Raw genomic sequence first — 72,089 nt, 5'->3', positions numbered from 1 at the left:
CTTATGGTTTGTCTCCCTCCCAGGTCCCATCTGGTTTCATTTTTTCCCTCCCGACCCCCCACGACCCCCTGCCCTGCCTCTCAAATTCCTCATATCAGAGATATTATATAATAATTGTCTTTCTCTGACTTATTTTGCTCAGCATAATACCCTCTAGTTCCATCTACATTATTGCAAATGGCAATATTTCATTTATTTTGATGGCTGCATAGTATTCCATTGGATAGATATACCATATCTTCTTTATCCATTCATCTGTTGATGGACATCTAGGTTGTTTCCATAGTTTGTCTACTGTGGACATTGCTGCTATAAACATTTGGGTGCATGTACCCTTTGGATCACTAAATTTGTATCTTTAGGGTAAATACCCAGTAGTGCAATTGCTGGGTCATAAGGTAGTTCTATTTTCAACTTTTTGAGGAATCTCCATACTGTTTATCAGAGTGGCTGCCCTAGCTTGCATTCCCACCAACAGTGTAGGAGGGTTTCCCTTTCAGAACGGTTATATTATTTAAAAATAAGATTATCTTATGTTTCCTTTTTAGACACAGAGTTGTAAACAAAGTTTGGTAGTTGATTATGGATAAAAATAAGGTGAAATACCAGTCTTGATAATATATATGTAAATGACTAGTGGACAGAAGTTGGGAAATGAAAAAGAAAGAAAAGGTTGAAGGAAGTGTAGGATTATAACCATCCTTAAGATATTTAGCTTGAGGGAGAGAAGAGATTTTATTTTGGAGGTAGCAAAAAAATTTTTTTGAGTCTTAAAAAAAATCAGTATTCCAGACAAAAAAATTAATAGATCTGTTAGAAATTGGAAGAAGATGGTGGGGATGGTTTAAGTGATCTAAGTCTTCCCTTGTTTAAGCCATAAATATATGATGTAAACTTGAAAAGTCAATGAATAGTTATATAAGAATATTGTATAATATGATGAAAACCAAGAAAAATAATAAAACTGGGCATCATTAAAAATGGGCTTAAGGATTGAAATGGCAGAGTGGTATAAAATAATTTGCTTTTCATCATTAGCTCTTTTTAACCTTTTTTTTTCCTACGTGCATGCTATCATTTTAACAGATATCTTAAAGATAAAGAAGAAAAGCTGTGGAAAGCACATCATTACCTAAATCACACTTGCAATACAGGTTCAAAAAATATGTATTAAGAAGTGGAAACCTAAGGACAAATACACACTAAGAGCATAGAAACTCCTTTTAACATGTTGTTCTCCCTTTGAGCAATGTTTGTGCATTTTTGTTAAGGTGAGAATTTGCCTCAATATTCAAATTTCTTTTAATTTTGAATTGTGTCTTTTTTCCCTAGCTCTAAATGTAGAGAGAAAAAAAAAAATCTCTACTTATTATGTTCACCAACTGCCAAGAAAAATATTGGATTTGGATCAGATATCTAGCAACAGAAAGCATTAGAGTTGCTCCAAAAAAAATAATGATTTGGCAGTATATTTTTAGTAGAAAAATAGGGAACGATTTGGAAAATAAACATTAAAATAGCAAAAGTTGAAAACAACAGCTGGATTGTTTGATCCTTGATGAACTTCTCCATTGAAGTCTGAGTCAAGGATGGAAAAGAGAATAAAGTAGGGCTGGGATATAAGATCAGGAGAGAAAGGAAGCCTTTATTTGCATGTTTCATCTGAGTGAACTTGAAGACTATTATGACATTTTCTACAGGTACTTATAAGTAAATCTGAATTTAGAAGAAGAAAAGAAAATTTAGTGAATAAAACTCTTTGTATAAGGCTCAAAATTATTCAAATCCCTAGAAGGAACTTTTACTTTTCTTCAAAAGTAAAAATTTTGAAATATTTGATGTTCTTTCCAAATAATTTTAACACACTTAAAAAAAAGTAAAGCAAAGTGGCTGTTCCGATTCCACAGAAGGCGACTTGTCTGCTTTAAAATATCTGCTTTCTTAAATGTTTATTTTACTGTGCTTATAATCCACTGGTGTACTCAATCTGACGGTAGTGTTAAGTGAATAGCAGGGGAGTAGAGTGATTTGTTTAAGACACTGAAAAGTATAAGAGGAAAGACAGATTATAAACATATGTAGGAATCTAAACATGGATGAATTAATGCAATTAAAGATTTCCTCTCAGTGACTAATCTGGAATATCCTGGACTCTTGGAGAACTTGGGGTCATCTTCCAATTGCAATGACCCTGCTATTTTGTATTTCCTTGGTACTTCCCTATTCATTTGCTCTTTCTGTCTGTGTATCAAAACTTTGGTTAGAATTCTAGTTGCCAACTCTTGATATATCCCTTAGGTCTGTAAAAGTGGATGCAATTCCAGAAAACTTTCAACTTATGTTGTCGATTAGATTATTGTTCCAATCATTTCTGTTCCTGTTTGGAAGTGGTTTATATACCCACATTCTTTGCCATGGAACTTTGCAGTGCCTTACCTCTAGGCACAGAATGCTATCTCACTGGCATTGGGCTTGGTCATCTGACTTGCCTTGGCTAATGGAATGTGAGCAACGTGAAGCCAAACCAAGACCAGGAGAGCTCAGGAGAGTACAGCCGCATCCAGCCAAGTCCAGTCAAGCCTGGTGGAGCACAGCCAAACCCAACAGCAGCTCTCCAGTCTCCTAAAAAGCACAGCTCTAGTGTGACATGAGTAAGGAACAAATGTTTACTGTTATAAGCCACTGAAAAGTTGGGGCTGTTTGTTGGTACAGCGATGCTGACTATTTTACATGGCTATTTTTGTAAATGTTGATGGTTGATATAGGAAAATAAGGTTTTACAGAATTAGAAAAAAATGAGTTGGGGATAGGGATCAACGGAGAGACATATTGATTTTTAAAACCATCAAAATTTATTGCCCTTAGTTTTCATTCAAATATGAATTAACTCAAGTTTAATGCCCCAGTTTTGTTTCCTAAATTTATTCTTAGAAAATTCAGTGGAGAACTGTAAATCTAAATGAAGGTGAACCTACCTGATACTGGGCAAATTGAAAGCAACACCAAGTTATGTATATTTTGCCTTGAGGTGTATGTGAGTTTACAAACGACCAGCGTTACATAAGTCATCAGGTCATGTCTTTGAAGCTTGGCGTGCTCCCTATGTATTCAGAATCCACTTCTTTGGTACTACACTCAGTAGGAAGACCTTTTGTATTTCTTTTTCCTTGCCCAGAGACTTTCCTTGATTCAGTTCATTCTGTGTGAATTGTTTATGGCTATGAGTCAGTACTCTTCTGTTAGTAAGTTACAGAACCAAATCATTCTAGTCTTTACAAAAGACACATTTCTGTAGATCACATACTTGGAAAATCCAGATACGCATGTAACGACTGCCTCCCCCCACCCCCCACCTCCCGCCGCTCCAACACACTCCTAATTTATGTCTTTTCTAAATTTTAGCTTTCCTTATCTCTGCTGCTTTTTGCGTGCTGGTCTCATTCCTCCTTGCCAAGTTAACTCCCTCTCCATGAAATGTAAAAGACAGCTGCAGAGTCAGAGTCTACAGATGCAGGCTCACATTCCAAAATTAAGAGAGTCTTACTTGCTAGTTTTAGAGAAGCGCTCTCAGGAGTTCTGGTTAGCTCAGCCTGTGTATCTTATCCCAGGGAAATCTCTGATTGGCTCAGTCTGGATTATCTGTCCCAGTGTGACTCACTGTGTTGTTTGCCTTGATTGACTGTCCCAGTAAAAACACAAAGAAGGATTAAGGATTTCTACAAAGGAACCAGAAGAATAGAGATTTTTAAAAAGCTGAGTTGACAAAATTTTAATTTACTTCTGTCCAGTACAGGCCCATATCCAAACATTTAAGTAGCTCATATCTAAGAAGGAGCTAAACACAGATCTTGCTTTTTTCCCTCCAATTTTCTTTCTTTGAGCATCTATGACTCTGGCCCCTGGGATTCATGGCTTTATCCAAGCCCAAGTCCTTTTATTTATTTTCCTTTGCTAAATGATTTTCTCTAGCTAAAGCTGTTTTTAGTTGGAGGTGACAAGAATAGTTTCAAGCTAGTTTCTGGGCTTATGAAATAAGAGAGAAAATGTTCATAATAATAACTGTCACTGGATTTCTTGTATAAGGATAATATGTTTATAAAAGGATTATAAGTGTTTGGCAATTGAAAGTGAGATCCTGGGGGATTAGAGTAAGAGAGGTCTTTGGCACTTACCAGGAGGAAGGAGAGAAAGAATGTGAAAAAGAGGGGCAATGTGCAAGGAGGCAGTGGAACCACCTTGATTCTTAAAGATTTTATTCTCCTAAATAAAAATCTCTCTCTATGACCCCCCCAGATATTTACTAAAGATATTAAAATCAGGAAATGATCGGAATATGTGGACTTTGCGGAGATAAAAAAAATAAGGAACTGGATTTTGCATCTAGATGGAGGGAAGCTTAGGTGGCACGTATGTGTGATGAGATCTTCAAAGAGTACGTGGAATGTACAAACTACATGCAATTTTCAAAATGGTAGGCTTGACTCTGGATCCTCCCAGGCTTTAAACTTGAGGTTTATCAAAGCTAGCCTAAATCTCTCTAAATCTCTGAAAAGCAAGAAGTCATAACTGACTTCTGGGAATAAAGTTTCTAATGTCAATATCTCTATAGATTGACTTGGGAAATAGGGGATCTCAGGTGGCTTAGTCAGTTAAGCGGCTGCCTTCAGCTCAGGTCATGATCCTCAGGTCCTGGGGTCCAGCCCCTTATTGAGCCCCATATCAAGCCCCAAATCAGGCTCCCTGCTCTGTGGGGAGTCTGTTTCTCCTTCTCCCTCTACTCTCCGTCCCTCACTCCGTTTGTGCTCTCTCTCTCAAATAAATAAATAAATAAAATCTTTAAAAAATGATTGATTAGGGAAATAATCTGAATTCTTTTAGTATTTTTGAAATTATTTTTAACTATCATTTCCTAGCACACCACAAGGTAGAAACACCACCAAATATTAGTTGAATAGCAAAGGAATCCTCTTGTGTGCATTTGGTGTTGCTTTTGTCATACAGTATGTGGAATCATCTGTTCTAGTATAATATATTGTTTAACATAACAGCTTGAAACAACAATGACTTATTTGCTCATGATTCTGTGGGTCACCAATTGGATCACCAATTGGAGAAGATGTCTGGGAACTCTCTTATATATCCTCTTTCATCCTCTGAAATAGCCCATCCCTTTTTTGTTTTAAATTGTGACAGACAATTTCCCAACAGGAAGGAAAGGACCCAAGGTACAAAATACAAGTAGTGTCAAGTCTGTGTTTATATCACAACTGTAATACCCCATTGATAAAGCAAGTTACAGGCCCAACCCCATAGTCAATGTGGGTGAAGTCTACATTCTACACACTGGAAGTCATTAATATCACAAACTACCTTAGAAACCTTATTATTACTGATTATGAAAGGTTGTGAGTCTATGCTACAAGTTTAGTGTCTTTAATGAAGAATTACTTTGAGATTCAGGGTGTGTGTGTGTGTGAATTTTCTCCTGTTATCACATAAAGGAAGGAAATTAAACCCTTTTGTAAAAGGCTCTACTTCTGCTGAGTATGAGATGAAAGTGGGCCCCATGAAGTTAATGTTTTTTCAAAATGGACACAGCAATATTCAGCTTTCACAGTACTCACAAATAAAAAATTTTCTATTTTCTTCAATCAAAGCTTGATTTTTTTTTCAAATATGTAGGAAAAGTCTCCACAAGTTTTTCCTCTCTATTTTATGCTTAGTGTGTAGTATATAGTGTGTGTTAGATGCTAAATATTAGTTTGAATATATAAATGAGTGAATTTATTAACTAAATAATAGATGGATTATTGAATAGATAAAAAGGAATTGGTTTACACTTTCAAGGGAGTAAAATAAAATTGGTTTCAATCTCTATACACAGCCTGAGAGCAATGCAATACACCTGAAATTGTATTTAGCATGAATACTTACTTTGGAGTCAAATTCTTCTGTCAGTTTATTTTCCCAACATATACTTACCTCACTGGAAATCGTAGTCATGCTCATATCTTCAGCTACCATCTGTAGCATGAGGTTTCTCAAGTTTATGTACCAACATAGCCTTTATTTTTTTGGTTCTTGAATTTTGTATTAGAAATAGCTAGTTTCAAATAGTTGAAAATCTCTAGTCAGATCAAATTTAAAACTTTCAGGAGTGAACTTATGTTTTTTCTATAAAGTTGTCTCATTCTTCAATATTTTCTGTCTTGATGCCCAATGATATCCTCCATATAATTGCCCAAATCACAAAACTAGAAGTCTAAGTTTCTCTCACTATCATCATGGCCCACATTTAATAACTCCTACTACTTTTTATCTATCAGATTCATTCTCTATCCTCTATCCCTTATGGACATCATCTTGGTTTGAAACTTCATTATCTCTATAGTTTTTTTTTTTTTTTTTTTTTTAAGGAAAACAAACACATGCAATAACCCCTTAACTCATCATTCTTTACCTAGTCAGTCCTTCCTTCAAGTTCTGCCAGACTGGTATTTCTAAACCTAGGGGTGCCTGGGTGGCTCAGTCAGTTAAACCCAGGTCATGATCCCAGGGTCTTAGGATTGAGCCCCTATGTCAGGCTCCTTGCTCAGAAGGGAGTCTTCTTCTCCCTCTGTCCTTCCCCCTGACCATTTTCTGTCTTTCTCAAATAATTAAATAAATAAAATCTTAAAAGAAAATAAATAAGCCTAAATCTGATTGTGTCTTTCCAAATATATCTAATCATTATAATCTTTCTAGAAATAAGTCCACAAACATATCTTATTATACAGGCACTTTCTCATCTGAACCAAGCCTGTAGGTAGAAAAATACTTTTTTCCTCTAAGAATATGCATATAACAGCAATAGACATACCTCTTCTATAAGCCTTGTATATGCCTTATATGTATTTGCATGTTCTGCATATGTCTCAGGCGCTAACAACATTGTTGGCTTTGCCAGAAATGCTCTACTCAACTCTATTTGTTCATCACTCATTCTTTAAGTATAAATGACAGTATAAACTTCACTTTCACTGCCCTTCTCCCTGCTTAGTTCTTCCTTTCTTTATAACCTTTCACAAAATGGTCCATACCTGCTTAGTACTCACTCATCTCATTGTTTTGTGATTATTTATGCACATATGTGTCATCATGATTTCTTATTGAAGTTGGAAAGTATATGGATTACTGTATCAGTCAAAGTTCTACCAGAGAAACAGAACCAATGGGAAGTATATATATTAAGAGATTTATGGTGAGGAATTAGCATGTACAATTGTGGGGACTGGCTAAGCCAGTCCAAAATCTGGACTGCTATCAAGAAAGCAGGCTGTCACAGAGCTAGAACAAACAATCCTAAAATTTGTATTGGACCACAAAGGACACTGAATAGCCAAAGCAGTTTTGAAAAGGATAAGCAAAGCTGGCAGCATCACAATTCTGGACTTCAAGTTATACTGCCAGATTGTAGTGGTCAAGACAGTATGGTACAGACACATAGATCAATGGGACGAACAGAAAACCCAGAAATGGACCCGCAACTATATGGTCAACTGATCTTTGACAAAACAGGAAAGCATAGCCATGGGAAAAAAGACAGTCTCTTCAACGAATGGTGTTGGGAAAAGAGGACAGCAACATGCAAAATAATGAAACTGGACCACTTTCCTACACCATAGACAAAATAATTTCAAAATGGATGAAAAACCTAAAGGTGAGACAGGAAGTCATGGAAGTCCTGAGGGGAGCACAAGCAGCAACCTCTTTGACATTGGCCATAGCAACTTCTTACCGTACACATCTCTGGAGGCGAGGAAAACAAAAGCGAAAATGAACTGTTGGGACTTCATCAAGTGACTGATGCAGCCACTGTGGAAAATAGTGGAGGTTCCTCAAAAAGTTAAAAGTAGAACTACCCTATAATCTAACAATTGCACTACTAAGTATTTACTCAAAGGATACAAAAATACTGATTTGAAAGGACATGTGTCCCCTGATGTTTGTAGCAGCATTATCAATAATAGCCAAATTACGGAAAGACCCCAAATGCCTGCCAACTGATGAATGGATAAAGAAGATACAGTACAGTAGAATACTACTCAGCCATAAAAAAGAATGAAATCTTGCCATTTGTAAGGACACAGGTGGAGCTAGAGTGTATCATACTAAGCAAAATAAGTCAGTCATAGAAAAATACCATATGATTTCACTCATACATAAGATTTGAGAATGATACAGATGAATATATGGAGAAAAATAAATTTGGAAAAAATTTTGAGGTTAGAAAAAAGAGAAAAGAAGGGCAGTCTGGAATTCTCGGATATGAGCTGAAGCTGCTGGAATTTCTTAAACCTGGAAGCCTAAGCTCTGTTTTTTTAGCTTTTCAACAGATTGAATAAAGTCCACCCAGGTTACCTATGATAATAACATTTGCAATTATGACTGTAATTTCTAGTAATCAACTAATTGTCAACTTTAACCATATCTACAAAATACCTTCATAGCAAAACCTACAACAGTTTAATTGAGGAACTGTGGAACATAGATTTGCCAAGTCAGTACATCAAAAGATCATCGCAACTGCAAACATAACTTTAATACAACCTGCAATATTTTAGTATGGGAGAACTAAAAACAGGAAGGGGACTAACTTTTAGATTAGAATAGATCACATCTTAATTTTAAAATCAGTAACAATTATGTAATTGATTATGTGGTATTTTTAACCTATTTAACTTAGAAAATCATTGAATCATTTTTGCAAAGACTACAGTAAATAGCATTTTATGAAATATTGCGTTCATAAAAATTGTTTAAAATAGTGGAACGTGTAGAGGCATATAGGCAAGAAAGTATGTAATATTGTCTTGTTTGGTCTGCTAGACAATTAAACAGAATTTAAATGTAGGGTATAGGAAATAAACGTATAGATTCATACCAGTTTTTCAAAATATTTTTCTTTGGAAAAAGCTTTTCAATAGAAACATGCGAGTTGTATGAATTAGTTGCAAAATATTATTAAGATAACAACCAAAGACATTTACATTGTAAAATAAGCCTCCATTTTTATAAATTATTATGTAAGTTCTTTTTGTAGTTATGCATAAAAGTACATTTTTAGAAGTGAATATCTATATTCTACCTTAAAATAATATACATTTAATGTGTAAACTTGCACAGTGTAAAAATAGTTTTGCAAGCTAAGAATGTATCCTAGATTTTGATATTAGACATCAGGATTAGTAAAGTAGAAACATATTAGGTCTATCTAATTTGAAAAATTCAAATACTTTTTTTTAAATATACCTTTTATTTTTTTATTTTTTTTTAATTTTTTTTAAAAAATTTATTTGACAGACAGAGATCACAAGTAGGCAGAGAGGCAGGCAGAGAGAGAGGAAGGAAAGCAGGCTCCCTGCTGAGCAGAGAGCCCGATGCGGGGCTCGATTTCAGGACCCTGGGATCATGACCTGAGCCGAAAGCAGAGGCTTTAACCCACTGAGCCACCCAGGCACCCCTCAAATACTTATTATTCCTAATTGATATCTAATTATGTTTTCAAATTATTAAACTCTTAAAAACTTAAGAATACTGACTTATATTTCATTGCTTACAAAACCCACACTTTTATACTGCAATAGCATATTGTTATTATAATACAGGAATGCATATATATATTCTAATACTAAAATACATAATTTTACATGGGTTAATAATATTTACCACTGCAATAATTAATGTCGTATATGATGAGCTGACCTAATAACAACATTTGAAAATAATCTAAAAAATACCCTAAAGAAAAATAAGTTTATAACCTATGTGTTTAAAAGTTAATGTACATTTTCAGGGCACTCACATGTAGAAGGCAACAGTACAGTTCCCTAGTCTAGCACATCCATACTCATAACATCTATTTGCTTTGCTTTGTCAAAACATATGAAAAATCATTAAAGTGTTTTAATAAATGTCTGGTTTTCCTGCTCATTCATCTTATAAATATTAATTAGCCATGGATCAGGCAATTAAAGTTTAATCAATTTGCACTAATTAGCACCACATACTTGCATAAAAAGATAAAACCAACTCCTGCATCTGGCTGTTATTTGCAGTTTTTGTCAAGTGCTGATGAGTTTAATCTTGAAGGGAAGATTAAGAAGAAAAGAAAAAAATAAATCAAGAAAGTAGTGTTAATTTTATTAAATTTTCACTCAAAGCTCTGGTCATGAGTATCATAGAGAGAATGCTAGCAACATGACACTTTTTTACCAAAACCTGATTCACCGGCTTCTTCCTCATAGCCCCATATAAAAAGGAAGGGCTCTGTCTCCTCTATTTGTGATGCTGCTATATGCATTTTATTTTACTTTTATTATGAACTCAAATCTGGCTCATTTCTATTCTTTGTGACTTAAAAAAACTTAAAATGAATGGTCCCTATATAGCTGTAGACATGAAGGATCCACTTTCTTCCTTCAGAATGAATATGAATGATCTATGTTGAAGGAGAAATTAAGAAGTTGTAGCCTTACAAGTGAAATTGAAATGTTAGTCACTAGACATTACGTGCAACTGTTCTGATGAGACTTAAAATTTGCATTCTGATTTTTTGTGGGCATTTCGTAGCTAAACACATTTTTGTCCTGCATAGACTTTTTAAGAGACTAACTCCTGCTTCTCTGTCTTTGACTTCTGAATTTGATTAAATAAATTATACTGCCAATCTAGTAAGGAGACATTGTACAGTGCATTTGCATTACTATTTTGTGTTTTAATAACCAAAGAAAATAAAGTGTTCCATTACGGCCTATTCATATAATTGACAAGGATTATAGGGAATGGAACTAGTCTTTAATCATGGATGGAAATTTATCTTAGGCTTGGCAGGTAAAACTACACGTTTTAAGATGATTTAGCATTGTACTAAAAAATAGAGCATGATTCATAAAAAAAGCTATGCACCATTTACATGGGGATTTTTATTCAGTTTATGCAAGAATAGACCAGTGAATGGTTATTGATATTTTTCAAATAAAGTATGTATGATTCATTAAACTCCCTATTCCCCTGTGAGCAAGCCACTGCTCTGTTAAGCACTCTTTGCATACGTATCCCATAAAGAAAGCAAAGGCAGAAAAAGGGGGTGTCATGCTTCAATGCCTTCTTTTAAAAGAAGTGCCTAAAAATGAGGTCACATACAGTAACAGATAATTCTCTAAACTACCATCTGGATCTCAATACATATGATTATTCACACTGCTGTTGAAAAAAAAAAAAGTGCATATGTTCTTTGTTAACACAGTATATGCATGCTGGTATAGAGATATATACCTGTGTATACTTCAAAAAGTAGGACTGAATCAAATGCTGATGCTCTAGAATATCTACTATGAATGGAATACTGTATGAAAAAGCACTTTTAAAAATCTAAATGGCAATAAACATAGCATAGTTTCCTGGGACAAAGAAAAGATATCACTGCTATGATTCAGTAGACTCCTCATGAACACAGTCCCACTCTTCTTATATGAATATGATTTAAAATCTGTCTTGTGTTTAGATAGAGAGAGAAGCCAGCATAATATAAGCAAGATCTGAGTGTACATCTATGTTCTGTCTTCTTCAAAGCTAATGGTGTTTGGCAATACTTTCAATGTTTCTATTCCCTGTCTTCTCCCCACCTCCAAAACACAGGATAGGAATTCATTCTCTCTTTTGTTCAACAAGTATTTATTGACTACATAGTTGTTTATGAATGGTAGAGGTAGCAAAAATACATATCACTTGGGAAGCGGTCAAAGGAATTGACCATGTTATACTTAGAAAGCAACAGACATCATAAGTGTCTTCGATATTTAAACATTTAAACACTAAAATTTTCAACAACATGGAAGAGGCCTTAAAACTCACTCTGATTCCAGGAGGTATAAGGAATGCATAGAAGTCAAAGGAAGATAAGCATTTACTTCATGTAGAAAATAACTCTTAAATAAAAATGTATGCGTTTTCAATGATTTGTCATGGGAAGAAATTCATCCAGTTGATCTTTTAGGAAATTCTTTGTGAAAAATGTTGCTACTGAATAGGATTATAAGATTAAAGGAGAAAATATGATGTAAGTATGTAAAAATATAATGTATTTAGACAATATCTTCCCTTCATAAAACATATTTATAAATAGCTAAAGTTTTTGCACAAAGAATGCAGGTTTCATTTCCTTATTCATTTAGGAATAATACAAATAAATTTCATTTTCATTATTAACCTAAATCCCCCCCAAAGTGCACTCTCCTTTACAACTGGAAGCCAGGTATTGACAAGTTCTCTCTTCCTTGAGTTATCTTTGAACAGCTGGGATATATCGGCATTAAAAAAAAAAAAAAAAGCACAACTTACATAGCCCAGTTTTCTGATCTTCTGTGGCTTAAAGGCATTCTCAGGTACTACATTTTTCTGAGAGAAGGAAGTCCATGTTAAAATTATGTTGGTTTTAATTTTTCTTCCCAGGCCTTCTCATTCCATTGTACATTTTTGAGAGACTCTAATTAAGAAATAATTGGATCTTCATAGCTTATTCTAGCCAACTTGATAGAATCTCCTCAGTCTATGTATTATTCGTTAGAGGAATGAAGACTGTAGAATCATGGGAAGCACCCATTCTCCAGACAATTAGAAATATTATTGACCATTATTTGAAAAATAGTCATCATGCCTAAATTACATAATCAGATATATTTAAATCCAACAAATAAAGGCTTAGGAATGTTCAAAATTTTTAAAAATGGCATATACCTCTGAATTTGTTGATATTTTATTCTCTTCTCCAATAATATAATTTATAGGTATTGTATATTATGATTAATTAATGAAGGTATAAAACAACTTATGACATGGCAGTAAATGAAGTCAAAAGCCTCAATGTAGAAATCTGTTTGCTATAGCTTCTTATAAAATTGAATGTTATAAGTATCTTTTACCTGAATTGAATTTAGATGTGTCATAAAAAATAAAAGACTTGCATTAAATAATTTATTTATTAAAGCACTAATAAATATTTAAATCCTACTTATTTAATTATCTAAAAGATAACTAAATCTTACCTATAAGATGTAAGGAGGAATAATAATTCAGTAAAGAAAAAACAGAATTTTTAAGGGAAAACATTAAATACATCATCTGATATGATAGACACACTAGGATAAAGTGTGTTGTAATTAATTCAAGTAGAATGGGTTTTTGAGACAGCAAGTAGAAAGTATGAGCAGAAGTGTGAATGCATACTTTTCCAGATTATTTTAACTTCACCTAACTTGTTGTTAATTAGATATAGTGATTTTATTTTTCTAATTTTGTAGTAGTTAATTAATTTTTGACAAAGATATTTTGGCAATTTTTACATGTAATATTGTGTTTTGAATAATTTCAGAAAATAGGAAAACTTTTAAAGAAAGTATGATTTCAGTAAAACAATAACAACAACAATTCCAGCAACTACTATTACACTGCAAACCATTTATCCAGATAGGCAAACATTTATCTGAAATTCCACCAGTGGTATTGAATAGCTGTGGTTATTTTCCAGAACTTACTGGTTTCCTATTCCTAGAAAAGCATGCCTATTCACTTCTTCATGACACAATTTGTAAATTTCCTCTAGAATTCCCTTTATGATTATTAGAAAACCAATTACTGAGAAATCCCTTTGATCCCTTGTAACCTTTCTTCATATTTATATATTGTACCCTTCATGAGTACTCTTCATGTACTCTGAGTATTTTGCATTTCTTTATCATGTTTTCCCATGAACAAACATACATAATTAAAACACTTGCACAGTTCCAAGAACTCCATGAAAACTCATGTGCTAGAAATGAGTGTGATGCCTTTCCATCACCACTGCATGACCAACTACCAATGCTTAGAAGCAGTTGTAACATGAAAAAGAATATCTGACCATGTTGTAATGATTGAGTGGACTATTGGAGCCAGATATAATGAATCTTAAACCAACCTCAGTAGAGTTTTTTTTTTTTTCCTTAATGTGGTAATTAGAAAGGGTCATTTTAAAATGGAATCTTTGCCTGCATTACACAAAAATTATTAGAAGTAAAAGACATTTGATAGAAGAAATATGGTTGCAATTTCATTTCCTTCCCTTCAAGAAATAGATACAGTACATTTTGGGTACATCATCGAACTAAACATTTCCAAATTATTTATTGAAAATTAAAAACCTGAAAGTAAAATACAAGAAATGCAATGAATAAATTCTGATGTTGAAAAAGGTTCTATTTAGTGACAATTCTGATTTCCTTCAGGTACGTGTCTCCTCATAAATTGCCACCTCTCACTTGTCCAACTGGGGTCTTCCGGACATATTCTTTTTTTTTTTTTAAGATTTTTATTTATTTATTTGATAGACAGAGATCACAAGCAGGCAGAGAGGCAGGCAGAGAGAGAAGGAGGGGAGGCAGAGAGCCCGATGTGGGGCTCAATCCCAGGACCCTGGGATCATGACCTGAGCTGAAGGCAGAGGCTTTAACCCACTAAGCCACCCAGGCACCCCTTCCCGACATATTCTTAATACTTGGTCTTGAAACATTTTCTAGTGTTCATCTCTATTGGTCACCAAAGTCCAATCAAAATGTATCTTTATTTCCGATGTCCTGAGATCAATCTACCCACTGTCAGACCATAACTTTCAGGTAGGACTGGCTTTCTCTGGCCTGCTAGACATTTGGGGAAATGTATTCATTTTCTAAAGGAAGAACCAAGTAATTTTGTCCAGAATTCAGAAAGGGCATATGAGGATTTTTTGTCTCAGTTGCATGATGCCTAGAGACTAACTGGGGTTGTTCAAATAATTGGGGTTTTGCCTCTGGGTCCTTGACTTGGTTCTTAATTTCAGTTGTACTGACTGGAAGGTGTGGGAAACTTTCACTCACACATCTGATATCTGAGAGTGTTCTTGCAATCTTTTTGTTTCCATGTAGTCTTCTCAGTATGGAGGTCTCAAGGTAGTTCATCATCTTCCAAGAGGAAGGAAAAGAAGCTGTCCTTTTAGAAGTGTAAGCCAGGGAGCACCTTGGTGGCTCAGTCAGTTAAGCATCTGCCTTTGGCTCAAGTCATGATCTCAGGCTTCTTGGATCGAGGCCCAGCTGGGAGCCTGCTTCTCCCTCTCACTCTGCCTGCTTGTGCTCAAGCTCTCTCTGTCAGATAAATAAATGAATAAATAAATAAATAAATAAATAAATAAAATCTTAAAAAACAAAATAGAAGTGTAAGCCAGAAACAGACACATCATCAGTTTCACCATGTTTTATTGGCTTAAACATGAATAAGCCCAGCCCATAGTCTTCCTCTTAGAGGAAAGTTTGGTTAAGAATTTGTAGCTACTCCCTGGCTGCAAATTATTTACATTATTCTTACTTTCTGACTACACTCAGCCTCTCATGATACCCCAGTCTCAACCCAGTATGTCTTCAAATTCTACTCTGGAAACACAATTTACGTCATTCCAAGTGTGTGTTAAATTCTTCTGGTGTAGTCTTTGGGTATGACTCCTCATGACCAGAAAACTGTGAAATAAAGTTGTTAGCTTTTCACACACAACGTGCAATTTTAACATTTGCATAGGACAATTCAATAGATGTTTCTATTCAAAAGGGGGAACAACAGGACCACACAGCTGTTACTAGTCCATAACATTTCTGAAATCCTGCCAAATCTACATCCCTGGTTCCTTGATTAAGGTATAGCCTTGTTTCTTTGAAATGGTTCTCTGTGGCCCTTGGACACACTGGGCTCTTGGCTCCATCTTCTGAGTCATTATTCCTTTTGCATAAAAAAGTAACCATGTTTTCTATTGAGTAGCTTTCTTATCCTATTTTCTGGTTATAGAAGTTTTAGAACCTAAAGGGCCTCTTTTCGTTTTTAAACTGTCTCTGTCACTTTCAGACCAAGCCAGTATAATTCCTTTAACTTTTCTTGGATCTTCTAAGTATTACATTTTAATCTACTCACTTAGACAAAAGCCATAACCAGAAAACTTCTTTGAGGACAGAGCTCTCTTTACCTTGGGTTGAGAATTAGGGTTTGTGGAACAATGTCCTTAAGATGCTTGGGAATTGTTTTGTCTCATTTTCCAGATCCGCTAGGCATTGCCATAAATTTTTTTGATGTATTAACAAAGGGTTTGGCAGGCTGAGGTCATTTCTTAAGATGAGGTTTCTTTTTTAGGATAGGTTAGAGATGAGAAACAGCTTTAATTTTGAACCTACCGAGTTTTGACTCAGAAGTGTTTCCTCTGGGTATGACGGGAAACAGCAGCTCCTTCTTTAGTTCATGGTTCTCTAAACTTCCCTTAATCATATACAACTAAAACAACTCCACTGGATCTTTCAACACACCGAGTGAAACTTTCCTTGACCATATTCACTAGTTCATTCGTTATATTTCTATTTTCCAAAGCTTACCAATTTTCGACCACCATATAACATATGTATATGTATATATGTTATAGACTCCAGTAACAATTTCCTAACTGTCCTTCAATCTACAATTTATACCCTTCCAGAAGGCTTTCAGGCCTACACTCTTGACAAGGTCCCAAGGATAATGCTATGTATTTTAGGTTTTTGTGATGGAAATAGTCCTCTTCCTGATAAGAAATTCTGTTCCAAATTTCTTTTTTCCAAGAAAGGAGAACAAAGATCTAAAACAACTAATTAGCGGCTTTCATACTTTTATGGCTTGACAGAACAGTTGGTCCATAGAGTCTCTTCTATAGTTCAATTAGATAATGGCTGGGGTTGGAGTCCTCTGAATGTTCAACTGAATTCATAGTCCAGATTCCTTACACTTTTCTCATGTCATGATTCTCTCTTACCATGTGCCTCTTTTAGGTAAGAAGAATTCATATGGAAGAGGGGCCACTGCCAGATTCTTCTCTTTAGTAGCTGCCAGGACCTCCCCTTTTCTCCAGATATTTGCTGGATACATGAGTTTCTGAGTCCTCCAGGGGAGGGTAGAAAAATAAAGAAGTAAAGGATTTTTTTAACTTTTACTTCTATGAGCTAGCATTGGTTCTCTGTCTGGTAGTCATTATCAAAGGTGACTCTGTCTTTCAGACCTGTACATTTCTAGGGATACCTTACCTGCTCTTCCCTGACCCAAGGGATACATAGCCTCTGGTTAGTCACTTTCAATTTCTGGCACCTTCTGGCACAATCTATGCATTCTCTAGACAATCTTCTTAAATATGTTCTATGGTAATCCTAGGTCAGTTTATCTAGCCTATGTCTTTTATAAACTTTATTTTGGTAAAAATTGTATACAAAATCTATCCATTTAAAGTATACAGTTTTGTGAATACACATTTATACAATCATGAAACCACTGCCACAGTCAAGATACAGAATATTTTTATCACCCTCAAAGATTTTCTTGTGTTCCTTTGTAATTCATGCCTCTCCGCACTCCTAGCCCAAAGAAACCACTATTCAAGCTATTAGTCACTAAAGATTACTTTGGCTTTCACAGAATTTTACATTAATGGACTTATATACATGAATACATACTCTTTGTGTCTGTCTTCTTTCACTTGACATAATGATGTTTACCCATGTTGTGTACATTGCTATTCATTCTGTGTATTGCTAAGTAGTATCCTATTGTAGGGATATACCTATATAGATAGGCATTGGTTCCTCAGTTTGAACCAGTTAAAATAAAGCTGCTCTTCTGAACATTCATGTAAAAATTATTGTATAAACAAATATTTTTAATTATCTTCAGTAAATACCTAGCAGTGAAATGGCCAAGTTATATGGTAACTGAATTAACTCCCACACAGTTTTTCAAAGTGATTATGTTTCAGTTGCTTTACTTTCTCACTAACAGTTGGATATTTCATTTCCTTTTCTCTAGCCATTGTAGCTGGAGTGCCCTAGTATATCATTGTGGATGTGTCTTGCATTGCTTTTGGCCAATTTTTTTTTCCTTTTCAAATCTCATGGCATGTTGTAGACATTCCTTACGTATTTTAGATACATTTTTGGGGGGATTTGATATGCATTTTGTTTCCATTTTGTGATGAACTTTTTATTTCCTAAACGTGTTTTTTGAAAAAAAAAAAAAGTCTTCTGGAAATTTCTAGTTGTTAATTTTTATGGTTGGTACTTTCTACATCTTATCTGAGAAATATTTGCTCACTTCAATATGTATTTTTAATAATTTCAGCTTTTATGTATGCTCTATTGCTGGCTAAATTTTGTGTGTTATGTAATGGAAGGATTGGTGTTTATTTTATTTCATACAAATATTCAGCGTCCCAATACCATGTGTTGTTAAGATTTTCTTTTTGCTGTCCAACTGCCTTGACATTTTTCTCAAAACGTATATGGGTGAATCTAATTTTTAACTCTAATTTGTTTTATTGATTTACATACTTATTTCTTTTACCATTATCACATTGTTTTTGATAAATCTAGCTTTTTGTTAATTATTGAAATTTGGCATTTTAAGTCACTTGTCTTTGTTAATTTTCCAAATATTTGTTTTTCTCTAGATTATTTACATTTCCCTGTAAAATTCAGATATAATTTATTAGTTCATGTAAGGAAAGCCTGCTGGTATTTTAATTAGGATTATGTTGAATATAGGTCAAATTAGGAAGAACCGACATATGGATAATCTATATTCATAATGTATCTTCTCATTTATTTTAGTCTTCTTTGATTTATTTCAGCAATGTTCTGTAGTTTTTAGTATAGATATCCTGTATGTCTTTTAAACATTCATTTGAAAATATTCTTTGTTTGGTTGTTGTCTTAGATCAGGTTGTAGTAACAAAGTATGTTAGACTGGGTGACTTATAAATAGCATTGTTTCTTCATTTCTTACTTCTATTTTTTGCAATTCTGGAGTCTCATGGTCCAACATCAGGGTGCCAGCATGGCTGAGTTCCATTGAGGGCCCTCCTCCAAGTTGCAGACTGCTGCCTTTTCATTGTATCCTTACCTGGTGGAGAAAGAGGGAAAGAAGAAAGCCTCTTCTTGAAAGAAGAGGCCTCTTCTTGAAAGAACACTAATTCCATTCATGAGGTCTCTACCCACATAACCCAATTAGCTTTCAAAGGCCCCAAGTCCAAATACCATTACATTGGATTAGCTTCCTCCCTTCCTTCCTTCCTTCCTTCCTTCCTTCCTTCCTTCCTTCCTTCCTTCTTCCTTCCTTCCTTCCTTCCTTTCCTCCTTCCTTTTTTAATTTAAATTGTAGTTAGTTAACATACAGTACAATATTGGTTTCTGGAGTAGAATTACGTGATTTATCACTTACATACAACACCCAGTGCTCATCACAACAAGTGCCCTCTTTAATACCTATCACCCATCTAGTCCATCCATAAATCCTCAGTTTGTTCTCTATCCTTAAGAATCTCTTACGGCTTGTTTCCCTCACTCCTTTTGGATTAGATTTCTGCATATTTATGGGGGTCACATAATAGTATATAAGAACAGCATTTTAAATAGAATTTAAAATTTCCTGTTCCTCTTTTTTTTTTCCCTGCTACTAGGGTATAAAAATTCAAATTTTTATGTTAACTTTATTAACTAAAATTTTGGTAAGTTCATTTATTTGTTCTATAACTATCTTGTAGATTTTATAGAGACAATCTTACTTCTTTTCCAATATTTCTGCCATTTATTTCATTATTTGTCTTACTGCAATGACTAAGAAGACTAGTAGACTACTGGATAGAAGCAGTGAGGGTAGCTATTCTTGTATTGTTTCCAATTTTATGGGGAAAGCATGCAATATTTTCTCTGAAGTAGCATATTAGCTATAGGTTTTCCATAAATGCTCTGAATAAGAGACATGAAAGTCTCTTTTATTATTGTTTGCTGAAAGTTTTTATCAAAATTTTTGCTGAAATTTGTCAACTTCTTTTTCTTCATCTATAGAAATGAACTTGTGAATTTTAAAACTACTATAAATGTGATAAGTTATATTATTTGAATTTTAACTACTACATCAAAATTGCATTCCTGGAATAAACCCTATTTTGTCTTGATATATTATCCCATTCATATGTTTTTACGTTCAAATTGATAATATTTTGTTAAGGGATGTTTATGACTACATTATGTGAGATATTAGTCTGTATTTGACTATTGTTTTGCAGTGTTCTTCTTGAATTTTATTTTTAGGTTTATGTCAGTTTCATATACAAATTTGAGAAATAGCCTCCTTCTTTAATGTGAAATTGTAAGATTGATATTATTTTTTCTATGAATATTTAATAGAATTTAACTGTAAAGCTATCAAAGCCTAGATGTTATCTTGCTTTGTTTTTGTTTTTTGCATGTGTTTTTGTTGTGTTTTTATGCAGAATGGTAATGAATTCAGTTCTTCAAAAAAATAGAGATATTCAGAGAGTCTGTTTATCTTTGTTGGTCTTAGTAAGTTTTATTTTTCAAGGAATTGTACATGTCTTCTAAGTTGTTAAATATGTTGGCTTAAACTTATTTGCACTATTGTGTTATCATTTTCACGTTTTTAAGATCTGCAGTAGTAAGTCCTCTTTTAATATTGATATTATCATTTTGAGCGTTTTAAAAATCAGTCTAGTCAGGAGTTGGTCAATTTTATTACCTTTTAAAAAAGTTAGTTCTTTGCATCCTTGATTTCCTTTATATTTTTCGCTCATGTTCTGCCAAATCCTGCTTTAAGTATTTTAGCTTTGTTTACTTACTTTGACTTTATTTTTACTCTACTGTGTTTATTTTTAGTTTAAGGTAGTGTTAGATTATTGAGCTGAGGTATTCCATATTTGTTTGTTTGCCTTTCATATTATCACCTCAAGCTATAAATTTCCCTTTGGTACTGTTCTACCTGCAGCCCCTGAATTTTGATATTATCTTGTATTTATTATTTTTATTTTTTATTTTTACCTATGACTTCTTTTTTTTTTAACTTATGCATTATTTTAACATGTGTCATTTATTTTCAAAAAATTTTTGGAAGGGAGTTTTTATAGTCATTGATATTTGTTTCTAATTTAGTTCCATTTCAATCAGAGAATATACTCTATATGATACCAGTAATTCTCAATTTACTGCAACTTATTGTAAGGTTCAGCATATAGTTTTATTGGTAAAAGAACCATGTGCACATATTTACCTGAAAATAATCTGTATTTTGCAGTTTTTGGTTATTGAGCCACATTCCATAAATATCAGTTAGTACATAGTGCTTAATAATGTGGTTTAGAAAATTTATGTATTTACTGGTTTTTTTATCCACTTGTTCTGTCAGTTGCTGAGAAAGTTGTGTTAAAACTATCCTGTTGTAATCAAGAAATTACCTATTTTATAAATTTTTATTTCATTTGTTTTCATGCTCTGTTATTAGGCACATATATTCATAATTTTTAACTCACTCTTACAAATTAACCCTTTTGTTTTGTAAAATATTTCTCTTTATTTCTGGTAGTAATTTTTATCTTGAAATATATTTTCTAATAATGTTGCCACTACAGTCTTTCTAACTTACTGTTTGCAAAGTATATATTTATTCTATCCACTTATTTCCAACTTCTGTGTAATTTAAAAATTAAAGTGGCTCTTGTATACTGCATACAGTTGGGTCTTATTTTCTTAAGCTTTCTGGTAATCTTTGCTTTTTATTTAAAGGGTTTAAATGATAACACTAAATGTAGATTCTTACAAGTTGGATTTAGGTCTACCATTTTATTGCCCTTTTCTCTCTTCTCTGATTTTTTTTTAAGTCCTGTTTCCCATTTTCTGACTTCCATTGAATTATTTGAATGCTTTTGGAGTTCTGTTTTCTCTCTTTACTTTTAGTTATACTATTAGACATAGTCCTTTATTTAAAATTGTGTAGCATAAGAACAATTTCAAAGGGGTATTTGAACTGAGGAAGATGGATAGGATTTTTTTTTCAAGATTTTATTTATTATTTGACAAAAAAACACAGTGAGATAGGGAACACAAGCAAGGGGAGTGGGAGAGGGAGAAGCAGGCTTCCTGGTGAGTAGAGAGCCCTCCTGGTGAGTAGAGAGCCCGATGCGGGCTTGTTCCCAGGACTCTGGGATCATGACCTGAGAGGAAGGCAGACCCTTAAAGACTGAGCCACCCAGGTGCCTCGATGGGCAGGATTATCATAGACCTTTAGCATGTCAGTGGTCAGCTGAAGTTTTACATGTTTCAGAAATAACTATCAAAAGATCATCCTCAAAGAGGGAGGAATTATTCTTGTGGCTTAGTAGCCACTTACTGGGCAATTCAGGATTATCAAGAGGAACAGGAAGAACAGTTAGGAGAACAAAGGTCATGGTTAGGCCAAACTGGACAATTTTTAGTATGTCAGAGTCTTATATCACTGCCCTACTTTATCACTTAATCTACTCCAGTTTTCTTCATAGTATTTACTTCCACTTTAAATATGTTAGCAGTTTATTAATTTCCTGGCTATTGTTTGTCTTTTGCTCTGAAATATCTTCATAAGAGCAGAGCTGCTACCTATCTTGCTCTGCTTGGTGATTGCAGTGTTGATAACATTGCCAGGCACTTAAAAGAAACTCCAGAAATATTGCTAAAATAAAAGCTGGCAGGGGTATAAATTGTAATTTTTTATTAGAAAACAAATAGCTTGGAATATATTGGAGGCAAATTGTGTCATAACCAGATTTTCCTTAAGTGGCTAAACAATGTTTTTTGTTTGTTTGTTTGAAGATTTTATTTTATTTGACAGCTAGCAAACGAGTGAGGGAACACAGAGGAAGAAAGCACACAGAGGGTGAGGGAGAAGCAGACTCCCTACTGAGCAGGGAGCCTGATGAGGACTCCATCTCAGGACCTGGAGATCAGGACCTGAGCTGAAGGCAGACACTTAACAGATTGAGCCACCCAGATGCCCCTAAACAATGTTTTAAAAGCAAGTAACAATAAAAGAAAATGTTTCTGGTACAAGACCAGCAGTACAAAAACATAGTGTACAGGAACCAGCATAATACACCCATTTGGCAATAGTGTAAACTTGAAGTACAAATTGTTGACTGTCCGTAGTCCACCCAGTTATAACTCCACACTTCAACGAAAACATATTGACAGTTTCTACAGAAAACTACTTTAAAAAAATAAAGGCATAAGCCAGATGTTCCTTGATTTGACCAACTCCATCTAAGTTTAGGTGTGCGGAAGGGCTTAGATATATCCAGATTAAGTAAGCCTCATGCAACCTGTTAGTTGGTCAATTTTCTAAAATAAGTTTTCAGGAGAATGACAGTAAGATAAGGGAAGAAAAATGGAGGACTGAAGTCCTAATTGCTATACATGGGTATTTGTTGACAGTAGAGGGATCTTTTAACAGATAAGTTACAAACAAAGAAAAGGCAAGTGATTCTGTGCAAGAAATTTAACACATTCTGTACAATGTCCTGATTTTTGCTGTCATCACTTGTGTAAACTCTTCACAGTTTACTTGACCACCAGCATCAATATTTGCTTCCCTGATCAGATTGAGTAACTGAATACTCATTTACCACCATTCTACTCTCTCTTTCTAGCACAGAAAATAGAACTTTAACATTTAGATAGATCCCTTCTCTTATAACCTTCCAATTCTCCCAAGTTGTAAGTCTAATAAACTTTCTTATTTTTAATTTTTTTATGTCATTTCATTTTATTTTTTTTTTCATCATGATAAGTGCTCTCTTTAATCCACATCCCTGTTTTCCCCATTCCCCCACCGACCTTCCCTCTGGTAACCATCAGTTTGTTCTCTATAGGTAACAGTCTATTTCTTGGTTTGTCTCTGTCTTTTTTTTTTTCCTTTGTTCATTTGTTTTGCTTCTTAAATTGTACTTCTGAGTCAGATCATGTAGCATTTGTCTCTGACTGATTGACTTTGCTTAGCATTATATTCTCTAGCTCTTTTTATGTTGTTGCAAATGGCAAAATTTCATTCTTTTGGGGGCTCAGTGATATTTCACTGTGTATATATGCTACCTCTTCTTTATCCATTCATGGATCAGTGGACACTTGGTCTGGCTATTGTAATTAATACTGCAACAAACATAAGAGTGTATGTATCCCTTTGAATTAGTGTTTTTGCATTTTGGTGGTAAATACCAAATAGTTCAATTCCTGGATCATAGGGTGGTTCTATTTTTAATTTTTAGAGGACTTTTTATACCATTTTACACAGGGGCTGCACCAATTTGCATTCTTACCAACAGTGAAAGAGGGTTCCCTTTACTCCACATCCTCACCAACACTTGTTTCTTGTGTTTTTTATTTTAGCTACTCTGATGGGTATGAGGTGATACTTCATTGTCATTTTGATTCTATTTTCCTGAACATGAGTGATGTTGAGCATCTTTTCATGTGTTTTTGTGTCTTTTGGCTATCTGAATGTCCTCTTTGGAGAAATGTGTTCTTTGGAGAAATGTCTGTTCATGTCTTTAGGTCACTTTTTAATTTGATTGTTTTTTGGGTATTGAGTTGTATCAGTTATTTATATATTTTTGGATACTAATCTTTTATACATATGTCATTTGCAAATATGTTCTTCCATTCAGTAAGTTACCTTTTAGTTTTGTTGATTGTTTCCTTCACTGTGCAGAAACATTTTACTTTGATGTAGTCCCAATAGTTTCTTCTTACTTTTATTTCTCTTGCTTCAGTTAGACACATTCAGAAAAGTGTTGCTATGGCTGATGTCAGAGATATTACTGGATGTGCTTTCTTCTAGGGTTTTTACAGTTTTAGGTCTCATATTTAACTCTTTAATACACTTTAATTTTATTTTTGTGTATAGTGAAAGAAATGGTCCAGTTTTGTTCTTTTGTATGTGGCTGCTCAGTTTTCCCCAACACCATTCATTGAAGAGACTATCATTTTCCCATTGTATATTCATTCCTTCTTTGTCAAAGATTAGTTGACTGTATAATTGTGGGTTGATTTCTGGGTTTTCTGTTGTATTTCATTGATCTATGCGTCTAATTTTATGCTAGTACCATACTGTTTTGATTACTACCGCTTTATAGCATACCTGGAAATCTGAAATTGTGATACCTTTAGTTTTGTTTTGCTTTTTCACAATTGTTTTGACTATTCAAGGTCTTTTGTGCTTCCATACAAATTTTAAGATCATTTGTTCTAGTTGTGTGAAAAATGCTGTTGGCATTAAATTACACATTGCATTAAATTACAGATTGCTTTGGGTAGTATAGATATTTTAACAGTATTTGTTCTTCCAACCTATGAGCATGGAATGTCTTTCCATTTCTTTGCATCATCTTACATCTCTTTCATCAGTGTTTTACAGTTTTCAGAGAATAGGTTTTATACCTCCTTGGTTAAATTTATTCCTAGATATTTTATTATTTTTGATGAAGTTGTAAATGGGGTTGTTTTCTTAATCTCACTTTCTGCTGCTTCATTATTAGTGTATAGAAATGCAATGCATTGATTTTGTATAGTGCAATTTTGGTGAATTCTTTTATCAGTTCTAGTTTTTTGGTGGAGTCATTACAGTTTTCTATATATAGCATCATGTCATCTGCATATAGTGAGAGTTTTACTTCTTCCTTACCAATTTGGATGCCTTTTTTTTTTCTTTACATTGTCTAACTGCTGTGGCTAGGATTTCCAGTACCATGTGAATAAAACATTATTCACCAGTCATCTTTTTAAATCAGGAGACAGTGGTTTACCAAGGAAACAACAAACAAGTGCAAAGGGAGAGAGAGAGGCAGAACCTTTCAATATTGGTCACCACACTCCTCCTCCAAACTATATGTGGCTCATTTCCAAGAAAGATGGAAGTATGTCTAAAAAGATCTACAGGAATGAGAGAAGTGGATGGAGAAGGGCAATAACTTTCTTTCTCTTACATATAAAATTTTATTATCTCCATTCTGAGGGTAAAAAACATCTTTATATTTTAAAGCAAAAAAGATTCTATTTATTTGCATTCCAAATTATATATGAATATCAATTCTCATTTGCATTTTAACCTACATAATGTTGTTTTACAACCATAAACTTGAAGGTTTCATTTACATTTGTAATCAGTTTTGAGGGAAGTAAATTTTTTCTCTTGGTAGCTTTCCCCTGAGAAATTTATCTTCTTTCAAAGCACATTTTGAACTGTGTTCTTAGTTTTCTTTCCTAGTTTATACCTTTCTCCTCCCGGGACTAGGCTGTGTGCTCCCATCCTTGTGACCCATCCTTACATCTTTTCTTCCTACTTTGTGTGGCCATATTCAGTGTCTGATATCTGCATTTAATATTACCCAGAAATGCAAATGTATTGAAACTGAGATATCTAATTCTAAATATGTAACTAGTGTCCTGTTTTAGCAATTGTTAAGAAGTAAATATACTTATAAGCAAATATACACTTAAGCAAAGCAAATTTGCTTAAGTGTAACTGTTTTTGTTAACATTGATGGTGTAAATAAAATTGTTAAGAAGTAAATATCTTGCAAAGCAAATTTACTTAAGTAAAGTATAATTGTTTTTGTTAACATTGATGGTGTAAATAAAAAGTTCTATAATAAGTTCCCGATTATTCTTTTTCTCAGCAAATGTCTTTACAATGTAATATTTTATAGGTTTGATTAACCACCTCTAAAGGTTTTTAAATAATTAAAACCTTTTCTAACACATTTTTCTTCAAGTTGTATTTCTATTTGTTTACAGACTTGATCTCAGTTTGTGACTTGCCTGCAATGTTTTCCATTACTGTGCACTGTTTGAAAATGGTGATAATCACTGGGCTCCTGGAGTGTGATCAGTGTGGTGAGCATTCCTGACTTGCCTTTTAAATTTTCTTTATTTTTCCACAATTAAACAGATTTTGGTCTTGTTTACAATTAGCCTCTTGCTTTTAATTTTTTGTCAAGTAGGTAATACCATTTGTTTTCAGTATAATATTTTAATAATATGATTTTCAGTTTCTTGAAATGTGTAGCCTATGATTTTTTTCTAACACTCAGTTGAATACTGAAACTGGTTGACCTTAAAATTTAACAATTTATTTCATGTGTTTTACTCATGCAGCCTTTCTGGCTAAGCCTTTACATGTATATATGTTGGCCTGGGACAATAATATCAATATGCTCTATGTGAGATAAGATTTTATTTATATTCTTTTTTCTTCTGGTCATATTCTTTGATTCTTTTAAATAGTACCTATGAGTATCTGAGTGATAGAACAATTAAGCCCTCCCCAAAGCAGGAGAGCATATGACAGTTGTAAAGTGGATCCAATCCTAATGAACCCATTACTTCTTTCTGCAGCGTCTCAAGCTAAGCTTTCCTAAATCTTCTATAAACACCACTTTTACACCACTTCTTCCAGGGAATGGAGATTCTGCTATTCAGGGTACCTACATCCACAACAAACTAACAGTTGTTCAAATTATAGAATTGATAAGTAGAATTTCAGTGCTTTCTGGTCTTTAGCATTGAACTGTCTACATATTAAAATAGTGCACTTTTGTTAGCTAACATTACAAACTAAAAAGTAACATTCTAAAATTATATTCAAAATAGCTTTTTTAAAAAAATTTTATTGATCTATCTGAGAGACAAAGAGAGAGCATGAGCAAGGGGAGGGGCAGAGGGAGAGAGAGAGAGAAGCAGACTCCCCACTGAGCAGGGAGCCCAATGCAGAACTCCATCTCAGGACCCTGGATCATGACCTGAACTGTAGGCAGATGCTTAACCAACTGAGCCACCCAGGCACCCCTGAAAATAGCTTTTTAAAAAAAGAATAGCCTTATAGTTCTTAAAAACTGAAGGAACTAATTGAAGTGTTGTCTTATCACAAATACACACACCAACAATGTAATTCATTACTTAGAATGCTAAGAAGGTCATTGACCCAAATAGTCAAACTTAGGATAGTAACTGGGTAGATCATTTTAAATGAAAGATTATTACTATTTTTGACTAGTATGTTTTTTTTTCCACAATAATGGAAACATTCTAGCTTTTCCATGGTAAAAATTTCATTGAAAGTTATGTTGAATTATTAGGCATATTCTAATGTATTTCATAAAATGAAGGGTAGTTTACTATATAAGACACCAAAACAGCTCAGTGGGGTGTGATCTTTCTCTCAGTCTTTCTGTACCACCCAATATGCGTCATTTAATTGGCAATTAGCCCATGCATGTATGCACTGCAGCTGTGAACAACTGCCCCAAGGAATCTCATAATTTTAGGGAGTGTATTGCCCTGTTTGTAGATCCCAAAGACCTATTTGTCGTAAGAATTCTTTTGTACCATCTGTACCCAGCCTATCTGTGAGATTCCTAGAACTTCATTAGTCAGGTAACCACAAACTGTTAGGTTGGCAAGGCAGGTAAACCGTGAGTTTCCCAGCAGGTGTGTATCCAAAAAAATCAGTAATAATAATGATATTTTTCCCAATTAACAATCTCTGCCTTCCAGCTCCAAAAATTTGTGTGATCTTAGACTTGATTTGTACTATTTACAACTACTCTCTTTATAGATTACAGTGTAATTTAAATGATTTGACAACTCATTTTTTTTTTTTTAAGAATGATGAATAAATCATTTGGTTCAGAGTTGAATGGCTTACAACATGAAAAATAATATGTGGGGTTATTTGGAACAGACACAAAAAACAGTACCCACAACCTTTTGATAAAGAAGAGACAGACTTTAGAGCAAGAATTATGTATTTGCTAGTCACTTTCCGTGAGCCATTTCATTTATACCTCAGAAAACCCATATGACGTAGTATTCCTATTTTATAGATGAGGAAAAATTACTCCAGATTCCTCTAATCAGTCAGAACCTATAGGGATGGACGCTCCAGTGGCCTATTGATACTCCTGTGCCAGCCTGCTGCATGTCCATCCAGCGATGGACACGTTCTGAGTCGGGCTTGAGTTTCCCAGAAGGCAGTTGGACACTATCCAGTGGGAGGGGCCAGAACAATTATGGACCTGTAAGAATCAGAGCTTGAGAGTCAGACCAGATCCATCTTGCTTCAAAGACAACCATTGTAGCATAAAACCATTTGATTGACTAAAAATGAAATTACTTATCAAAGTAATGCTCTTTCAGATTTTTAATAAATCATAAAGGTAATTATCAACAACATGCTATGAAGCAAGAGTTATGATAGACCATTATACATATTGATGCTATTCTTCCCTTCTCAATCTTCAGCAAAGTACGTATGTGTATATATGCATATATATATAATATAATACAGAATAATTATATATTTTTATTATATACCTGTATAATATAGAATGAAACTTTCAAACTACACTTCTTGATTGAATCTGGAGGCAGGAACCGTGATAACTAAGAAATCATAGACAATTGCCCGTGGCCCCATCTCCCAGCTTCTAAGAATTTGAATAAGTAATGGAATGGCTATGGGCTTACCACAATGTTTGGAGTTAATATTTTGTTCAATTTTAAGTAGACCTTGAGGAATAAGGTGTTCAAACTAACATCTTAATTATAAATACAGAAACATGTCAGTTTTTGGAAAATATTTAATATGGTTTGCTGCTATAGAAAGAAAGTATCCCCCCCAAAAAATTCATATGTTGAAACCTAATTCCTGAAGTGTTAGCATTTGGATGTGTGGCCTTTGGGAGATGATTCTGTCATAAGGCTGGAGCCCATGTGAATGGAGTTCCTGCTCTTAAAAAAGAGATCCCACAGAACCACTCACACACCTTATGCCATGTGAGGGTGCAGAAAAATGACTGTGTCTAAAACAGAAGTGAGCTCTCACCACACACTGAATCCTAGCCTCCAAGATACTGGAAAGAAAGCCATCCTGCCTAAGGCATTCTATTATAGCAGCTTGAATGGCATGTGTATATCACCTGTTAACCTGCAATTTAATCAAGATTCATTAATGCATTATTATGATACTTTCTGTTGCAATAAATAAAATTTTCCATAGGCTTCACTTTATTTGAACATAATTCTGTTCTAAAGGGAAAAAGAATCTGTAGGAATACCTGAAAGGAACTCTACAGACAATATAAAATTTTGTAATATTGTAATTTAAGTAAATGATTTTAAAAATAACAAATGGGATCATTTGTTTTTTGGTTTATTTTATTTTATTTTTTATAAACATATAATGTATTTTTATCCCCAGGGGTACAGGCCTGTGAATTGCCAGGTTTACACACTTCACAGCACTCACCATAGCACATACCCTCCCCAATGTCCATAACCCCACCCCCTTCACCCAAACCCCCTCCGCCCAGCAACCCTCAGTTTGTTTTGTGAGATTAAGAGTTACTTATGGTTTGTCTCCCTCGCAATCCCATCTTGTTTCATTCATTCTTCTCCTACCCACTTAACTCCCCATGTTGCATCTCCACTTCCTCATATCAGGGAGATCATATGATAGTTCTTTCTCCGATTGACTTATTTCGCTAAGCATGATACCCTCTAGTTCCATCCACGTTGTCGCAAATGGCACGATTTCATTTCTGTTGATGGCTGCGTAGTATTCCATTGTGTATATATACCACCTCTTCTTTATCCATTCATCTGTTGATGGACATCTAGGTTCTTTCCATAGTTTGGCTATTGTGGACATTGCTGCTATAAACATTCGGGTGCACATGCCCCTTCGGATCACTACGTTTGTATCTTTAGGGTAAATACGCAGTAGTGCAATTGCTGGGTCGTAGGGTAGTTCTATTTTCAACATTTTGAGGAACCTCCAAGCTGTTTTCCAGAGTGGTTGCACCAGCTTGCATTCCCACCAACAGTGTAGGAGGGTTCCCCTTTCTCCGCATCCTCGCCAGCATCTGTCATTTCCTGACTTGTTAATTTTAGCCATTCTGACTGGTGTGAGGTGATATCTCATTGTGGTTTTGATTTGTATTTCCCTGATGCCGAGTGATGTGGAGCACTTTTTCATGTGTCTGTTGGCTATCTGGATTTCTTTGCAGAAATGTCTGTTCATGTCTTCTGCCCATTTCTTGATTGGATTATTTGTTCTTTGGGTGTCGAGTTTGCTAAGTTCTTTATAGATTTTGGACACTAGCCTTTTATCTGATATGGCGTTTGCAAATATCTTCTCCCATTCTGTCAGTTGTCTTTTGGATTTGTTAACTGTTTACTTTGCTGTGCAAAAGCTTTTGATCTTGATGAAATCCCAATAGCTCATTTTTGTCCTTGCTTCCTTTGCCTTTGGTGATGTTTCTAGGAAGATGTTGCTGCGGCTGAGGTCGAAGGGGTTACTGCCTGTGTTCTCCTCAAGGATTTTGATGGATTCCTTTCTCACATTGAGGCTCTTTATCCATTTTGAGTCTATTTTTGTGTGTGGTGTAAGGAAATGGTCCAGTTTCATTTTTCTGCATGTAGCTGTCCAATTTTCCCAACACCATTTATTGAAGAGGCTGTCTTTTTTCCATTGGACATTCTTTCCTGCTTTGTCGAAGATTAGTTGACCATAGAGTTGAGGGTCTATTTCTGGGCTCTCTATTCTGTTCCATTGATCTATGTGTCTGTTTTTGTGCCAGTACCATGCTGTCTTAATGATGACAGCTTTGTAATAGAGCTTGAAGTCCGGAAATGTGATGCCACCAACTTTGGCTTTCTTTTTCAATATTGCTTTGGCTATTCGAGGTCTTTTCTGGTTCCATATAAATTTTAGGATTATTTGTTCCATTTCTTTGAAAAAAATGGATGGTACTTTGATAGGAATTGCATTAAATGTGTAGATTGCTTTAGGTAGCATAGACATTTTCACAATATTTATTCTTCCAATCCAGGAGCATGGAACATTTTTCCATTTCTTTGTGTCTTCCTCAATTTCTTTCATGAGTACTTTATAGTTTTCTGTGTATAGATTCTTAGTCTCTTTGGTTAGGTTTATTCCTAGGTATCTTATAGTTTTGGGTGCAATTGTAAATGGGATTGACTCCTTAATTTCTCTTTCTTCTGTCTTGTTGTTGGTGTAGAGAAATGCAACTGATTTCTGTGCATTGATTTTATATCCTGACACTTTACTGAATTCCTGTACAAGTTCTAGCAGTTTTGGAGTGGAGTCTTTTGGGTTTTCCACATATAGTATCATATCATCTGCAAAGAGTGATAGTTTGACGACTTCTTTGCCGATTTGGATGCCTTTAATTTCCTTTTGTTGTCTGATTGCTGAGGCTAGGACTTCTAGTACTATGTTGAATAGCAGTGGTGATAACGGACATCCCTGCCGTGTTCCTGACCTTAGCGGAAAAGCTTTCAGTTTTTCTCCATTGAGAATGATATTTGCGGTGGGTTTTTCATAGATGGCTTTGATAATATTGAGGTATGTGCCCTCTATCCCTACACTTTGAAGAGTTTTGATCAGGAAGGGATGCTGTACTTTGTCAAATGCTTTTTCAGCATCTATGGAGAGTATCATATGGTTCTTGTTCTTTCTTTTATTAATGTGTTGTATCACATTGATTGATTTGCGGATGTTGAACCAACCTTGCAGCCCTGGAATAAATCCCACTTGGTCGTGGTGAATAATCCTTTTAATGTACTGTTGAATCCTATTGGCTAGTATTTTGGTGAGAATTTTTGCATCTGTGTTCATCAAGGATATTGGTCTGTAGTTCTCTTTTTTGATGGGATCCTTGTCTGGTTTGGGGATCAAGGTGATGCTGCCTCATAAAATGAGTTTGGAAGTTTTCCTTCCATTTCTATTTTTTGGAACAGTTTCAGGAGAATAGGAATTAGTTCTTCTTTAAATGTTTGGTAGAATTCCCCTGGGAAGCCATCTGGCCCTGGGCTTTTGTTTGGAGATTTTTGATGACTGTTTCAATCTCCTTACTGGTTATGGGTCTGTTCAGGTTTTCTATTTCTTCCTGGTTCACAACCCTGGTTGTGGTAGTTTATATGTCTCTAGAAATGCATCCATTTCTTCCAGATTGTCAAATTTGTTGGCGTAGAGTTGCTCATAATATGTTCTTATAATTGTTTGTATTTCTTTGGTGTTAGTTGTGATCTCTCCTCTTTCATTCATGATTTTATTTATTTGGGTCCTTTCTCTTTTCTTTTTGATAAGTCTGGCCAGGGGTTTATCAATCTTATTAATTCTTTCAAAGAACCAGCTCCTAGTTTCATTGATTTGTTCTATTGGTTTTTTTGGTTTCTATTTCATTGATTTCTGCTCTGATCTTTATGATTTCTCTTCTCCTGCTGGGTTTAGGATTTCTTTCTTGTTCTTTCTCCAGCTCCTTTAGGTTTAGGGTTAGGTTGTGTACTTGAGACCTTTCTTGTTTCTTGAGAAAGGCTTGTACCGCTATATATTTTCTTCTCAGGACTGCCTTTGCTGTGTCCACAGATTTTGAACCGTTGTGTTTTCATTATCATTTGTTTCCATGAATTTTTTTCAATTCTTTTTTAATTTCCTGGTTGACCCATTCATTCTTTAGAAGCATGCTGTTTAGTCTCCATGTATTTGGGTTCTTGCCAAATTTCCTCTTGTGATTGAGTTCTAGCTTCAGAGCATTGTGGTCTGAAAATATGCAGGGAATGATCCCAATCTTTTGATACTGGTTGAGACCTGATTTAGGACCCAGGATGTGATCTATTCTGGAGAATGTTCCATGTGCACCAGAGAAGAATGTGTATTCTGTTGCTTTGGGATGAAATGTTCTGGATATATCTGTGACGTCCATCTGGTTCAGTGTGTCATTTAAGGCCTTTATTTCCTTGTTGATCTTTTGCTTGGATGATCTGTCCATTTCAGTGAGGGGAGTGTTAAAGTCCCCTACTATTATTGTATGATTGTCGATGTGTTTCTTTGATTTTGTTATTAACTGGTTTATATAGTTGGCTGCTCCCACGTTAGGGGCATAGATTTTAAAATTGTTAGATCTTCTTGTTGGACAGATCCTTTGAGTATGATATAGTGTCCTTCTTCATCTCTTATTATAGTCTTTGGCTTAAAATCTAATTGATCTGATGTAAAGATTGCCATCCCTGCTTTCTTCTGATGTCCATTAGCATGGTAAATTGTTTTCCACCCCTTCACTTTAAATCTGGAGGTGTCTTCGGGTCTAAAATGAGTTTCTTGTAGGCAACATATAGATGGGTTTTGTTTTTTTATCCATTCTGTTACCCCGTGTCTTTTGATTGGGGCATTTAGCCCATTAACATTCAGGGTAACTATTGAGAGATATGAATTTAGTGCCATTGTATTGCCTGTAAGGTGACTGTTACTGTATATTGTCTCTGTTCCTTTCTGATCTACTACTTTTGGGGTCTCTCTTTGCTTAGAGGACCCCTTTCAATATTTCCTGTAGAGCTGGTTTGGTGTTTGCAAATTCTTTCAGTTTTTGTTTGTCCTGGAAGCTTTTAATCTCTCCTATTTTCAATGATAGCCTAGCTGGATATAGTATTCTTGGCTGCATCTCGTTTAGTGCTCTGAATATATCATGCCAGTTCTTTCTGGCCTGCCAGGTCTCTGTGGATAAGTCTGCTGCCAATCTAATATTTTTACCATTGTATGTTACAGACTTCTTTTCCTGGGCTGCTTTCAGGATTTTCTCTTTGTCACTAAGACTTGTAAATTTTACTATTAGGTGACGGGGTGTGGACCTATTCTTATTGATTTAGAGGGGGGTTCTCTGAACCTCCTGGATTTTGATGCTTGTTCCCTTTGCCATATTAGGGAAATTCTCTCCAATAATTCACTCCAATATATCTTCTGTTCCCCTCTCTCTTTCTTCTTCTTCTGGAATCCCAATGTCTATTGGACATTGTCTAATGTCTAATGTTGTTTCGTCTTATGGTGTCACTTATCTCTCGAATTCTGCCCTCATGGTCCAGTAGCTGTTTGTCCCTCTTTTGCTCAGCTTCTTTATTCTCTGTCATTTGGTCTTCTATATCGCTAATTCTTTCTTCTGCCTCATTTATCCTAGCAGTGAGAGCCTCCATTTTTTATTACACCTCATTAATAGCTTTTTTGATTTCAACTTGGTTAGATTTTAGTTCTTTTATTTCTCCAGAAAGGGCTTTTATATCTCCTGAGAGGGTTTCTCTAATATCTTCCATGCCTTTTTTGAGCCTGGCTAGAACCTTGAGAATCGTCATTCTGAACTCTAGATCTGACATATTACCAGTGTCTGTATTGATTAGGTCCCTAGCCTTCGGTACTGCCTCTTGTTCTTTTTTTTTGTGGTGAATTTTCTGCCTTGTCATTTTGTCCAGATAAGAGTATATGAAGGAGCAAGTAAAATACTAAAAGGGTGGCAAAGACCCCAGGAAAATACGCTTTAACCAAATCAGAAGAGACCCCAAATCATTGCGGGGAGAAAGGGGATAAAAAGAGGTTCAGAAAAAAAAAAAAAAGAAACAATTAAAAAAAGAAAACGAATAAAGAAAAAATATAAAAAAGAAAAAAATATATATATATTAAACTAGTTAAAAAATGTTAAAAAAGAAAAGGGTAAAAGTTAAAAAAAATGTAGCAGAGCAAGAAAAAGAAAAAAAAATTGAAAAACAACAATAACAACAACAAAATCAAATTAAATTAACTGCAAAGACTAATGAATCATGGGGAGAAAGCCATGAGTTCAGTGCTTTGCTTTCTCCTCCTCTGGAATTCCGCTGCTCTCCTTGGTATTGAACCTGCACTCCTTGGTAGGTGAACTTGGTCCTGGCTGTATTTCTTGTTGATCTTCTGGGGGAGGGGCCTGTTGTAGTGATTCTCAAGTGTCTTTGCCCCAGGCGGAATTGCACCGCCCTTACCAGGGGCCGGGCTGAGTAATCCGCTCGGGTTTGCTTTCGGGAGCTTTTGTTCCCTGAGCACTTTCCATAGAGTTCCAGAGGACGGGAATGAAGATGGCGGCCTCCCAGTCTCCAGCCTAGAGGAGCCAAGAGTTCGGGGCCCCACTCCTCAGTGCGCCCTCAGAGAATAGCGCCCAATAACTCCCGTCTCCCTGGCCTCTGGCTACACTCCAAGCTCACCAAGTCTTCGACTGGTTCAAGGTAACCCCGAGCTGAGAGTTCACTCCTCGGCTCTGTCTCTGTAGCCGGCTTCCCCATTCTAATAACCTGCAAGCTCTGCGACACTCAGACACCCCCGATCCTTTGTGACCCTGCGGGACCTGGGGCCACACTGACCCCGCGTGGGCTTCACCCTGGTTTAGCCTCTGGAGCGATGTCCCTCAGCGGAACAGACTTTTAAAAGTCCTGATTTTGTGCTCTGTTGCTCCACCACTTTCCGGGAGCTGGCCCCTCCTCCCGCGGTCCATCTTCCCATCGCTTTGGATTCACTTCTCCGCCAGTCCTACCTTTCAGAAAGTGGTTGATTTTCTGTTTCTAGAATTGCTGTTCTTCTTCTCTTCGATCTCCTGTTGGATTTGTAGGTGTTTGCAATCTTTAGATAAGCTATCTAGCTGATCTCCCGCTACCTGAAGTAGTCTCAGCCTGCTACTTCTCCGCCATCTTGACTCCTCCATTTGGTTTTTTTAATGGTGGAATGAAGCTTTCATTCTGAATGTCTTGGCAAATCAGACATCTCTATGCCAACTAAGCAATGTATGTTTCACAGGAAGAGCAATGACTCCCCACTCCAATCCAAAGATGTTTACATCCTAATCCCCAGAACCTGTGTATTTGTTAGGTTTCATGGCTAAAGGGAATTAAAGTAGTAGATAGAATTAAGATTATTAATCATCATACCTTGAAAGAGGATGATTACCCTGTGTTCTCCATGTGGGCCCAGCATAATTATAAGGGTCCTTAAAAGGAAAAGGGGAGGCAGAAGGGTGTCTGAGTGATGCAGTGTGAGAAAGATTCAACAGGCCATTGCCAACTTTGAAGATGAAAGGGAACCACAATTCAAAGAATCTGAGTGGCTTCTAGAAGCTGGAAAATAAAACAGATTGCTCCTAGGGCTTCCAGAAAGGAGCACTATCTTATCAACACCTAAAGTTTAGCCCACTGAGACCCATTTCAGATTCATATCTCTGGAACTGTAAAATTATAAATTTGCATTGGTTTGAGCCACTAAATTTGTGGCGGTTGTTACAGCAGCAATAGGAAACTAATACACTGGGTAACACTCCAAACTACTGCATAATATTGTTGTTGAATGTGTGTCCTTTGGCTAAAGACAGAGCCATCTAGTTTGAAGCTGGGAATCCTATAGAAAGATCAATTTATCTTATTTGCTTTTCTATTTTTACTTTGTAAATTTTAGAGATGGACATTTTGCCACATAGGTAAGCATGAAACATGACTGCCTTTTTTCAAAATCAATATCTATCAATGTATATATACAAGTGCACTCAGTAAATCTCAAATAACTTCAGATTATGGATTTTCACAATTTATATTTTACATGGCCAACTCCCTGCTCCATCAACTCACGGCCAAACACATTGGTCATTAGGCATGTTTATACACTATTTATCCAATAAATACACAATCAGCTTTTAGTATTCTTCACTCTGAACTTTGCAATAAGTAATCAAAACCTAATATTTCTTCTTTTAAAAAAAAATACTTATACATTTGTTTATTTATTTATTTTGAGAGAGAGAGGATGAGCAGGGGGAGGAGCAGAGGGAGAGGAAGAGAGAGAATCTTCAGCAGGCTCCAGGCTCAGTGCAGAGTCGAAAACAGGACTCAATCTCATGACCCTGAGATCATGACCCAAACTGAAATCAAGGGTCAGATGCTTAACCAGCTGAGCCATCCAGGTGCCCCCTGATATCTCTTCTTAGAGGTTGTTTTCGATGCCATAATATCAGTGCCTCAAGTAGTGCCTGCCATATGACTGTGTAGCTGAAATCTTTATGGACGAAGTGAATGGAGATAACCATCACAGAGAGCACTGAAGAACTCTTGGAGGCATCTTTTGTGAAGGCACCAGCAGAGCGCTAAAGACCCTCTCTTCCTTGGCTGTCCACAACCCATTTCAGAAGCATTCAAGCCTGTGCAAATGTTCCCTTTTTCACTTTTTGCTGGGATAAGAGCTGTTCAGATACTTAAATCCTCCTTGGCTGAAGGTTTCTGTGAAATAGCTCTTTCAGTTTTCCTCCATCCCTTTCTAAGCGTCCTCACCTAAAACACAGCCATGAATCTGACCAGTACCTGGTTTGATACTATACTCATAACTACATCCTCTCTAATTTAAGATAATTTTTTTTCCTTAAAAACGACTTATTCAGCTCCTCATCTTAGCATATTTCTTTTGAACTTATCCCACTAGCTCTCTAATATATCAATATACGGAGTAAAATCAGATTATAAACACAGTTTAGGTGCAAACTAACCCCCCATTGCTTTAGCTTCAAATGTATGCATGATTTCCCTCAAGTAACCTTTAAAAATATTTGTAATATAAAAAGTCTTTAACGCAGAGACTAATGCTAAATAGACACTTAATAAATGTTAATTTACCTGCCCCTTCCTATTAAGAACCATGAAATACATCCCTACAGAAAAAAAAGGAGTACTTAGATTAATATGAATAACAAAATATTTTGAATAGTTAAAGCCCATAAACCTGATGAGACAACTATTTAACATGATTTTACAACAGACTCGCAGTTAATATGTACTGAACAAAGTCTATAAAGAACAGTAGAAGAATGTCAACACGTAATATCCTGAGCTTTTTAGTTCTATTGGAGAAATCTCCATAATTATGGAGATTGGGAGATTATCCTTAATGCTAATTTTCTTCTAAAGCTGGTACAATTAAAAGATAACTTTGGCTCTAAATTACAATCTCAAGTTTTGTATTTGAGGCTAACAATTAAATTAGTCAAAATTTCTCTAATCAATATTTAAACTCTGTTTTCTAAGAAGAAGACAATGGGTTTGTTTATTTAAGGGCTTGTTTTTTTGTTTTTTTCCTTAAGTCAAAAGCATTATGGTATTTTAGAAGTGGTCCTATATCTCTCATATTAGGAGATATGAAAGTTTTATTTAATTTGAAACTGTTGATTCTCTTTTGTAATTTGTCATTTGACTTAAACAACAACAACAAAAACTCACAGTCAAAAAAAATGTTGGCATATATAGCATTTGATTTTTATATTCTAGCTTGATGAAACATGATTTTTGTAAAAATATAATGCCTATACCCTGGACATAAATATCAAAAGTTGGTGTTTTTTTAAACATGATTGCAATTTTCCCTACTCTTTTCAATGACTTATTAAATATGTTTCAAAAGGTACCTGAAATTAATCACAAAAAGAATAAAAAGTCACACTTCAACAGAGAAAATTGGTGGACATCACTTTAACCAAGTGATCAAAGTTATTAACATCAACACTAATAGGAAAAAATCACCAACATATGTCCACAGATGTGGTACACTGAGGACACTTGGTCACTTTTGTGATATTCTGGCCCCCAAATTCATAACCCGAATGAGGAAATATTACACAAACCCAAAGCAGGAGGCATTCTGTGTAATAACTGCCTGCAGGCTTCAAAAGCGTCAAAGTCATGAACGCTGAAGGAACAACTGAGAAACTCTTCTGGAATGAATGAAATCAGACACCTCGCAGTAAAGGCAAAAATGTGAGGTGTTGAATCTAATCTTAAATTGGGAGAAAAATATAGCTCTAAAGGACATTATTAGGACATTACTAGGATATTTAAACTGAGAACATTAAATTAGATGTGGAGTAAAGGTTAGACCAAGCATTATATTAATGTTATATTCTTAATTTTGATAATTCAACTATGGTCATGTGAAAAAGTGTCCTCAATCTTAGGAAATGTATGTGGGAGAATTTAGGGATATTGGACACCATGTGTCCAACTTGATCAAATAGTATTAAAAATTTAAATACATATATTAAAAATAAACAAAAAATAATAAAGCAGTTAGGGCAAAATTTAAACAATTACGTGAATTTGGGTAACGAGGGCAGAAACTATTAGTCTTACAACTTTTCTCTAAATTTAAAACTGTATCAAAATTTGAAAATTACAAAACCTGTACTTGGGAAGTGTACATTATTTATCTTTACAAGGTCATTGTTTCAATTTAAAATATAGAGGGTGTTTTGAATATTTGATAAACCCACTTCATTTGTTAGAAAATTTGTAGTCTGGACTAATTTAAAAATATGTGGTATTATTTTATTTGCTTTTCTCAGCAAGTGATAATTTTGATGAAAACGTTGTTTGTATTTTGTTGTTGTTGTTGTTCTTTTTGTCAATTCCAAGATCAAGGAAACAGCTCATTTTAAAAACAGTTATGAGTCCAGGTGAATTCAAACCAGATGTTTTGAGGATTTAATTTTACTCTAAAATTTTTGATGCACATGCTAGAGAATGTCTAAGATGTAAGGTCCAGCCAGAATTTCCTATTTAAGATTGGATGTTCCTGGGTCGGCCTCCAAGTTAAATGTTTATTTTTCAAACTGTTTTATAGTGAAGTTCGGTTAAAAGACTTGGCATAGCGCTCTTCGGTTTAATTTTAAGCCTGACAGAAATGCTGGCCTCAGTGTGTACATGTGTGTAATTTAGTAGCTGTGCTACTGGAAGTCTATGGAAGATTAATGAATGGTGAGGCTCAGTGGCAGTTGTGAAGGGATGTAGGATAGAGAAAACCAGCCACCATCTGTTCAAAATGTCTTTTGTAGTGCTTTTAAGGAAAACAGTTATCAGCAGGAGACAGAGGCAAACAATGGCTTTAAATATTAATGTTTCTGTTGTTGCAAATAAATATTGCAATTGTACTTCTATTATTTCAACAAATAAATATGCACATACTAGGTTGTGACCGTACCATATATTCAAATCGATTCTCTAAAAAGCAGGAAAATTACCAACAATTTAATATCTTTACCAATGTTTACTCTCAATTACAATTTTTAGAGATATATACATTAAGCCAAAAGACAAGCCCTGTAAATCGTTTCTTTTCCTTAGAATTCACCTTTTTCTTTAGAATCAGTCACCACAGTCTCGTACAATTTACACAACATGCATTAATTATGTTCTCACAGATTCATTATTCCAGTCTAGCCTTCAAATCTTTTCAAAATTGTCCTTTTATAACTGAAATGGTATCAGTTATTTACGCTCACTCAGAAAACTCTGGCTCAGTACTTTTCAAACTTTAACAGAAGACAGATCACCTGGGGATCTTTTTAGAATGCAGATTTGATTCCATAAGTTGAGGCTTGAACCTGACTCTCTAGTGATGCAAGGCTGTTGGTGAATAGTTACACTTCAATTATAAGGATAGACATGTATCTTTAGGAATCTTTTATTGTGAAGAATGATGAGGGGGTCATTCATAAAATGCTAAAAATATCCACACCCCCAAAATGGTAGTTTCTACTTGCCTTAATCTTTGCAAAGGTTCCCATTCACTCAGCCACCGAATAATGATAAAATAATAACAACAGTGACAATAATAAAAATAGAAACCCTTTCATGGCTTATTGTATATCATTAGTATCAGTACTGAACCAGTATGAGGCCTTTCATCAATACCTTTGGTTATGTCAAGAAATCATATATTAACAACTTCTACATTTTATCTTAATTAAAAACATAAATGTTAATCCTTTCGCCTATCGTTGGTCCAAGGCCAAAGTATTTTATTTTCACATAAGTCTGCTGATTGGATTTCCTTGTCATCTTTCATGCATGGAAGGTACCCATAATTCATCACCTTAGATTTCCAGTTTCCATTTCTTTCAAGTGAAGCAATAACTTAAGTACACCTGCAAAGCATTATAAAGAGAAGATTATTGGAACTTCCAATTTTTTACAATTAGCTTGTCTACACCTAATTCAAGTGCAATTATTTTAGGAAACTTAACATTTTTGGGATTAATCCAGAGCACTCAACATAATTTCCATAAAAACAAAAAAAAATTTTCCTCTTATTTGTTGGTATTGCTGTTTACATAATAATTGTTATACCTTCAAGGACAAATACAACTAACATATTGAGCTCATTACTTAACATTTGTGGCAAAATTATGTGTGTTAACTAGGGAGAGTGATATCCTAAAATGGTCCACTGTGCCATTACTAACCATTGGTTTGTTTCACGGAGTGTATTAAGAAAAAAATGAATCAGGGAAGTGGAAGATGATTAAGAGAGCTTCTAGTCTTAAAGAAAACCTAAAGTGTATGCTCAATACTTAAAAAAAAAAAAGGAATTCAATTCAGAATCTCCAGAAATATTTCTTGCAACCTCTTCTGATACTTTCCAGTTCTTTACTGTATTTGGCTGATCTTTTATACTGATATTGAGCCAAATTGTTTATAACTCTCTCACTACTCCCAGTTTCTCTCTGTGTGTGTCTATCGATCAAGTCATTTTAAAGCTTCCTCTTCCTTCCCCCCTTCTTTTTTTTTTTTCCAAGTTTTCCCTCTAATTCTCTTACTTCTGAATCATAAAATATCTGAGGAGAAATGACAAAAAGGAATTGCAACATTCTGAAATTATTTCCTTGGTAATAACTTGTTTATGTTTTGCAAATGTTTACTAAATTTGTTATATAGTTGATCCAGCAATATGTAAGCCAAGATAGTAGTGTATTCATTCTTTAAGGCCTTTGTGTCCCAGTAGAATGCAGTAACTCCGTTATTTGCTACTACAGATTGTCATATATGATAAGAATCATCCGAGTGAAAAAAAAAGGAAAGTGTCATTAAATAAAACACAAGTAAATACACATGAGCTCATTATCTAGAATGAAAAAGCCGACAAAGGTCTCATACTAATGTAATTACCTTAGTGCCAATTGACAATGAGATCATAAAATGGGAACAAAATGTAACTAGGTTTTCCACTATTCTTTAAAAATTTGTGATTTTATAATTCTTTATGATTTCAATCACAGAGAGTAAATGAGAGGACAATTTTTTTAAAAAAATTAAAATATACTATAATTAAAATTTCAATAAAACCATGCTAGGAAAAAATTATCCCAAACATTTGAATATTTTAAAAGAAAATACATTTTCTTTTTTTTAATAAAAATTTTCTTTGAGAGAGCAAGAGAGAGCCTGAGTAAGAGGAGAGGTGGATGGAGAGGGAGGAGGTAGACTTTCCTGCTGAGCAGGGAGCAGGGGGCTCCTTCTCAGGACCCTAGGACCATGACCTGAGCTCGAGGCAGCCGCTTAAACCACGGAGCCACCAAGATGCCCCAAGAAAATACATTTTCTAAATGAGCGTAATTACTACTTGTATAAAAATTTGGTTAAAAAGTTTCTGCATTCAGATTTTAATTCATCATTTTATGATTTAGTGGAAAAAAGATTGGGGTAGAATTCTGAACAATACTTGTGTCGATGCAGTTGTTTATTGACTGTATAACATCAAGTAAATCATTTAATCTTTTGAAATTTATTTTTCTATTTTCCTGTGATTCTAATATGACTTTTGAAATTATTATTTTCAGAATAAAATATCTTCTAAATATTTAAAAGCTAAAAAAGACAAAGTATAAAATATTAATGAATGATTTATATATTATCCCATACTTAATGCAAAAATTTCGATTCAAATTAGACTATGGAAAGTAAATTGTACTAATCACTTACCTTTTCCTGGTGAATAGCATGCTATTTTTATGACAATAAATGTTTTATTCAATTTATTTTTGTTAATAATTTGAAGCAATTAAGAATAAACCTTTCCAGGTTCAGAAATTAGACATTTATAGTGTTTGTCAGGATATAATTGTCTTTCCATGAGTTTTGCTATACACACACACCCCACACATGAAACACTCCCAGACACAGCCACCAATTTACATGCCCATAAATGGATAATATTCTACTTTATTCATTATTGGTTTGATCACTTTAAAGAAAGCATGCATTATTTACAGGGCACCTATATTAGCAAAACTGATCCAATGTGATATTCAGGTTAATTACTTTATTCTTCTGGGGTTTTTGACCTGATTTCTATTTCAGGAGGCAAAATACAGTGAAAATTGGGATTAGTCAAACTGTTCCTGCCCGTAAATGAATTTCCAATGTAAATAGCGAACACAAATTGTAAAAAAACAAAAACAAAGACTGACTATGCAAAGGGAGTTACTATTCTCTTATATAGATAAATTAAATAAAATATTAAGTAGAAGAAGGCAAGCAAACTTTTTTCCTGATTTAATATACCTTTATGCAAGAATTTTGCATGCAAGTTTATTATATAAACTGCACTAATTGACGTACAGAGTTTTAATTGAAATGTAAGGGTGGGAGATAAGAATGAGTGCTTATAGTTTTTCTTACCTTACCTTTTAACAATCAAATTATTGCACAACAGTTGAATAGGATGAATTCAAAAAGTTCTAAAAATATAAGCAAACAGTTAGTGTCAACAAACAGCTTAGCTAGCTCATGCTGCTTAAACCTATACTACAAAAATACTGAGCATAAGGCAAAATGGATTTCTGTATTCCTGTCCCTTTCAAAGATCAGGTTATCGTGGTGTATCTCTCAGATGGCTGTACATTTGCCCAAAGTCACACAATATCAGTGGCACTTGCTTAAAAATGAAAACTGTTTATATTTTTGCCAAGTTACCCCCAAAATTCCTTTAGAGCAAAAGATACATGTGGTGGGCAGAAATCTTCCCACCCCCAACACACACCCGTCTTCAAAGATTTTCCATCCTAGTGGCTGGATCCTGTGAATATGTTTTCTTACATGGCAAAATGTGATTAAGGTTAGGGACCCCAAGCTGAGAAGATTAACCTGAATTATCCAGGTGAACCCAATCTAATCACACAAATTCTTACAAGTGGAGAACCTTTTCCAGCTGTGGTCAAAGAGTAAGAGATGGCAGCAGGAGAAGGATTCGACTTTGATCATGTCTAGCTGTGGGTCCCTAGATGCAGAGGGCTGTGTGCAAGGAACTGAATTCTGCCAACAAGCTAAATGGGCATGGAAATGGATCCTCCCCTAGAGCTTTCAGAAAGGGATGCAGCAGTGCCAATACCTTGATTTTGGCTGAGGTTAGTCCGTGCTGGAATTCTGACTCATAGAAGATAATAAATTTAAGTTACTCTAGGCCACTAAGTTTGTGGTAATTTATTACAACAGCTGATGAGACCTAATACAATTCAGAATCACATGCCCCATTTAACTGCCATATCTTTTTAGTCTCCCTCATTTTGCAAGTTGTTCAGTTTTCCACCGACTTTCATCACCTTAACACTTTTGAAGATTGCAAGCAGATTAGAATGTCCTTCAATATGGGTCTGTCTTCAGTGCCCGCATAGTTTGATCTAGGTTATGTGCATTTGGCAGAATACCACAGAAGTGATATGGTGGTTCTTTTCATTGCACTTTATCAGATGGAGGATGATTTTAATTTTTCCCATTACTGATAATATTTACTCTGACCACATGAATAATATGAATAATGTCCTGTCTTCTAGGCTTCTTGAACTGTGAAGTTAGTTTTTCCCTTGGCAATTCATAAGACTTTTGTAGAGAATGCTTTGAATTATGTAATTATCACATCTGTCAGCAAGCTCTCTCTTTATTTATCTACTTATTTAAGTGCGGACTCTTGGTTTCCTTTTTATTCAAAGGTTACAATCCTATTTGTTTTCACTTAAATGCCACCCTATCTCTTCAATGGATGCTCTTATTTCTATTCTTGGATTCTGACTTGGATTGTCTAGCTGTGAGGACACTCTCGTCATATCACTTGGGCACCCAACACCCCTTGTGGATACCCTTTTCATTCTCGTTGGGCTCTGATGCTTTTCACCAGGCTGACCCTTCACATGGATGCCCACTTTACTATGTTATTCTGATATTCACAATTTTTAAACCAAGCTTAAAACTTCATTTGTTCTTCATGAAAGCCAGTAATTTGAGTTTGAGAATTTATCAGTTATTGGAACATGGTTTCATGATAGCATGGTATGAATTGTGAAGTGAATGGGTAGGAACTGGATTATTAATTACTCAGTTTTTTGTGGAGGGGAAGTTGTTCTTAGATTTGTTCGTTTATACTATAGGGCCAAAGAATAGAAAATTTTAAGTGTTCTAATATGATGAAAACATTAAATGCTAGGAAATGTCATAGTTTTGCATTCTGAAAAATTCAGTAAGAAAATGTTCTATGAATTTTTATTCACCTCATTAATTTACTTAAAATGCTAGCATATGGCACACACACCAAAACAGTAGAGCCAATGAGTTGAAATGAAAGTCTTTTAAATGCCAGGTCAGAAAGCCTCTTTTCAAATATTTACCTTCTAATTTATGTTGGACAAATTAATTACTCTAAATCTGTTTCCTTATTTGTAAATAGAAGAATGATGTCTGCCTTGCTCACTTTACAATCAGTGGGAAGAAAATGAGTTTTGGAGTCAGATAATTTTGGATTTAGATCTCTGTTTTGATATCAATAGTTATGTGACTTTGGACAAATTGTTTAATGTATCCAATCTTCCATTTGGCCATGAGTAACATGGAAATAGTAATGGCTAGCAAAGAGAGCTGAAGTAGGAATTAAAGGCAATAATGTGTATTAACACCTAGATCAGTGATTGTTTGGTGCTCATAGTGTTTGATACTTAGTAGTATGAATAGTTAAGTAAGAAAGAGAGAGGTTATATGTAAAACTATGTTGTGAATTATAAAGTACTATGTTTATGCTATTTAATTGCCCTCCTTTTTAATGATTCAACACTTTGTGTTTCTTGCTGTTTGCATTACCAAAAGTGTGATGATTTAATTTCTGTTTTTTTTTAAGTCTTTATTCTCTACTTGAATGTAAAGAATAAAGGAACCATCTTAGTGTTCCCACAACACCCTAATATTCCCTTGTAAGTTTCCATTATATTTGCTTGTGTTCATCTGTATCTCCTTTCACTAAAGAATAAACTCCCCTCAAGTAGTACCTGGTATAGATTTTGATTCCTGAATAAGAATCTATGGATATTAAACGAAGGAATAAAAACATGTGTGAGAGTCACATATATTAACAAAATCAGATAAAAACACTAAATCACTTTTGCAACCATCTTTCATGGAGAAGCTTGAAGAACTAATTTGTGATTTTCATTGACATTTTAAATTAACATCTTCAATATATTAAAACTCTCAAATTTTAATAATTATGTTATTACTGTTATACATGTTTATATTTTCTTGGTTTTAAATATTTCCCAATCAAGTTGTAAAAATCTTCAGATTTTTTATTATTCATTAGATTTTTTTAAAAGATTTTATTTATTTATTTGACAGTGAGAGAGAGATCACAAGTAGGCAGAGAGGCAGGCAGAGAGAGAGAGAAGCAGGCTCCCTGCTGAGCAGAGAGCCTGATGTGGGGCTCCATCCCAGGACCCTGAGATCATGACCTGAGCTGAAGGCAGAGGCTTAACCCACTGAGCCACCCAGGCGCCCCTCATTAGATTTTTTTTATCTGCCAAATTCTTGCATAGGGATATGCATCATTGGCCCAGGAGACTAAATCACCTGATATCCAATAGGTAGGATTGGAGAGAGTGCTGTGTTGGGTTATCTATGTGAATACTATAAATTCTGGAAAGTAGTCAGAATGAGAGCTTAAACTCACTAATGAATGAGTGAAGGAGGCAAATCACTATTTTATACACGATACAAAAAAACAGCACTAGAATAATCCTACAGACATTTACAGACATCATTTGGCCAGTGGAGACTGCTTAAATAGACTTGGGAGTCCACCTGATAATCATGGTTAACAAAACTTGGAATTTAACCTAAAAATCTGAAGCAACAAGTGCTAAAGGGAAGATAGTAAAAGATCCCTGAGAGCGTAATACTACAGCATGGAATGTAGCTTTTTAGGGGCCATCGGCTAAGTAAGGAATTAGGACAGCCCAGGAATAATTCCAGGTGATCATCCCACTTCACTTCCTCATTTTTCCACCAAGACTAAAGAGTTAAGTGTCCTAAAGATCACCAAAGCTACCCACTGGTGGCGGTTTCTGGATGTTAGTTATCTGAATATTACCAACCTTCCCAAAAGGCTGGTACTAGAAATTTCACTATCGGTTTTACCTTGACTTGGATAATTATTATGTAAGATATATAATTGAAAGCATAATAATACTTTTAAGCTGTTGTTAGGCATTTGAACTTTAAAAGGAGTATCTTTTTAAAAAAGGGAGTATCTTTAAGTACTTTCAAGACTGAAAATATCAATGGTGGAGAAAATGAGAGTAAGATTTTTAGTGATTTTTTTTCATTTTTTAGATTTCATTTATTTCTTTGTTTGCTTACTTACCTATTTATTTATTTGAAAGAGAGAGAGCACAAGCAGGGGGATGGGCAGAGGGAGAGGAGCAAGCATGAATTCTTTCTCGTTGTGATTTCATATCTTCAGCACTGATTATAATGATTCTTTGTCAGCTCAAAGCTGTCAACATTGTTCTCAAAGGACTGCAATCTCAGCTTAAAAAAAAAAAAAACCACAGGTAGCTAGTCACACAGAATGAAAGGTGGACTCGTGCTCTCAAATATAAAAGACAAAAGGAAAATAAACGTTTCTCTCCTCTCTCACAGACAAGAAAAAAAAAATCAACTGTATGGTTTTGGTTTTGTCAGATCACCTTACTAATGAAATTCAATATTTCTTAATGAAGTGCTTGACATCACCTTTTTCTTTTTATTTTACTACAGCAATATTCTAAATATAAGCCACTGATAGTTATTCTTCTGCTTAATCCTCCTTAACACATTTCCCTTTTCATAAAAAGTGATAAACTACACAAACACTCAACTGCCTGATTACCCAAATACCTCTGCTAATTTGCCAAGGTTAGCAGAAATGGGGCGTACAGTATATTGTTGGCTATGCATGGATGAAGGGTGCAGAAACAGCACAAGGCTATATATTTCACACTCCATAAACAAAATGGTGAAACACACACTAGAAAGGTGCAATACTTATCTAATCTAAATTCAGGCAACATCAGTAGCTTTGATCTCTATTAGGTTAAATCACTGTCTCTTCAAGGAATGACCAAATCATTAACCCAACAAACCAGTTGATGAAAACACTCATATGTATGAATACTGAGTAAGCAACATTTCTGATGCAGTGCAAAATAACTCTCCATAATTGAGCAGAACAATAATGACTGGAGTAGCTCTAAAGCTTTATCCTTCTTTGATCTATTTGTCCATTCATACAAAAAGTGTATTGAGTATCTACAAACTGCGAGGCATTGAAATAATAAAGATAAATAGCAATTTCTGATACCCTGAAGCTCATGGAAGAGCCAGCTATATAGGCAAATTAATAAAACAGAACACTGTTAGTGCCTGTATCAGTAAGGATAATGTAGGTCGTAACAAATGTCCCCCAAATCACAGTGCTTTATAACAGCTAAGGTTGTCATCGTAGTTGGGCTGCGGTCCTCCTCTTTGTCACTTTCACTGTAGAACCCAAGCTAACGGGATAGCCTCTCCGTGAAATATTTCAGAACTTCTCATTTTCTGCCTGGAAGAGACATATGTCAATTCTACTCATATTTCACCGGCCAGACCAAATAACACGGCCAAGATTGACATCACCCCGGTAGAAAAACATAATCTTTCCTTTGCAAGGAGCAGGAAAAAGTGGAAATAATCAGGCAACTCTTATGGTACTATAAAGGAGGAGTAGACCCAGTGCTTTTGTGAGATAATGTGCAAATCTGGACCAATTCTGGGAAAATCTGGTGTGGGGAGGACTTCAAAGAGGAGGTGACAATTGAAGCAGGTCTTGAACGATAAATATATTCTGTCAAACATTCCCTTCTCTCAAGTCATTAGAAGGGGAGAAAGTAATTTCTATAGAGATTCAGAGGAAGGCTTGGAGGTAGAAAGGAGAATAGTATGCTTGGGTACGAGTAAAAAGTTCAGGACTGGAAATATATTTTGCAGAAGGGGAAATGTAGTGACTTGAGGTCAGATAATAAAATATCTTGAAGACTAGACTATGGCAATGGAAATATATTATAACTGGCTTTGAGGTATCAAAGGATATATTTAAACAGGAAAGGGAATTGAGCTATAAGCAGATCCCTCTGGTCTCCCAGGGACACATGAAGTAATGACCAATGAGACAGTAAACTCAGGAAGAAGATAGAGTTCTGAAATAGGGAAGAAACAGTTGGGATAGGCAAGACTGAACATTTCTTCTTGGGAAGTTGTGATTTGTTCAGAAAACTTAGTTAACATGGCTAGTCTGTCACTGAAATTGAGGTAAAAGTGATTAAATACAGGGAAGAAAAGACATTTATTGAGCGACTCCAACCAACTTTAAGTGTTAAGTATTAAAACATCAGGACCTTTTTTAAGTTACAAATCACTTACTTAAAAAAAAAAAAACTGTGATAAAATATACATAGCATGAAATTGACCACTGTAACCATTTTTCCAGTACAGCTTCATGGCATTAAGTACATTCACTCTATTGTGCAACTATCATACCCGTACACTCATAGAACTGCTTTTTGTTTTGTTTTTTCTTGCAAAACTAAAACTCTGTACCCATTTTACAACTCTGCATGAACTCCTCTCCCCAATCCCTATCAAGCAGCATTCTACTTCCTGTATCTGAATTTGACGGAGTGCCTCATAGGAGTGTTTTTTTTTTTTTTAATATTTTATTTATTTATTTGACAGAGAGAGATCACAAGTAGGCAGAGAGGCAGGCAGAGTGAGAGGGAGGAAATAGGCTCCCCGCCAAGCAGAGAGCCCGATGTGGGGCTCGATCCCAGGACCCGGAGACCATGACCCGAGCTGAAGGCAGAGGCTTAACCCACTGAGCCACCCAGGCGCCCCAACATATGAGTGTTTTAATGGTATGGGAGAAAAAAAAGAAATAATCATGAATCATTCTATGTATGTGTGTGTGTGTGTGTGTGGGTGGGTGGGTGTGTGTGTGTATTTAGTATACCACTTTGGTTATAATAAACCAATTCATTCAATTGTTATGACATTGGCTCTGTTAGTGCTCTCACAACACTAGCTTAGTGATTCACTGGACTCATGGGCTCAGGGTCACAGGGCTCATGTGACTCAGCAGAAAGTTATACTTATGACAGTACAGGAACTCCCAGAGAAAAAGATACATTTGAAAGGGCTGGAGTAAGCAGTCAAAAAGACTTTTTTGCCCTTCCGCCACAGATACGCCTTTTCCTCCACCAGCAAAGTGCAGGAACTTGTGTTAAGTGTCCTTGCCCCAAAAAACCCCGCTTGGTCTTTGAGTTAAAATTTCTTAGAGAGAGCCAGGCACATACGTGCCACATGACCAGCTGTGGTGCAGACCCCAATGTGGGCGTCAGGTGCGCAGCCCTGAATCTTCACGTCTACTCTGAACATGCTAACAACCTGGTCCATCTTGAGGCACCGTTTTGGGTGTATGAAATAGCATCATCTGCCAGCAACCGGGAAAATTCCACTTGTTCAGTCCTCTGAATTTGACCACATGTAATCACTATGGCTACCAGGATAAGCAAGAATAGAGTCACACAGGGCTGCTGCATTAACCTTTTCCTCACATGTGCCTATTTTATTTTTTAATGTTAGCAAATACTTAGCATGTCCAGCAGCTTCCTAATTTTCAATCAATATAGTCATATATTTTAAAAAATACTCAACCAAAAACTTTACAAATAGTTGTTGGTGTATACTGGATCTTTAGAAAAATCCTTTGAGTTCCTAGCATTACATACAACGTACCTGTAAATCAACAGGACTTCTCGTTAACAGAGATAAACTTGTCTCCTTTATTTATTCTGATCAAAAATCTTACTGTATTGGTCAATGTTCCCTGCAGAATTCAGGAAATTTCCAGGGTGCAAAGGGCAACTGAAGGACAATTCTGGGTGCAGATTGGTTAGGTAAGGAGCATCAGCACAATATTCCCTGGAGCCCAAATTTCAAAATTATGCCACTGAGTCTTGCCATACTGCTCTACATAGAAATTGCTTCTCTTTTTCTAAGCAGCCTGCCTTTTTAGATTTCCCTCTAGTACCTCAATAAGGTAATATGGAAATCCAGTTTCAGCAGGCTGGCTTGTGATTTGCTCACAGATACAGGTTTTTGGTGGGAATCAAAATAGAATCATACACTTTTACTTTCTCTTTTTGTAGATTTCTAATTCAGTCCTGCTTGGTCAGAAAACATACTTTGTACAATTTCAATCTTTAAAAATTTATTCAGACTTGTTTTGTGGCCCAGCATGTAGTCCATCCAGGAACATGTTTCATGCACAATTAAAATAATTTGTATCTATAGGCTTTGGGTGGATTGTTTTAAAAATATCAATTTTTATAATTTATCAATTTGGGTTAATAATGTTCAGATCTTTTATATTTTGATGATCTATGTCTAGTTTTATAAACTATTTAGAGTAAGGAACTTGAACTCACTGAGGGATTACTGATGAATTTCCTATTTGTACTTTTTAACTGTCAGTGTTTGCTTCAAATATTTTGGGCTCAGTTGTTAAATGCATAAGCATATCTTCCTTATGGGTTTTATCCCTTTATCGTTACAAAATGTCATTCTTTGTCTATAGGCATATTTCTTGTCTTAGAGTCTATTTTATCTCATATTAATACAGCCAGTCCAGCTCCCTTATGGGTGTTCTTTACCTTGAATATATATCTTTTGCTGTCCTTTTACTTTCAACTTCTTTGTGTTTCTGAAACCGTGGTGTGTTCTTTGCAAATATCATCTAGTTAAGTCTTTTTTTTAAACCAGTCTGACCATCTCTGCTTTTTAATTTATATTGTTGAATTTATATTATTGAATTTACATCTGCCATTTCAGTATTTGTTTTCCATTGGTATATCTTTGTTGTTCTTCTACAGCTTCTTTACTGCCTTGTTTTATAGCAAATATATTTTTATTGTAACAATTTATTCTTCTGTTGAATGTTAAACTATATAATTTTGACTTATTTTCTTAATAGTTGCTCTTGAGAATACAATCTTCATTTTATGTTATCACGATCTATTTCGGAATAATATTAACATTTTTAAAAAAGACTTTATTTGTTTGAAAGAGAGCGTGAGCAAGAGAGAGTACGAGCAGGGGGAGGGACAGAAGGGGAGGGAGAAGCAGACTCCCTGCTGAGCAGAAAGTCCAATGCAGGACTCCATCCCAGGACCCCAGGATCATGACCTGAGCCAAAGGCGATGCTTCACCAACTGAGCCATGCACACACCTCAGAATAATATTAACTTAATTCTGGTAAATTTTAGAACCTTGAGCCCAATATAGTTTTATTTCCTTCCCCTTCGTTTCTGCTATGATTGAAATCCCTGCGGGAGTGGAGGGGAGAAAGAAAAAAGAAATTGCAGGTCTTTACAGTTTAGGATAAATGATATCAGAGTCACCGGAATATTTTCAGCAAGAGAGAAAGAGGTTCACATATGCGTGCCTGGCCTTTCCTAACCATATCCATAGGAAACTATATTTATGAAAACCTTGCCTTTCTGAAACAAGAATCTGTGAATGAAGGCATATGGTTTCGCCTCATTTCTGATATTGCCGAAATCATGTCCTGTTATAGAGTTAATCTCTCCTGTGGTAAGGAGCTTGTGTCCATGACCTTTTCTAGTTCAGTCAGTGCTACCAAGAATCAGCTTATACTCCAGCTGTGGCTGAGATAAAATGTCTCCATCCTTCTGTTCATCACAGAGGTTAGTACCCATAACCCAGTGTGCCCAGGCGAATGCTAACTGCTCTATCAGCCTGTGCCTGACTCTTGCCCCTGAACCGTCTTCCTTCACCAGTTTATATACATTGTAGGAACTGACTGAAGTAAATGTTACTCTTGGAACAGAATGTTTTTGAGCCTTAAAGGCAATGCATCTTTAAGACAAGTTTTCTTTTCCAGAAAAAAATATTTCTTATGTATAAACATTAGTATTAAAGCACCATTTTTTGAATGGCAATGTGCTCCCACAAAAATGTTCATTGCACAGTCAATGATGGACATACAGGTCTAAAATAATGTCTTCCTCTTTTTTATTGTCAACAAAATGAGGCTGTGTATGACAGATGCTGCATTGCTTTTTCCATAAAGGAACTTGGCAGAAACTGAGTCATGGGCTGTCCTCACATGAAGAGGGATTATATATCAGACCCAAGGACCACCAGGACATTGAAGTAGAGGATGAATTAGGATCAGATAGATCAAATGATGAGCTGTGTTTAGAAGTACAAAAATTGATCTAAAATTCAGAAACAAAGTCCTATAGTACAGAGGGCTTATCAGAAATAGCAGACAAAAGACAGAAGAAGGAGGGGAATAAATCTATGGTCCAGACTGTTTTCCTTAAATGTAATGTTCTTTCTGCTGATTCTCCGAGCCCTAACTATGTTCAGACAGATTCTCCTTTAGAGAGTATTCAGGATCATGAAATGCTGCATAATTTAATACACTTAGTTTTATTTATCAAATAAATTTAGACTGACTTATCTTGCCATGCCAGCTTCATATTTAGGAATTTAAGGGTTGTACCTACTCAAGGCAGAAAGCTCCTTCCCTTCACACTTCTGTTACTTATGGACATAAACCAAGGATATGAATCATGTGATCTGTTAAAGTGGCTAGGAGGTCTCTATTAACTATATTTCCATTCTTATTATGGACACCAAATGTAGGGAAGGAGTTGTAGAGTTTACTCTCATGAAAATAGAATAGATGTGTGGATCTGAAATAAAGGAAAAGAAAAGAGGAGCATATATGCTAGGATGGGATGGATTTTTCAGTAGCAACGATCCAAAAATCATGCCAACTCTGACCCTTCCTTCTACCCACCTCCTCCTTGTTGGAAAATATACGAAGAAAATATCTTTGAATTCTTGCCAGTAAGCAATGGGAACAAAGTAAAAAAAAAAAAATGTTAGAACATTTGGTTGTCTTAGAGGATACAGAAAGTCCCATATTCCTACGAATTCCTCCAAAGTCAGAAGCCTTCAACCCTTCTTCCCTGTGCATGGTGTGATCTTCTAGATGTGCCAGGATGAGGCTCATCCCTTTACAGGCACAAAGGAAAAACACATAGGGTAGTTAAGGATTTTAATTTGAAAAATAAATTAACATTATATCACATAATTTATGGGAAATGTGCAATATATTTTATTGACTGCATGTAGAACTTGGAAATATGATTTATATGAATTTGCTATTTCAGCATGATGAATTGATTGTCACGTTGAGGATTATGGAATTAGCTGGAAGAACAGATGATTAACCACCACAGCCTTTTGGCTAGTGAAGTTTTACCTTCTGATTTTTGAACATTAATAAATCATACTTCAGCATATGGGACTATTTTGGCAATAGAGCTGCTATCAATTTAATCATCTCAAACCAGAAAGCAATGTGTACGTTGCAAATGCCGCGGACATGAAAACCAGTTACTAAGAACAATTGAGTATTATTCTTATAGTCACATTAATTACAGCTGAAACAAACCTTGAAGAGCTAAGAAAACATAGCACAACTTATCTGCTATTTACTAGGGGAAAAAAAGGAATCAATATAGCCATTAATTGCATAAATAGCAATAAATACTTTGGCTGCTGTCCAGGAAGTGTACCAACTGAGAGAATTTTTCGTACTGCTGGTTTCATTACACAGATCATAGTCACAGTAAAGCAGGCAGTGGACTGCTGTTCAATAAACTAAATTTAATGTTACTCAATTATGATCATCGCACTCAGATATAATACTAATAGGAATGTCAACTGCGATTACATTTTCAGATTTATGTAAAATAATTCAAATGCTATTTGCCATCCCTCAGATACAAGGTTCATCCGGTTGTTTATGCAGTTGGTCGATATTGATCGTGCACAGCGAGTAGCATAGGAGAGGCCCAATGGCAAGTATATATAACATCCCCCGTGCCAGCTGCCAGGGTGCCGTGCCAAGCACCAGGGGCGGCCTGCCAAGTCATCAAGCAGATAGCGCACCTCTGCAAAGCTGCCTTGTTGTTTTTCTACAATTTTTTTTTTTTTTGAATTGCTCACATGTGCCATGAATAACTCTTGCCAACATCACCCAGCATGAGACAGAAATGAAGGCAAGGAAATGTCTTTCTTAGAGAATTCTTTTCAGAGCTAAATGAATCTAGTGAAGATATCATTCGAGCATCATTATATGTTGTTATGTATGGCTGGGTCTGTGTCATTTAGCGGAGTATTACTCAGTGGGCTGAGCAGCTGGTATATATGATTTTGTATACCACCTGCAAAAAATATGCCAAACCATACAATCAGCCACCTGGCTGAGAGAGTAGGGTAGCTAAACACTATTTTGCTGTCGCACCCACATTTTCAGAAGTTCTAGAACATAAACAGACCCAGGCAGAATGAACGTTGTACAAGATAAGGTTTGTTAAAGCTTTTCTGTTCAATAAAGCATAGAGTGCCTGCTGTTCAGAGTACTGTGGAACAGATTTCCTTTATTCCTAATGAAGGTGTTTGGGCATTTTCCTGGCACAAATGGGGTAAAATTATGTACTTAAAACAACATTTTAGAACAACAACACAACAAACCACCACTTCAATTGCACTGCAACAGATTGGAAAAAATGAAAATAGATATAAACTGAAACTCGATAATGAATTAGTGTCATTACTATGGATGAATCATTCATTTAGGAGGATCTTGCCTCATCTTAAACAACCTGGATGTCTAGCAACTTCCACTGAATGCCTTTCTGCCTAAAACATGTGTTTATTATAATAGTCTCCACGCCATTACTCGTGGGGAAAATACTTCACAGGTGGCCTCTTTACTTATTTGGCTATAAGTGAATATGAGAGTAATTTGATTGTAAACTAATCTTTATATCACCAGATTTCCAGTGTCAGCAATGTCAATCTCATCATCTCCCCCTTTTCACTGGCTCAGCACTAGTTTGCTTTCTGTGGAGATGCACCTTTTACAATTCAAGTCCCTCATTATTTGACAGATTACCAGAGGAAGAACGAATAACTAGATAAGGGTATTCAACATGAAACAAAGCGAGTTGTTGCTTACAGACCAAGGTCTCTTGCTCTCATTATCCACGTGGCTATGAGTCGAAGCTCATTAGACTCTCCATTTTGTCTCTTTTTAATATAGAAAGACTGATTTGGGACTTGTTGACTCCATTGTGCTTCCTTAGGTAAAATACACTAGAATTCTGAACACTTGGGGAAGTTCTGCTATGTAATATCAGTTTTCAACTTAACTGTCTCTTTGTTTTCTGGGTGGTTTGGTTGTCCCTCCTACCCCATTTTTTCTCTCTTTTTTTAAAGTTTCTCACTTGAAGAGAAGATTCTCACATGAGAGCTTTTAAAATTATTGTTGCTTTGTAAAAATATGTGAAGGTACTTTGCCATTAATTTCAAGTGTATGTTGTTACTTCTGTTTCTCTAGGACAAACAAAACAGAGGGGAAAGAAAAATAGAACTTTTGAAATCTATTAAAAATGTATTATGTATATAAAATACACAAATTAGGACATAGAAAACATGATTTTTTTAAATTCAAAACGAATTCTAGACAAGAGGAACCAAAGTATAAGGTTTTCTTATGGTAAGTATATGATAATATATTAAATAATACTTGGGGGTTTTTGTTTGTATGTTTGTATACATTTCAACTTTGACATTGTGCTGGTTAATTTTGTGTCAACTTGGCTGTATCATGAGCTGCCCAGATATTTTGTTAAGCATTATTTCCAGGTATGTCTGTGACATGTTTCTGGCTGAGAGGAACATTTGAATCAAGTAGATTTAGAAAAGCAGATTGTCCACCCCAATGTAGATCAGAATTATCCAATCTGTGGCAGGGCTCAATAGAAAAAAAGGTGGAGAAAGAAAGAATTCACTCTCTGTCTCCTGTCTCACCATTTGGTTAGCCTTTCTAAACGTAGTATTCCTGATTGATAGGCCTTCAGACTCATACTGGCCCTATACTCCGGGGTTTCTAGCTTGCTAACTGTGGATTGTGGAACTTCTCAACCTTCATGAATGTGTGGGCTGATTCCTTAGAATGAGTAAGTATATATTATATTTATTATAAATAATATAAATATATTTATAAATACAAATAAGAAATATATCATATTTCTATTTTATATTTTATATTTATATTTATAAAATATATATATTTTATAAAAATTTATAATATATATTTTATATTTATATATTATATTTCTATTTTATATTTCTATATTATAGTATAGGTTATATATTTATTCATTCTAAGGAATCTATATAATATAGAATACATAATTATATGTATAATCTATATTTATATAATATATATTTATACTATACAAGTATTTGTTTTTTTATATGAGATAAGTAATGTGGAAGCCTCGACTTCTCATTCAACACAATGACTTTTGGGTCTCCTAGTAGGCACTTCTCTCCTAATCCTCCTCAGTTAGGAATCCTCCTAATCCACCTCAGCAGACAGAACTCAAAGTCAGAAGTATAAGCAACAAAAAGTTTCACATGGTGGTCATTAGGAATTAATAGTAAGAAGAGTCCCTTGATTCTTAGACACATGAGTTCTGGTTGTGGGAGAAATATTTCCAAATACTGACTGCTGGTTAGAGCATATACTTCATGCTACAGGACTGTACCACAAACCCTGAAATCTTATCTCCCATCTGGGACTATGAGTCTTTAAAAGGCTATTTATTCTGCCCCTGCGAGAGACCCCTGGCTTCTAGTGATAGGGTGCCTTGTAATACGGGTGAATCCCACGAGTATCATCAGCCCCACTGATTAATATCTTTTGCTCAAAAATAAAATATCTGATCAAAATTGATGAGGTATGAGAAGCATGGTAGAAAATCAGTCATCGGGGCGCCTGGGTGGCTCAGTGGGTTAAAGCCTCTGCCTTTGGCTGGGGTCATGGTCTTAGGGTCCTGGGATCCAGCATCGGGTTCTCTCTGCTCGGCGGGGAGCCTGCTTCCCCCTGTCTCTCTGCCTGCCTCTCTACTTGTGATCTCTCTCTGTCAAATAAATAAATAAAATCTTAAAAAAAAAAAAAAAAGAAAATCAGTCATCTTCCAAGTCTGTGATTGGTGCTGCGGGTAGATGCATGGTTGGTAGTCAATGATGGCAATGCAGTATATACAAGTATTACTTGTTCTTTCAAGTGAAAGTAAATTGCCTCTGCTGTTCTCTGTTCATTGGAAGAGATAAAAATGCTTTTGATGTAGCAGTATAAGCAATTCAGATGCCAAGGCCCCAATTGCTTTTCCCTATTCTATCTCTGAAATGGAAGCTGCATTTGGAGTTACTATCTGATTACGGTAACTATTGTCATTCTCCAAGGCCCCACTGTCTACCACAAAGGTCAAGGGGATGAGTTATTTGGGAAGCAATATCAAATACTCCCTGTGAATCTTTCTGATCTTTGATGGTAGCACTAATGTCTGCTATTCTTTCAAGGATATAATTTTGTTTGTTTGTTTGTTTGTTTGTTTGTTTGTTTTTGTACAGAGGGAGATTCCCATAGGCAGATTTTACTTTTCTGTTCTTACCATGAAGCATTTCTCTGGAGAGGCAATGGTGAAGTTTTTCTTGGTGCTGAGTTTATCTGTTCCAACTGAACAATACAGGAACTGTACAAATAATCACAGAATAAATCCATAAGAAACCACTGTGTGCCCTGTGAGACAGACTGACATAAACTCCATTGATCATAGGATTTGACGGTGATAGGAGTCCCACAGTAGTGTTTTGGTTCCCTAGAAATTCATATCATCAAAGAGCAAATTTCTAATATGCCAGAGAAATAATGATATCTCCCATTGTCTAGAGCACAACGATTTTTCTAAATGCTTGTGTGTTTCTATGGGGGAGGTCTAAGACTTAGGTCTAGGAACTGGGTGAAGGGCCATGCTTCTTTAAAAGGGAGGGGACTTTAAGTCAGGCCTCTCTGTTCTGTAGACCGATGGTTATTTTGGTCATTTGGGGGATGTCCATCTCTTTTAGTTCAAAGAGGCCTATAAGCAATTAATTACTGCCAAAGATGAAAGAATTTCACCAAGTTCTGAATGCCACACTTACACACTTGTCTATCATGATAGTCCTGTCCACTTTACCTTTTTTAATTATAAGCTTTGCTTGTCCTCTAGACCCAGGATCCCACATCTCCATTCAGATCAGGGAGTCCATTTCAATGGCATTATGTCTCACTGTCATTCCTGACTTAAAAAGTACAGACACACTCCTTTAATCAATATATTTTCCATTGCCATAATGAAGGGGGTATCTTCTTTTCTCCTCCTTGAAACATGACATAAATTTAATCCAATGTCCTCACCTCTTAAACTCTTTAGATTCCTTTGCCTATCACAACTTCATTGCCGTCTGTCACCACAAAACCAGGTTTTAGTCAAACAGATGATAAAGTGACTGAGACTCTCTCATTTGCTCAAACCAACTTGAATCTAAAATTGTACTATTCAGTTTTGTAGCCACTGGCAACATGAGTTTATTAAGTGCTAGAAACTCTGCTAGTATGACAGAGGGACTAAATGTCTAATTTTATTTAGTTTTGGTTAATTTCAATTTAAATGTCAAAGCACAAACTATAAGATATTTTTCTGTGTAAAACAACTTCACTGTTTAGAGAGGATTATGTTTTGCTTTAACTGTTGCATTCTATAAGATATGGTAGTATACCTCTTTTGGGCTTAGTTCCTAGTATTACGCAGAAATCCGTCACTGGTCAAGTTAGTGTCGACTGATTTAGTTGAATAATTTTTTTTTTTTTAACACATTGATGTAACAGTGAATATACTTATGTAAATATTTTATACAAGCTGGTGATATCTAGGTAAATCATAATTGCTAAGTTAATTTATTTGTAGTATTTGTAATATGTAAAATTTATTATTATTTAACTGTTATGCCATTAACTATTTTTCTAAATAATTGCTATGAACAAATTTATAAATTTGAAATAGATATAGGTTCCTGGTGCAGAATTAGGTGGAGATGCAGAAACTAGTGCCAAAAATAGTAAAGAGAAAAAGACACTGGAAAAAAAACATGTCGTGAATTTTGCTACAAATGACAATTACAATTTGATGCTGTAGAACAAAATGAGAAAGCTGTTTGTCCTGTAAAAAAAACAAAAACCAAAAATCAAAGGAATCATGTGAGCAATATTAAGAAATGTACTTACCAAAAGCATAGTTCATTTGATAAAAGGGTTTTTTTTTTCTTTTTCTTAATGCTCAAAAAATAATTAATTAATAAAATGATTCTCCTGAAATTTGAATGAAATGTCCAACAAAAATATTTGAAGAGCTTTTAAAAGAATATGAACTGGAAAATTTACTCAACTATAAAATGATTTATATACATGCACCAGGAAATACGTTTTTAGTGGGAAAAATTGTAAGAAATTATTTTTTATAAACTTTGAAATTTTGTATATGTTAGAAACTTAGGAAAAATTATCCATAGAATCAAAGACTTCTAAAAATATTAAAAATCAATTGAATCAAAATTGGAAAATTTCCAAAGGCTTTTAATTAACTTAAGAATAGTCACAAGGTAGAAAAGAGACTCTTAATTAATATTTTGGTATGTTTTATCTCAAAGACTTCCAGATTTATAAAACTATCAATCAATTTGTGGCATAAAAAAGTAAAACTTGTGGGGCGCCTGGGTGGCTCAGTGGATTAAAGCCTCTGCCTTCGGCTCAGGTCATGATCCCAGGGTCCTGGGATCGAGCCCCGCATCGGGCTCTCTGCTCGGCAGGGAGCTTGCTTCCTCCTCTCTCTCTCTCTGCCTGCCTCTCTGCCTACTTGTGATCTCTATCTGTCAAATAAAATAAAATCTTAAAAAAAAAAGAAAAAAAAAAAAAAGTAAAACTTGTGAATACATGTACACACATATGAATAGGTATTATATACTTCTATATACATACACATACATTTTAATCTTTTTATTTTTCAAAGAAGAATTTTAGCTATATATAAAAAATAGTTTTACATACAGTACTCTATCTATATTTGGTCAAAATCTAGATTCATTGTAATTCTGTACAAGAGACTGACATTCTCTTTTTTGTTTCATTGTTCTGCATGTTACATATTAGAAATATCTGTATTCAGTTTTCTGAAGCCACCTTTATGAAAGGTGCAAATGGATACAATTGTCAAAATTATTAGGTTGCATATATATACATGCAAATGTTCTGTATCATCATTAGTTTATGGAATTAAAAAAAATAGGTGGTGATTAATTTAACAATCTTGTGCTCTTTACCAATGCTCTTTATTTGATGTCATAGAAGATTTATTTACAAAGTTTTATTATACTGTTCATTCCAATTCAAGATTTTCTTGAAACAAAAGGAACGCTTGTTAAATATTCAATAATAAAAAAATGGCAGTGTGATTTACATTTTCACTCATGAAATCATACTGCTTATGAATAAGTTAAATTTAAAGCTTCAAGGAAAGGAAGAGTTTATTTGTGTCTTAGCTAGACAGGTACACAAATTTATGCTGAAATTGAAACTTTTCATTATGCAAATCAATAATAATGTTATATTGGCACAAGAATTATTGAATTTATCTAACTTGGATAGTAATACTTTTGAAAATTATATGCTTTTTCTTCTAGGTCAAAATAATTCTTGTAGTTTTGATGAACCAATATTGTTAAAGTTGATGTAAATATTTATAGAAAATTATATTTTGTTATTTAAAAATTTTAAAGTATGTTTGATAAATCTTGAGGATGTAAATTGACTTTCTCAACTGTAAGTTTTATTATATTTAAATAAATCAGATATTTCTGATGAAATAAAACTTGGCATCTGAATTGAGATATACTCTAAGGTGTAAAATCATGCTGGATTTTGAAAAGGCAGTAAAGTAAAATATATGCTTAATATTTTATATAGATTTTGTTAGGAAATGACAATATTTTGGACATACTGGGTAAATAAAATATAATACTAAAATTCATTTCATTTATTGTGTTTTACTTTTTATGTAGGAGCTAAAATATAAAAATCACATATATAATTCTTATTACACTTCTAATGGACAGGACAAGGTCTAATATATATATTCATGATAACTTAAATCAATCCAGAGACATATGCTTTGGCTTTTTTTGTTTTGTTTTTGTGTTTTTGTTTTTGTTCATTTGCTTGTTTGGCCTTGCATTTCAGAAATTACTCTCACAAGATATTTTGAGTTGTTTTGCCAATATAACTTACCACAGTCTTGCATTTCTCTTGGTGTGGGAGCATCTTGTCCTCTGGACACAGCATGCTGGAATCTGCCTCTGGTGAAGGGCCCTTGAGTCTCTGAGAGGTAGAGGAGAGTGGACATGAGGTAATATCTCTCCAGGATCTGTACACAAGGCCTGTTTCTATTGGCAAGGGAAGCTTAATGGGAGTGGGAGATGGAGGGTAATTCGAAGCAAATAAATCCTTTCAAATATCATTATTCTCAGTATCAGTCTTCAATCCTTTCTCAGTGTGTGCTCCAATTAGTACATAAGATACCAGAAGACTCTCAGAATTTAATGTATTTTGTATTTTCTTAACCCAGAACATCCAGCTCTGATTTTCTTTTAGGGCGATCATATAAAGTTTCTTTTTTCTATCATGTCTTTATTCAAGAGCTTAAGACTTAAAGCCTATCATGTTGTATCAGCTGAAACTCTCCAATGCATGAAAATAGTCATTCACTCTTATGATCTTTTATTCCTTATTCTCTTAGTACTGTGGTATGGCAGCATCCATTTGGTCTGCTGAAGGGGCATCAAGAGGGATAACTTAGGCAACTCTTTTTCAATTTGCAGGTAGGTATTATTGGTATTCTATTTGGCAATCAATTCATATACTGCTATCAGGAGCAACCCAGCATACAGCCCAGGCTCCGATCACTAAAATGGTGTTATCGATTACTGTATTGTGTGAGTTTCAGGGACAGGAGGAATACACTCTGATAGTTTTACAAAAAGGATATTTAATAGATGAAATTGTTTAAAACTGTTGGTTGTTGTAGTATAGAATCCAGGCATGAGGCCAGAGGGAGCTCCATGACTTCTGAAATCTGAAGAATCAAAACTATCATCACAACTTCAGGCTTCTGGATTACATTGTCACTGTCGTGACCTCTGCCAGAAAAATAAATATTTGCCTGATGTTTTCTGACCATCTGCGGTATTGGTTTACATGGTAGTTCATCCTTACCCATGGTTTCCCTTTCCAGTTTCAGTTACCCGTGATCAGCTATGGTCAGGAAGCTGATGATCCTCCTCTGATCTATGGACAGAAGGTCAGTAGTAGCCTAATGCTGTGTCACAGTGTCTTTGTCATTCACCTCACTTCATTTAATATAACACATAGACATTTTATCATCTCCCATCATCTCAAGACGAGAAGGGTGTGGGCAGTACAATAAAATGTTTTGGGAGAGACTGACCACATTCACATGACTTTTATTACAGTATATTGTTATACTTATTCTATTTTATTATTTGTTATTGTTGATCTCTAACTGTGATTAATTTATAAATTAAACTTTATCATAGGCATATATGTGTAGGAAAAAACATAGCATATAGAGGGTTCAGTACTATATTTGGTTTTAGGCATCCAAGGGGCTCTTGGAATGCATCCCCCATAGATAAGGGAGGACTGTTGAACCACTCAACAACAACAGCAAGTTTAGAACCAGACAAGTACATTTGTAAATAGATGCTACAGAAATTCAGTTGCAGGGCTAACAAGAAAAAGAAGGAAAAAAAGACCAATATAAAAAGCTTTATTATAGTTAAAGAAAGTCTTTAAATAATATCAAAACATTGATTTCAACAGGAAAATATTACAGTTCTAAACTTCTGTTTAGAACTTAAAATATAGAGCACAAAAAAAGATAATCACAGGGAAAAGTTGACAAATATACCATCAGAATGGATGATTTTAATATACCTCTCTCAGTGGATTATGCAGACAAAAATCCGTAAGGATATAAATAATTTGGACAACATAATTAATAAGCTTTATTTATACATATAATCCTGAAAAGTAATAAATAATAAGGATATTATGTTATTATAAGACTTATGTAAGAGAGAGACACTATCTCTATCTTCCAACATTGTTTGCTCTTCCAACATTGTTTGCTCTACAAAAGTTTTTTAAAATGAACTTCTGGACAAAGGGCAGTCAGTGCTTTGTTTACATGATATAAAGAAATTCAAAAGACCAGTAGAGATTTGTCCCCCACCAATGACTCCCCTGAAAGATAACCGTTTCAGATTACTCACTAAATTGTTTTAAAATCTCATCATCAAATGTAACTTACGTTGCCTCTTCAATCCTGAAAGTCATACAAGTTTGAATTTTTCTTTACTGTAAGGGATACACAGATGCACTAACGTGTCTTTCAGCTTGGAGGGTTTAACAGATTGTATTATTTATTTGGAATTCTTTCTTGGGGTGCTTGGTGGCTCAGTCGACTAAGACACTGATTCTGGATTTTGGCTCAGGTCATGCTCTCAGCGTTGTGAGATCAAGCCCCTCCGTGGCTCCGTGTTGGGGTGGAGACTGCTTAAGATTCTTCCCCTCTTTCTCTGCCCCTGGCTGCCCTCCCCATTGTGCTCTCTTTCTCTGTCTTAGAAAAAAGAAGAAGAAGAAGAATGAGGAGGGGGAGGAGGAGGAGGGGGAGGCTAAGGTGATTTTTCTCTTTACCTTCACCCCTGCCATAGTTCACAGCAGGAAAAATATAATGCCCTGCCTCGTTGACTTTAGACTTGGCGATATAACTTGCTTTGTTCAGTGGAAGCTGAGTTGTTTTTAAATGTGCTAGTATGGATGTGTCTGGTTTAGCATGCATTCTAGCTATCCTGTTCTGCACCGTAAGTTATAAAAGCACTCTAAATAATGACTGCTTCTTTAGCTTTGGTCCTGAAGTGAAAACCTGCAGAGCTGGTTGGAGCTCGAACTACAGCCTGAAACAGACGCTACACCCACTCCACGTATCTATGTGCAAGCAAAGTAAATGCATGTGTTGTAAGTCATTATGATTTTAGAACCAGTTTTATATAGAATTCTTGCAACACAGGTTGACTAATACATGGGGGGAGACTTTGTGCCCCAGACCACAGGACACATAAAAAATGTACTTAGGTGCAGATGTCTGAGTTTTCATGGGAGCTAGTTTCTAAATTATTCTGAATAAGGAATTTTTCAGAAGCTTTTTTTCCCAAACTGGGTGTGATTTTCAGTGTTCAAATCTGGTTCCTTCTTCAGGATGCTGTGTGACAGTTCTCTTCACCTCAGCCATACATGTATTATATGAGGACAGATACCTCGGTGTCCACAATGTGGCTCACTAAGCAGGGAAATTACATTCCAACCTCAAGACCTCCAAATTAAAAGGGAACTCACTAACAATATCTATTAAAGTGAAGCTTTGTTATTGCTAATCCAATTTCTGGGTGATTGTGCTTAAAGTTCTACAGTGGAAATCTTCTAATCCTCCAGTTTATAGTAGAAACTTTTTTTGTTTCCAAAGTATTTTCATATGCCTTTATTATTTTATTGTTTACAAGAATATTATAAAATAATCAGGAAAATATTATTAATAACTCCATTTTATATATAAAGAACAATGAGGAGTCAGACCATAAGCAAATAAGAAAAGGAACATATTAAGGTTTTGGCCAGTGAGAATGTGGGAAATGTTCCTTTAGATAACGAGGAAATAATTTCTTTAAAAAAACACCCTGTCAATAGAAAACTTTAATTTCTAAATGACAGTTTAAGAAAAATGTCTCTGATTGGAACAGATTTACATATTTTGGTTATATAAGACTTCAATTTTGTGAAATATCCTCATTGTCAAGTATTTTTTGTGATGGAATGGAGTCTACAAATATTTTGTATCTATAGATAGATAATCTTTAGAATTTTCAAAAGAGTTTAATAAATGTTCATTATGTATGACCTAATGAGCTCAGATAAAGTAAGAATAAGTGACTTGTAAATAACTAATGTCAGTAAAGACCCACCTGCTATTACTTAATCATACCCGCATTCTACAGCAAAACAGCCATATAAGGGTCATTACTGAGAAGAATGTCAAGTTGGCCGATTTAATGTTACTTAGGGCTTACTTTATCTATATAACTGTCTCAGATAAGAATTGCAAGCTAATAATAATTACATTAGTGTCAGAAGTGTAGGGGACACCTATGGTTTATTTAGTAGGGAGAGATAGTTTTAATGTTCTAAATTGAATTTTACTCTCTAAGATAGTTAAAATAGCATATTTAAAATATTCAAGTGCCCGTTAATGGTTGATATCTGAGAAATACAACATTGTTTGAAATATTTTAGTGTCTTCCACTACCTCAGTCCGAACTGCTTGTTAAAGGGCATGTGATCAGTTAAATACATTATTGATACATGTAAATAAAATTACTACATTTTCATGAAGTAAAATTTAAGTATATAATATTTTAAAGTTATATATCATTTGTACTTCCATAGATTTAAAGTGTTTTATCTTCTTAATATCAGGTTGTATACTCCAAATTCATATATCTAAGGGAAAAAAATCTACAAAAGTATATTTGTAATAATGTGCTTTGAAATAATATGTGCCATATATGATCATGGTTCTCAGATACTATACACACACTGAATCTATATTTGACACTGAGCCATCAGAATCAATTATGAAACACTTTTAAAAATAGAGAAAACTCAGAACAACCTCAATACTATTTTTGGAAGTAGAGCCTTGCCATCTAATTCTCTGGTTTTCAAAGATTGTTAAGATTCCCTAGCATATATGCATTATTCTTAGGAGCTAAGCAATAAGCAACTTTAAAGTGTCTGCCATCGTCACAATAGTAAATTTCTTTTGTATTAAAACAATTATAACTTGAAAATGTGGAAAACAATTTGTTACGACCTGTTTATTCATGGTATCAACCATGAACATAGAATAGCAGCAAAATATAGATCGATAATTTGCAAAAAAGAGACTGTTAGATGAGCATGTGATTAATTCATTGTCAGCACAAATCTATGCTCGCTAATCTAACATTCCAGCTGGTAGGTGTATCTAGAGAGGAGAAGTGGAGCACCTTTGGAGAAAATTTCTCTTCTCTTTTCAGAAAGAAAAATGTGGGAATTGATGACAAAGGGAGACTTTGCTCCCATTGCTACATTAGCAAATATGGCAGTAGTTAGAAAGAAGAAATGTACAGATGTCTAAAGGGGCCCATTTTAGATTTATATCTTTTGTTTGAAGTTGAACTTGTCAAATGTTCCAAAATAACTGGTCAAACTATCTGGAGTATGCCTGGCGAGGAACCACCAAGTGACAGGAAAACGTATATATATTTCGCTTTATAATTTGCAAAGCATTTTGTCACACATGATCTCATTTGTTCCTCACAACAATGCAGATATATTGGTAGGTCAAACAGTCTATTCTGCAAGGTCAAAGGTAAAGGCTGAGTGAAAGAATTTAACTGATTCATACATGAACACACATCTTCTGGTAGCAGATCCAGGACCTAGACCAAAGTTTTCTGACTCTAATTACAAACTTCTTTCTATCACTTGTGCTCTTGTGAGAACATTGAAAGCATACATTTCATAAAGATTTAATGTATGTCATAATTTCATTAAAGGTTAAATATGTGAAAATTCTTCTAGATAAATTCAACCTGGCTATGAACTTATTTGCTCTTAGGTTAATCAACATCAGGAAGTATCTATTTTTTAGGGCTTGATGGGGTAAAATGAGTATACAATAGGCTTCCTACTTGGGTGATAATTGTGTTATTCGTATGATAAACCATATATATGGGTAAGATAACCTGAAGCATTGTAACAAACATTCTAGGGAAATGTTCTAAAAGCAAAAGTGAACAGGCAAAGTACAAAGATCTAAGTGTTTCTGTAAGTGTGTGCATATGAATACATTTTTTTTCAATATATATGGTACCTGACATGCCAAATTCCAGTTGAATCTTGGAAATGCAATCAAACAATGATCATTACAGAAAGCTCTACTCCTACATTGAAAAAGCTTACAGTTTAGAAAGGGAGACTGCTACTAATCAAATAATCATTTTCCATTCATGTATTCATTCATTCATTCAGCTAATACTTATGAAACATTTGTGAATGAGAAACTGCAGATAGGACTATGAAAACATAAATACAATTGCACAGCTATGAAGTGGTACAACCAGGACACCACACATTCTACAGGTAGAGCACACAACTTGATCCATCTGAAAGCAGAGTTCTTGTGAACAATTAACCATCTCCCTGCCCTTCTACTACCTAGGAAATGACAAATGAAGCTGGAGATTTGTCTCAAGTCTCTTATTTGATTCAAAAATATCGATATTAATTAGTATTGGGTTTAGTGGTAGAAAAAACTAGCCATGTCATTTTTGGCTGACAATATACAAATGACCACCAAAAAAACCCTGAACTTACAACACCAGTTCCACCTAGCCATGGCCACCCATACCAACTCTCAGTCTATCATCAAAGTCATCATTTCTGTCACCATAATCAGTATAGCCATCTTAGTTGCCAAAGCCTCCACAACCAGGGATATTGGGGGAAAAAAGACAGAACAGATGTCAGAGATGGAACAAATATATTATTTACAGAATTCTGTTTAGTCAGTTAAATATATAGTGAAAGTCTAACGTGAGTCAAGCATTGTGCTTTGAAATATAGCCAAGTCCTGATCCAATATAGGAGACAAGGAAATGATAATCCCATAGTTTGGAAACGATGGTTGTGAGAAAGATATTTAAATGAATAGAACAAATATGTCAAAAAATTAGATCTGGATTGCTGGTAAAGGTGAAAAAAAGACACGTTGTTTCATTCAAGTCCAACTAGGAAACTTGCTTTTGTTTCTAAGTAACAAAGTAAAATGTTGCAGTTCCTGTTATTATTTTTGGAAACCATTTGAAAAAATTTTGGAAAAATCATTTTCATCACCCCCCCCCAGCTGCAGTATGATAGCTTTGATGAATACTTGATTTGGAATAAATGACTACCTTTCATCTCATTGGCAATTTTACATAGCTGGAAAGAGCTGCCAAAATTTCAAAATGGGAAGTATGAAAATGTGGTTCAAACATCATTATTTCTTCAATAGTTCTTCATCCTTTTTATTATACATATACATCTTATATATATTATTACTGATTTCCCTTCTGACATTTTTAGAATACTGATATTTTACTCTTCATTTGATTTGATATATGACTCTAGATTTTATCTTCAACCTCAAATTTTCCTTTTAAAGAGATATAAATTTGAATGGCTTTCCTTTTCCCCAGGTTAGATTCCCCAGTGAATATTAGTTTACAGGTATTCAAGTACTGAAACCTCTCAGAATCCACTGATTTCTCAAAATTTCTTTCAAATGGGAAATCTCTTCCTCTTGCCTCTAAAAAATTATTATCAATATTTTGGAGACCAACATAGAGATGAAGGATATGAAGCATTTCCTAAAATAAGGTTTCTGTGGCATATGTGTGTGTGTGTGTGTGTGTACATGTGCATATACATGTGTGTATGGTGTGTGCACACACACGTGTGCTCGTCTATGCCCATTGGTGGTTGTAAAATATTTTCTTTCTCCTTTACAATAAAAATGTCTTATTCTAAAGAAGATACATAAACTATCAAATGCAATGTGATGTTTTTGTTAAATAATAAGCAACGGAAGCATACAGAAATAAATATTTCTCATGGAGGTAAAATATATACAACTATAAAATCATAAATATACTGGAGAATTATAATATGAATTTGTAAATTGTATGCAAATAGCTTGAAACCAGATCTATAAAGACATAAATAAAGCAACAAGACTGAAAGGTTTATATGTTGGCTTGTTTATAGAGTAGCACAAACATTTTTCTTTTTTAATTGGCAATTAATTTTCGGCAGCCATCTAGGTACTTTCATGTCAAATTACTTTTCCTACACTAAACAAGATTAGGCATCCAAGCAGCAAAGCACTTACGTGAAAAGTGAGAAACTGACTGTCAAGTAGATATTTTCCACCTATAACCAATTAAAATGTTTCTTTTTTTGATGAATGGGTGTTGTAAGTTCACATTTTGTATTTTTACCTAGGTATATACCTGTATAACATCCCAGTTCACAAGGGCTAAAAAAGATGGGTACAGAGATTTCTGTTATTTCTTTCATGCAATACACCTTCAGAATGAAACAAGCATTTTTTGTGTGCAGTTTAAAAGACAAAGCTTTCTTAGACTACTGCACACAAAAATATATCAACAGTACATGTACAAATATATGTTTAAGTGAATATAGGTGTGTATGTGTTTATATCCATGTATATGTGTTTTTAAGCCCTAAACTTCAAAAAATATTTCCATCATATAATTTTTAGTCTCTCAGTTCTTTGTAGATTATCATTTTACATTAAAATGTAGAGATGCCTGTATTTAAAAATTAGACCATTGACACTTAAGGTAAAAAAGTAATGTATTATTGATAATCTTCAAGTGAATGACATAAAAAGGAAGATATTGATTTTTTGGAAGATGTCTCATTTTTCTTACTTCACAGAAGACTGATGCAGGTTCATGAGCCTATCAATATTATTTGAATTAATGCATATTCCCTACTATTGATTGCTTTAACAATGATTGTCATAACTGATTTATGGGCACTTATGCCTGTTAAATATTTTAAGAGGTAAATATCAGATTTGTATATATAAGTAGATTGACTTGAATAAACAACAGGGTTGGATGTTAACATTCTATCTTTTGATTCAATCCATATTATAATACATTATGCAAGATGTATTTTTAAGTTAGCAGCAAAAATCCAACTGAAAGTTGATATTAGATCACCTTGCTTACTAGAGTTAAGTGCAAAATTCTTCCCAAGGATAACAGAGTATTTTAAATTTTCAGGTAGCAATTCTCATATAATTTGGAAATATTTCTAACATCTATGAGGAAAACTAGGATCTATGAAACTAAAATATAAAATTTGAG

The sequence above is a fragment of the Enhydra lutris genome, unplaced genomic scaffold, assembly GCF_002288905.1.
Source record: "Enhydra lutris kenyoni isolate GAN:26980312 unplaced genomic scaffold, ASM228890v2 scaffoldscaffold15, whole genome shotgun sequence".
Lineage (NCBI taxonomy): Eukaryota > Metazoa > Chordata > Mammalia > Carnivora > Mustelidae > Enhydra > Enhydra lutris.
The sequence above is the reverse complement of the archived record's forward strand: the minus strand, read 5'-3'. Positions refer to the sequence as shown.